Source organism: Motacilla alba, chromosome 11, assembly GCF_015832195.1.
Source record: "Motacilla alba alba isolate MOTALB_02 chromosome 11, Motacilla_alba_V1.0_pri, whole genome shotgun sequence".
NCBI classification, from domain to species: domain Eukaryota; kingdom Metazoa; phylum Chordata; class Aves; order Passeriformes; family Motacillidae; genus Motacilla; species Motacilla alba.
The window spans coordinates 17,522,779-17,594,867 of record NC_052026.1 but is presented as its reverse complement, the minus strand read 5'-3'; the positions used below and the strand labels follow the sequence as shown (position 1 = coordinate 17,594,867).

Below are 72,089 nucleotides of genomic sequence, written 5' to 3'. Positions count from 1 at the left end.
AAAAATGAGAAATGAACCACCATTGGAGCCACTTGGGGAAGAAATGTCACCATCAAGGAGAAAAAAAATGGAAGCAATTAAAAAAGTTAAAGACTTTCCTTATTGCAGGGAGACGAGGGAGAGTGCCAGCCCCACAAGGTGTTCAAAAAGACTTTGGAATTAATTTATTTAATTTCATTTAATTTCCTGCCTTTGCTGGCAGCTTGGAGTGGGCTGTGGGCAGCCCTGCCCTACTTTGCCAAGGCAGGCAGTGCCAGCCCAGGAGCTGCAGCTGAGCCCAGGCCAAAGGTTCTGTCCCCACTTCCTTGTGGGAACAAGGCTGGAAAATGGAGCCTGGGAAATGGATGGCCAGAAAGGGCTGGTGGTGCTGGAGTTGAGATGGCCACAATACAAAGCTACACGCTCCACTTCCAGAAGGCTTCCAACCTGTTTTTATTCCAGCATTCCTGCTTTTTATACATTCTTACACAACTCATCAGTTTACTCGTTGGTCAGGGAAGACAAACAAAGTGCTCATTGGAATAGGCAGTTGCAGGTTTCTCTTTTTTATTCACAGAATTCACAGAATGATTGTATTGGAAGACACCTTAAAGATCATTGAGTCCAACCCAGCCCTAACACCTCAACTTTATCCTTCCTTCTTTCTTGGTTTCTGTCTCAACGACCTCGGTAGGAAATCTGTCCAGGGGTAAACATGGATCCTCTCCTCAAACTTCTCCCTGGCTCACAGAAGTCACTGTGAAACCTCCTCCACAAGGTGGGAATGCTGTGACTGCTCTTCCAGGCAAGGAAGCAAACATTTGGGATGATTCCATGCAGACTGGAGTAAAAACCAACTGAGGAAAGCCCCAGATGCCCAGGACACAGGGCAGCGGTGATCCCTCTGAAGCCTGCAGGGTCTGGATGGCAGTGCAGACACATCTGACAAGCCTGCTCCTAATACATCTCACTTTTGCCATGCATGGAGCTTCCATGACACGCTGCCAACGAGAATGTCAATGAGCAGCAGCCCTGGTGGCAGCTTTCAGATCAATGCAATCAGCACAGGGCTCTATTCACAGCTCAGAAATTGCTGTCACAGCAGCCCCCTCGGTTCCAGAGCCTTGTTAAAGCTCCCCGGGAGCTTTGCTGGGCTTTGTCAGAGGGAATTTCACCTGCAGCACACACTCCTGAGCTCCCTGCTTGGAGGCAGACAGGGAGGGACAGAAACCACACTGACAGCACGTCAAAAGGTGAGGCAGAACCACAAGTGGTGTTTTTGGAAATAGTGGTTGTTTCCCCTGCTCCCCGCCTCCCAAGGAGGCACTTTTAGATTTGAGAATCTTTAGATAAAGTAAAAGGTAGAAAAAGACAGCAGGTGTTGGATATTCAATTTTTCACCACAGCACAATTCTACACCACCCTCAGGGTAGGCATCCTTTGAACTCAAATTCCTGTTGATGCCAACCAAGCTGAGGCTTTCACCCCTCAGGTAATGAGGTGAAGGTCTCCCCTCCACTCTCAGTCAGGTGAAATTTCATCTCAGGAGCCCTGTGCTGTGTGCCTCGGGTCTGATTTTTGACAATATTCCCTGGTCTCTCAGTCACCACTCCACGAGCATCTCATTTTTTAAACAATTTGAATAAATCAGTTCTTGGGAGAACTCCCTTGATTTCAGTTAAGTTTGCACCTTTCAGTCTTAAATTTGCCAACAAGTTCTGAGGAATAAAGCAGGTTTTCCACCAGAAATCTCCTGAGGCCATAACATTTCCTCATGGCCCTTATTGATGAAGTGACATTAATTAAAAGAACTTTTCTGCTTTGTTTACTTTACCCCGCTCCTGTTAAGACCTCCAGAAATCAAACCACCACCACAATAAGGTGGAAAAGCACTCCTGCAAACCTAGAGGGGAAAACAGCCACAGACATTAAATGATTTACCTGAGACAGTTGGACAAAACTGTCTCAGGGCTGGGAAATGAAGTGATGCCCCTTGGCTCTCCATGCAGCGCTTTATTTTTGGCACCAGTCTAATCTTTCTCAGCTCCAGTAGCCTGGAAAGACAACATTCGAGTGCCTGGGGTGGTGTCATCTCCTTTCACTCAGCCCTGCAGCTCCTGACAAGCTCAGAAAACAGGAGTCCCTTCCACAGACAAAGCAAGTTTTTGCTCTCAACAAGGACACTTGCCTAAAATTAATAAGTTTTAGTTTCACTAACTTTGAATTCTTTGAATTTTGTCTCTTATCCACAGTGTTGTGAAAGAAATTAAATCTGTTACCAAACTCAGGATGCCAAAACACCAAACTGCTACATCTTTGAACTTTGATGGGTAATTTGGTATTTATCCTGAAAGAGAAACCGTACAGGAAGCATCCAGTGTGAAATCCCCATCTATATTAAAAACATCAATATAGTTTAGACTCTTAAGATATGAATTCAGAACTGAACTGGTCTTTCTCCATTTCTTTACCCATAAACCCTTGGAGAAATTGTTCAGGAGTACAAGATGGACTTGCTGGGAAAAGGAATCACAGATCACCATCACCTGCCTGTCATCTTTGCTTCCCTGAAGGGCTGTAAACACACACAGCCCGCGTGGTGATATCCCACTCTAAATGCAGGAACATGTCCCCTCTTCCTTCCCCCTCACTGATTTGTTTACAGGCGTCTCTCACCTGCAAGAGATGGACAAACACTTCTAACTAAGTGGAAAGAGAGTGCAAATATCCAACCTGACCAGAAAGCTGAAACCCAGAGCTCCCAATCTCCCTCTTTCCCCTGCACTATCTCCTCTGAGCCATCACATATCTGCTGTGAATTTGCTTCTATACACCTGCCTGAGCTTTCTCTTTCTTTCTTTCTTTTTTTTTTTTTTTTTTCCTGGAATATGTTGCTGCTTTCAGAATGAGAGGCACAGGGCTGTGCTTTGATCAGATCCCTCTGCTTCTGTTATCGCGTCGTGAACATTAAGGACAGATGCAATGCAAATGCTTTCAAACATCAGCTGCTACTGTTGAGAATACCAAATCAGGTGAAAAAAACAGCTCTTGCTAGATTTTTCACCCCTTTTTTATACTATCCCCTCACTTACTCACAGATCTGTATCAAGATACTTCAATTTAAAGATAAATCTCCACAATTTCTGCTATGATTACCCCTGCCTCCTTCCCCAAAATACCAGCTCTCATTTCTTCCTGCAGGTACACACTGAGAGTTTGAGTGACCAGTGAATACAGAATAACAATTTGTTACTGACCAATAAAGGGATTGGCAGAAAGCTTGGAGTCCCACACCAGGTCTGTAAAACTGGATAAAAGGAGTTTTTTGAATAAAGAATGGGCTTTTTCCACCCTGGAAAAATGGAGACCTGTGTGATTTATTCCCAGGCATGGACACAGGATAAAGACCTGTTTTCCAGAGGAGTAATTGAGGTAAAATAAAAATCCATGTTCCTTGCCTGAGTTTGTCACTGCCTGTGCTTGTCACCCCAGGCAAGGCCCTTCATTTCCCTCAGCTGGGTTGGTGCCTCAAGTGCTGCCCAGAAGTGAAAGCAATGGGAGGCAATAGCAGTGCCCAGTGCCAAATTAATGTCTGCAGCCAGCGCTGCATCCCGGGAGAGAGGCAGCATCAACACGAGGCATCACTTACAGGTGTATTTTTTAAGAGGCAAAGGACCTGACAGGTATCACAGACCCCGATGAAGTTACCCTGGGTTCCAGCACAGCACTCTGCTATAATTATGCAAATTACCCTGGTTCCAACCACGGGATGTATTTGCACAAATGACCCTGATTTTTCAGGAACACTCCTCTTTTTCAAGTGTAATTTCGCATGCACAATGAACTGTGGATTTCAGAGCAGCACTTTAAGCATCTAAATATCAGGCTGCACCTACAAATTGTTTAGACAGACGTTTCAATACTGTAATTTGTTAGTGCAATTACTTAAGTGGGGAAGGCTGTGTGCAAGGAGGCAGTAAATAATTAAGACCACCAAAGTGGAGCCTAGGGCACCATTTTAAAATCTTTTATCTAATACCTAAATTTGGCAAGCAGAGGGGAAAAGATGCTTGAGGAGAACACACAGAGCCAATCAGCACACAATCTAGTTTCCCTCATTGCTGGAGATTATTTTTGAATGCTCTGATTCTAAAGTTATCAAAATTGGGCTATTGTAAGCAGTTGATGCTGCTTGGCTTTTCAGAGCCTCATCAAGGCTTTAAAAACACAGATGGCTGTTCTACAATAAAATAAAGAATCTACCTGCAGTGGTGCATTTACACCAGAATAATCAGGCTGTAACAAGAGCAGGAGCAAGCCATATATTCAATATGGGAGTGTTACACCCACGGACTCCAGTGCTGGCAGGATAAACAGGTGCTATGCTGAAAATATAAAGCCTCATTAATGCATCATTTAAAAAAATGCCCCATTTTCTTATATTCCAGGTCTCGTTACCTCTTCCATAAAGATGGAAATTTCTCATCTCAACTCTGCAATGAGATCCATCTCCAGTCTCAGGAATGGGTCTGACTACAGTGGTTGACACATAAAATACCACACAAAAGAAACACTAAAAACCTTTATGTGTGTGATTAAGGCTACTCAGAATGCTCCATCTATAGCCCTGAAAATCCAAAGCTTCTCTCTGACTGAAAATGTTGCTCCAGCAGCATTTGAACTCCATGGTGTTTTAGAGACAAGAGACAGAAAGCCTTCAACAACCCCCTCTTGCAGAAAACCCATTAAACACAACAAATTTCACAATGTCAAATCAGTGGCTTGCAGCTTTTATTCATGTATTTATACATTTATTTCTTCAGGCTCAGTATTTGGAGCGGGGAAGGTGTCCAAGCCAGCAGAGCATGGTAGGAGAAACCTCACAGAATCAATGCAGGAGAAATCCTGGAGCCAAAGAAAACGAGAGGCAGTGGGGTGGAGATAAAACCACTGCTTGCAAAGTCATTTCTTTGTGGCCAGCAGAGAAATCCCTCCACAGGCAGCCAGACAGCAAAGCTCTGTGTTGCTCCACCAAGGGGATAAAACAAGGCAGTGTGGTCTGTGCCTGTGGATTGTTCTGGAACACACTCCCAGCCCTGGACATGAAGGGAAAGGGATGGCTGGCTTGCTCTGAGCTTGTTTCTGGGAAGCAGCTGATCTACCTCACAAAAGTGAACGGCAGCTGGACAACCTTGTTTTCTCCTCCTTTATTTTCTCCTCCCTTCCTCAGGGTGAAATAAGCTGCTGGATTGCTCCTGGATTCCTCGCCCTGTGAAGCTGAAGGACTCAGGGTGTTGAGATGCCAACATCCCCAAGGATTTCAGATCTTTAAACAGGAATGTTCCCAGGAAATATGCACCTTCTGCAGTTTCCACAAAAGCTTTGTCTCAGGGTGATCAGGAGCCTTCTGTAAGTACATTCAGATTTCATAAGGTTTGGATTTAATTGTCTGGTAGAACACTCAGACTCAAATCCTGCTTCCTGCAGAGCTGCAATACCTGATCAGGATTTGCTTTTCAGTCACCTCTTGCTTTGTCTTTCTACTTTCCCTTGGTGGTCTGGGCTTAGAGCCTGATGCATGACAAAATTGGAATTCTATAAATTCTCCCTGTCCTCAGGTCTTTTTTTTCACCAAAATCAGAAGCAAATTTCCCCTGACTTCAGGTAGGAGTTCCACAAAGGACAGTTTCAAACTCAGGGAAAGGCAGGAATGACCAAAGTGAGGAAATTGGAATATTCCACAGATAAGTTCAAAACACAGAGCAATAGCAGACAGCAATTTGGCAAGATAGTGCAGAATTCCTCTGTAGAGGTACCAGCAGTAGAAACATGTCATATCTGCTTAAAAATGCTCTTTATCTTGTTATCCACAGGAACTGTTCCTTCATGAGCCTCCATAAATCTGTCAGCTCCACTGCCTTGTGCAGATTGGCTGGTGCCTGATAACAAAAGACAACACAGGATCAATCCCAGCATGGTTTGGGTGGGAAGGGACCTTAAAAATCATCTCACTCCAATCCCCTGCCATGGGCAGGGACACTTCCCACCAGCCCAGGCTGTTTTTCTCCCTGCCCAGCTGCCTCCTTTTGCAGAAGTGTTAACAGAGAATCTCTTTGATGGCACTACATCTTTATCAAGTTTCCCTGAAAATAGCTAATAAATCCAAAGTCGTTAGAGGAACAAAGAGACAGTGAATTCATAAATCTTGTTTCCTTACTAAACCAAAAGGAAAGAGATAACATGTTGTATTAGATTAAAAAAATGACACCAGAACATGAGAATTTCACCTGTTGATGATAATGATTGATGATAACATGTATTTTAAGAAGTGCCTTTCAGTCAATTTCCTTGAGGGAGCTTGTTATCACTGCTCAAAGTTATAATGTTAAGCTGTGGTGTCCCAATAATTTCTTAAGAGAGCATCTTCTAATTAAATAAGCTGAAAATCCGTCATTGAAAGGAGGATAAATAGAGGGATCAAAGAGAAGAAATCTTTTGTTTAAACAGAGATCACAATCATCCAGCAGGTACAGTAGAAATATTCAGGCACTTGTTACAGCTGGGCACAGATTTGTTTGAAGTCATGTTCACAGCTCCCTCTAGGAAATGAAAATTTTCCTTCTGTTAACTCCTCGTGTGCTGCAAAATAGAAATATAATATAATATTTATAATCCCTTATAAATAAACAGGGATTGGTGTGTTAAACTCTATTCTTATTACAAAAATTCTGCAGCTTCTAGAGACAAGCGTGCTATTAATATACAGCATACTCTTACCCTAACACTTATTAAGAGTCAGTGAAATCCCTCTGTATTAATAGGGGTGGGAAAAGCCAGACTGTTACCATTTGCAAAATATCTTCAGATGAGATCTAAAGTGTTCCTGCATTCCTACAAGTTTTGCCAGACAAATCCCCACCCACCCTGTGATGAATGAAGCTCCCAGGAACATCAGCAGTGCTGCTTCTCTCTCAGACTCCCCACAAGCTGTCAGGTTTTGCACACCGTGCCTGTCATGTTTCCCCATTTCAATGCTCCATTCCCTTTTATCTTCTCAACTCCAGGTAAAAATAAACATGTACCACTCACGTCAGCTTTCCTTACAGCAGGTGTCCTTGGAATGCCAGCACCCACTTGCAGTAGCTAATGAAAATATCTTCAGGCAGTTTGTTGGGGATTTTTCCCCCCTGTTTTTGTGTGGGGTCTGTTTTGGTTCCCTTTTTAGTATCATTTTTTTTCAGGGTTATCTCCTTGCCCTCAAAATAGGTCAGGAATTTATTAACTGAAGTTAATGAATTTTAATGATAATAAACCAGGACAGATCCCTGCACAGCTTTGCCACTGGATCCCTCCATTTCCTTAAAGAAAAAACAAAAAAAGGGGGCATATTTAAGCCAGCCCAAGCCCCTCCATGGGCTCTGATGTGTCTGAAAATGGGATCACATCACGAGAGAGCCCTGGGGATCCTGTGCCATGTCAGGGGGAAAACAAGAGCAGGAGGGGAAGTGCACACAGCCCAGAGAGACAGAACGTGCTGGAAGGAGCAGGAAACCAGACCATGCAGCAGATTTAGGGTCCCAGTGAGTATTTCTGGGAAATTCTTTGTCACCAAACGAGCCACGGATATCCCAGCTGGTGAGGATTGCTTCTTAAAGCCCCAGGAATGCCCCACACCAAGGGCTCTGCAGGGACTTTGTGTGGTGTCACTGCTGGCTGCAAAGGTGAAGAGAGGCAAGGAGATGCTGTGCAAAACTTGAGGTAAAGTTGCAGTTCCCCTTCAGTGGGAAACAAAGTTTTCAACCAGAACAAGGGATTTTTCCTCAAAAACAATGATAATGATTGATAATGATTGATGATAACATGTATTTTAAGTGCCTTTCAGTCAATTTCCGTGATGGAGTTTGTTATCGTTGCTCAAAGTTACAATGTTAGGCTGTGGTGTCCCAGTCATTTCTTCTAGTTTTCAACCAGAACAAAGGATTTTTCCTCAAAAACAAGGCAAGCTGACACAGACTTTGAGTCAGTGCGTGACATTTCTTGGAAAATTTCTGAATGGAGATAATTTGTACATTTTAACTGAAGTGTTTGGAGATGAGGGGAGGGCAGTGAAGAGTCCTTAACTGATGAAACTTTCATGTGGGCGCCAGTACAAAGATGGGACCCACAACCAGATCAATTCCTGCTGAAATACAGTCTTTGATAATGGACATTAACAGCAAATAAAGCAAAACCAACAGGGAACAATGCTCCCATTGCTTGCATTTCCCTGAAGTTCATTCCTTTGTGCCAAAGATTTCAAATCATGCTGAAAACTGGTTTTACTTTAAATATAATCAAGGAGAATGAGAAAATAATATTCTCAAATTGCAATTATGAAAGAAAATGTGTAACATTTGAGGTGCTTCATTTAGAGAACACTCCAGGTTAATGATATGATTTTTCTAATGAAGATATTTTCATGAATACTTAGGATTGTTGCATTTGTCTCATTTGGTAATGAATAGATTGATACACAGATGATTTCAGCATCTCATTAAAAGAGCTGCGGAATAAATGCTGAAACTCATTCGAGTGGATTGAGAATGCTAGTTCCCATTATGCTGCTTCCCAAGTTTAATTAATAAGTTGTATTGTTACAATTAATCATAGTCAGATGGTTATGAAAAGTGAGTTTTTATGATCTCAGTGCTCTCTGAATGCACACTGTGGTACATCTGCATCACTCAGGTCCACGTGCTGAAAACCCAGCGATATTTACAATAATATCCCAGTACCTGCCGTGACTGTGGGGCTCTTTATGCTGAATTAATGCTGATCTGCTTCATTTAGATGCCCACTTTAATGATGTCACGGGCAGTGGGAAGTAAACCAGGCAGGACTGGGGGCTCAGGCTCCTCTCCTGCCAGAGCAGGAGCACAGACAGCAATAAATTGGAGGATTCAGGGCTGGAATAGTGGGATGGTGTTTGTGCTGCTGCTGGGTTTGCCCACGTGAGCAGAGGAGCAGAACTCCCTCAGCAGTGGTGCTGCTCCAGGGGACAGTGACAGGGATGCGCACGTGGAGAAGGGGAAAACCCTCAGCAGCACCTCTGAGCCTTCACGGGGCAATTCCAACACCAGAAATTTCAATTAACCCGGCTCAGAGTCCTCCCAGGGAGCAGGGAACTTGTGTGGAGAAGATTTGCTGAGGGAAACCAGGAGCTGTCCCCACCTGGGGGGCTCTTCCCTGCTGTTCTCTCCAGGGGAAGCAGGGAACTTCCCCCCAGCACTCACCAAAAATCCTGTCCAACCCACCCAGGCACATCCAGCACTGCTGCCAAGGACTTCTGCTCCCTAAAACCCAGCTCTTCTCAGTGTTTCTCACCTGTCCAGCTTCTCCCCTGGTTTAAATTTATGTCACAGCCTGAGAGTGGTGAAAAAGCAGTTTACCCTGACAGCCAGCACCTTCCCTGGGCTGCAGGAGGAGAAGTCTTGCTGTCACTCTCAATTGAGGGCTTATTTCTTAACTGTAAAACAAGTGACCTTCCTCTGACCTGCTAAAAAAGCATTTGCTTTTCTACTTTACCTGGTCATTCTGCAGCTTTCTAACCCTCCGTGCTTTATGGGGCATTAAAAGGAAACCTGCTTTTGACACTGCATCTGAAATTTTAAGATCTTTTTGCTGGTAATAAATCAAGGGCCTGATCTAAAAGGGAGTGATGTCAATAGGAAGAATCCCATTTTTCCATTTCAGTGGGCTTTAGATCATAATTTTGGTTTCCCAGCAGGTTTTCAATCCTTTCCCTGTGCACTTTTGTCAGAGTTCTGCATCACTGAGGGACTTGCATTCTGGGGAAAGAACATTATCACAATCAGAACTAAAAGTCTGTTGTTTTCTTCCTTCCAAGAGTTGAAACTCCCTGAGAAATACAATTGAGAGGGATTATTTCAGATTCCCTTCCCCTTTTATTCCAAATTCCAGTTAAGATATTAAATAACACCAAACTGCAGGAAGATCAAAGATAATTTGCTTTCATTGGATTCCCATTGGTTGAATTCAAAGTGTTTTAATTCTGCACAAACCTTTACCTGCAAAAAAAAAAACAAACCACCAAGGTTTCATTTCTTCACCAGGGTGATGCCAGGTGTTCTAATAATGCTCCTTGAACTGATCTAGTTTGTTCCTCATTTCAAAAGTGCCCTGATTTGGGAGCTTCTGGTCCTGTAATTCCTTGAGCTGCTAACAATGTGTTGTTTTGACAGGCTATTTATTTCAGAGTGGACTTGGAATTGCAGAGATGACTTGAATAACTAAGCTGAAGTTATTATCTGATCATGACTTCTGTTTGAAGTTTAGGCCAAATTAAATTTAACACCACTGTGATTTATTTCTGGATGCTTTGGTGCCAGATGTGCTCATAGTATTTCTACTAAATTATTTGGTAATTAAAAATATATCTACTTTTAATAAATAAAAATATTACGGGTGACTTTTCATCGTGGTCAGAAATGACTTGATAAATATATAAATGTTATTCATTTTTGCCTCAAAACTGACTAATGAAAAAGAAATGCAACCTACAGAAGAGCTGTTGATTTCATAATAGTGAAGTAAAAAAGTTACAGAGGAAAAATGTTGATTCTTTTAGGCAAAGCTTTAAAGAGGAGGAAGAGAAGAAAAAGTCCCTCCCACTCCTCTCCCTGTATTGCTTTTGCAGCCTTTTAAAAATAAGTGTTTGCTTTAAAGTTGTTCATTTATCATTTAAGTTTCCATGATCAGATTTGCTCCTTGAACACACCTGGGTGTGCCTGGACAAGCAAGAATATTTTAGGTAACTCAAATATACCCCAAAGATCTGCCTGTAAGAGAATCCTTGGCTCAAGTATCCCAGCCAGGATTTTCAGTTTCAGTGTTCATTCACAGGAGATTTGGGATGAAACATTAAGCAGGGGGCCGAGGAGGCAGAAGACAACACTTACAAACAACTAAAAATCAAAAATCCTAAAAACACAAGGCAGGATCAATAAGCTCTTGTGAGAGGTGCCTTTTAAGGCACAAATATTCTGCAGAAAACACGTGAAACTCACATTTGCTTCGGCACGCTTTGAGATACACGAATTAGAAATACTTTGGCAACACCACAAGCCTGCTGTAAATATTTTTTTCACCCACAGGAAGGGAACTTGACCCTTGAAATCTTGATGGTGCTGCCTCGTGGCAGAAATATTGTTTCTTCTCCCTAACAAGCAAAGGCAGCACAGCAAACCCAGCTCTGACTGGCCTTTAACAACCACTTCTCTGTTTCAGAGGTGTTGGTGACCTGGGCTGCACAGAGCAGCTCCAGAAACTCCATCAAGGGCAGGAAGCAGCGCCTTGGTCCTCCCCAAACAATAAAAACTGAGGATTTACTTCCTACAGCAGCTCCTGCAGGTCGTTAATGCTGAAATGCATTCCAAACCGTTAGTCCACCGGAGGAGACCTCCATTTCTGGGAAGCTCCATTAAAAAAAAAATAATAAAAAGTGATAGTTTTGTGATGGCTCTCCACGTTAATTGGCTGATGTGGGGAAGGATGTGCCATCAAACCACATCACAGCACGATGATTTCTTAATTAAACAATAAATTAACAGTGTGGGGATCAATACTCAATTCCATTTGAAAATGCCAGATGGGTCTAAATTTGGAAAAGGTCACCCAAGCTGTAGATTAGCTCTCCTGAAATAACCAGCAAGGCAAGATGCAGTGTAGCTTCTTAATTTGGATCACATTTTGAAAAATGTGAGTAATTACTTATTTTCAGCATGAGGAAATTAATACAAAGATTATTGAAAGGCTGCAAATTTCACAACAGCTTGAAAAATGGGAACTGAGTGGTGCAAGACCAACGCCAAATTTAAAGGGAAAATTTAAAGCTGGCTGGGCAGAGGTGGGAGAGGAGCGAGGAGTGTGCATTTCTGTTCTCATCCCCTTTAGAACCATCCATGCAATTTCAAGCTCTGCAGCATTTCTTCCTTCCAGAATGAACAGCCAAAAGCCAAGCTTGTCTATCTAAGCCAGAGAATAACGGTGTGGGAAAATGGCTGCGAGGAGGCCGAGTGAAATTCTAAATAAACACCCCCCACAGGCTCACAAGTGGTCGGGCTGCCTGATTTTTATAAATATGGAGACAGAGAATGCAATTCTCTGTTTGATACACTGTATTTTACCACATACATCACATTACAGAACATCCACCCCAAGTTCCCAAGGCTGGATTCCAGTTCCTTGGAAGAGAGGGAGGTTCCTGTATCAGATATTTCTGAGCTAAACTCAGGGCTCTTCTCCCTATTTATCGCATTAAAAGATTAATTTCTCTAAGCTTCTACCATATATCACTAAAATTAGGCAGCACTAATCTGTCTGCCTTTCCCCACGCTCCCAACTTTTCCCTGCCAAGGTCTCATATTCCTTAAGCCTCGTGGATTACAGAGAAGAATGAGGCTCTCATGCCTCTGAAAAGTTCCTGGGCAGAACTGACAGAAGAAGAGATCCCTAATTATTTTAAGCAGCTGTAATAATTCATGGAACCCTGTGGCATTCACATTCTCTGAAAAATCCCTTTGCCCAGGATTTTTCTCCTGGGAAGCTGAGACGCCTCAGAGAAAAAGGGAAACAATTCTTATCTCATTTGCTTCTCCTGCGCTGTGCTCAGGTGGAATGTGTTTGGAGATTGTTTATCCACAGACTCCTCAGCTCCAGCTGCAGAATTTCTGCACCAAACCCAGGCCCTCCTGCAGCAGAGGGCCACCAGAGGCCAGCCTGAGGGCCAGCAGCAGCTCAGCAGCTTGCCAGGAGGGCGAGGGGGAGGAAGGGGCATGCGGGGGCACACAGGGAGGTGACATCCCCCAGCTCGTGCTGCTGCTCCCCACTGCCCTCGTGGCTTTAGAGACCACCCCAAGCCCTGCAGTGGCCTCATGCCAGGGCAATGCTGGTCCAGGAGGTGTCCATGGGGCATTCCAGCCCAGCCCAGCACAGAGGAGAGCAGCAGCTGAGAAACCTCCATTAAAAACCCAAACAGGAGTTGAAATCCCACTGGGAATAATGTCCTTAGACACATCCCAGTGTGAATAATGTCCTTTGGATGGGAACAGGGAAATGCACACAGATATCTATTTTTAAGAAGTTACAGCATGCTACTTTCCTACTATTACTATTTTTTTCTACTATTACTGACACCTTTTTAGCTTAAAAGGAAAATAGCCAACACAAAGAGGTGCAATTCAGCCAGGGGAGAGTGCCAGGAGGCATCACAGCCTTCGATTGCTTCCATTTAAGCACCCTCAGAAAGCTCTGGAATTGTTCAAGACAAGGCAGTTTCTCTGCTGCTCCAATTTTCTGCTTGGAAGATGGGTTCTAGGTGATATCAGCAGCGTTTTGTTTTTTTTTTAAATCCTAAAACTGTGTGTATATATACATCTATACCTGTGTAATAATCAGTGTGTTAAATTAAACTGTGGAATTTTTGCCCTGGCTTCCCTTGCTCAGCCACACTCTGCTATTACAGTAATGCCATTATGTTTATTGGCCTTTCATCCTTTTTTTTCCCCTTAAAATGAATCCATTTTAAAATCCATTTTACAACGCACCACTCTAATGTGTCATTTCTACCCTTCCCACTCGAGTTCCAGGCTTTGTCCAAGACTCCAAAACCCCTCCATAATCTGTTCAACCTTCCAGCAAAGCAAAATAATCCCATTTCCCTTACACAGGAGCAACCCATTAACTATGAAATGTAAATAATTCTGAGTGTTGGAGAAATAGGAGAGAAATTTCCTCACACAATTTTTTTTTTTATTTAACAACTTACAAAAGAGAGTTGTCCCCACTGCCACCAAGCACTAAAAATTCTCAGCAGGAGGGACAACACACACTTAAATCCTGCTGATCAATATGGGACTTATGTGCTTTGTCAGACCAAGATCTATGCAAATATAAATAAGTTATTGGTACCTTCCCATGCTTCACATAAAAGAAAATGCAATTCCAACCTACAGACAAGCACCAAAGTAAGAACCACACAGGCAGCCCTGGAATAGGTATGAAATTATTCATATGAGACAATATTTTGTGGGTTAGTGTGGGTTTGTTTTGTGCTGTGGCAACTGCAGGGCATCACAGAGCAATAAATATTCTTAGAGTTTTGTCTGCTTTATCCTTGGGGAGCAATGGAGGCCCCAAATGATCTCACTTAAACCAGCACCAGCTCAGGAAAACCCAAATTCATCCAGGCTGTCAGGGGAGATGGCATTTAGTCATTTGGACACAGGTAATGCATTAATTAAACACTCAACATTCTCTCCCCAGGTCATCATTTAATAACATTTCAGAACAATTTTCACCAAAAATACTGCCATAGTCATTCTTAAACCACAGTTTTAACTGCAGGCAGAAAATCAAGTTGAAAAAAAAAAATCAAGAAAATCAGTTCAAGGTGATTCCAACACGGCCTGAGAAGCCCCTCAAGTGCAAGGGTGTTGATAAAACCAACGCTGCTGTTATCCTGCAAACCCCACAGAGCACTTTGGGCAGCATTTGTTTACCCACAATATATTTTTGCTTTCAATCCCAATCCTTCTTCCCCGTCCCAGGCACTGAGCTGTGGAAATCCAAGCCTGGCAGAGATCATTGTGCAGAAATATCAGAAATATCAGATTTATCCCCACATTATTTACCCAGGCTGGGCCCCAGTGCTGTGTTCTGTTTATAATACAGGCAGAAAATGCCTTTACTATAAAGCAACTTGAATGCTCTTTAAAATCTTTAAAATCAAGTCAGACTATTGACTGGAAAGGTTTCATTATTGCTCCTTCACAGAGAAATACTGCAATGCTTTTATTGCTTTCCACCAGCTGGAGAAGATCCTGCCCCCTCTGCACTTCCTGGTGTGTGGCTTTTCAGATTTTATGGGGCATTTCACGATGTGAATTATGGGGGGTGGGTCTGACCTTGTTGCAATTTAAATTGACCAGTCATGGGTCAGCATCTGCAAAAAAATGCTGAGCACCTGAAGTTTAGATTAATTTTTGAAGCGAGTTATAAAATAATAAAATTAGTCAAGAACAGCTGCATTTTTTTAATTCCAGTTGAAAGAAAGATGAAGTGGGAAATATATCAGGATTGATGCAGCTGAACCTAATAAAATTTTAATTTTTTCTCTCTACCTGCACCACCTCTTGTTTAACTTTGAATCAATTGCTAAGCTCATGCAAAACTACTGCTCTAAAAATGCTCAAAGATTCTTAAAGGTGGGGAAAACCAGCAAATTGGGAACTTTTCTGCACAAGACCCCCCCAAATCAATGCCAATTTATATTTCACATATCAAAAGTCAAGGATGGTCCAGAACTTGTTTTGACTGACCTCTGACATTTTGATTAAATCCCATGAATTCATTTATTTCTCCCCCTGTATGAGAGGATGTATCTGCCACATCTTTAAAAGTGGGGGTTACTCCAGTGAAAGGTTCCAAGAACCTTTCAAATAATCAATTTTGCTTCCACTGATCCCACTCGCAGCCCTTTTGTCTGTTATTACTCTGGAGCAGAAAACACCTTCCTTGGCAGAGTGAAGGAATTAATTGATTTTCTTTTTCAATACGCCATCATTAATTGATTCAGCAGGATCTGCTGGGCAGTATCAATGATATAAATTGCTAAACCTGGATCAGTGGCCACCCTGACACCCAATAAAACCCTGTCTGAAGCAATTAGTGCTCCCAAACTCGTTATAGAACCCAGAGCAGAGCAGGTAAACTCCCCACAGAGCCATCAGCCACACAAGTACATCCCTGGGGACCAAAAAAAAAAAAGACTTTTCCCTCCTTACTACCTCTGGCAGGGATGGGATGTGATCCTGACTCCCAGAAAGACAAATCCTCAGGAGAGGAAAGGCCAAATGCCACCCTGAGTGCTCCTTGATTTACACCTTAGATAAGAAAAAAAACTACAGAGAGGTTTATCACATTGAACCATCCCCCAGGCCAACTTTAATAGCAAAGGGAATTATTCTTACGACACATGACATAATCATTTCTGCTGGGTTTTATGAATGTTGAAGTGAAGCACGAGGTCAGGGCAGGTTTTGTCTCTGATTTCAGCACAGTCCAATCCCCCAAACAATCCCAGCCCTTCCTGGCTCACTCCACTCTCTACTGTCCCTCTGTCAAATTCAGCTTTCAAAGGTTGTCCTGCAACACCAAGTCAAAAAACGTGATAAGCCTTTCATTCCTAAAAGCCCCAAGTATTTGTTCTCCTACAGCGAGTATTGAGGAAGGATCTTCCTTTCACAGGAGACGGAATATTCATAAAGCACTGCAATAACACAGAAAATCAGATTTCCAAAATGCAGTTGACAGATATTTCCAGTATTGCAGAAAACCACAACTTCCAGGATCATGCTCAGATCACCAAACAATATTTTTGCATGAAAAGGGAAATAATTCAGAATTAATGTAATCTGCTGCACTGCTGTGTATTAACAACAACGTGCCTGTGATTGGCACTGAGGTGATTTTTTTTCAGCTGTTGTTTTTACCAGGAAAATTATTCAAATACTCCTCATAAAAGGGTCCCACAAGAGGCAAACCCTGTAAATAAATACTGCTCCTCCAGGTAATGCAGCAAATTAATTCTCAAAGCACTGTGATGCCACCACCACTACAGAAGTTTTCCTCTGAACTTCATTTTAATGCGCATAGCAGAAGGTTAACTACAGAAAAATGCCTGCTTAAAATAAAAAGCAATTATTAGGACAACAGCACAGATCTGTAGGTTGTTTCTACTTTTCTTAAATAAAACATTGAGGGTTTTTTTATTAAAGTGTGAAAGCCCTGGAAAACCCTGGGGAGCCAAATGCAGGAAATGCTTGATCATTTTTCAATCCAGAACCTGTTTAATCTGATTATTACACCAAATCCCAGCGGGTGGGCAGACATTGAGCAACCTTGAGCAAGCTTGTGAAATTTCCCCTGAACTTTCTAATCACACAAACAGGAAAGAAAAATGCTGCAGACACAGGTCACCCTATTAGCAGGGAGGGTTTTCCTCGGGAAGGATTTCTCAGCTTTCAGCAGAGCAGCCCCAGCCTGACTCTGCCACTGACTTGGGAGCTGAGCTGCCTCTCACAAACTCCTTTTTTTGGCTCCCCAAGCACTGAGGGAGGAAGGTTTTTATCCTGGACTCATGCAGGATCAAACACCCTGCAGGAGGATGTTTAGGCTGGACTGCTCTGCCTTGAGCCAGCACGGATGTGGAGGGCAGACACTGATTTATTTATTTGTCCCCAGCTCTGAGCCTTGGCAGAGTTTGCTGCTTCTCAGGGCAGGTTAGCTCTTATCCCTGCCCACTGCCAGGTCTGCAACACCCACAGAGAGCTTTAGGGGCAGATAAAAGTGAGTAAATGGGCACTTCCAGCCTCTACGAGTCTGTAGGGGTGATCTAGTGTGTCACATTTCCGAGTTTTGCCAAATAAATACAAAGGGGTTCAGCACAAAGGGCTCCCTGTGCCTGGGTCAGAGCAGGGAATTAACAGCTGAGCTCTTCAGCTGCTGGCAGGAAAGATGCAGCGAGCAAACAGCTTGGAAAAGTGGCTGATATGCAACTGATCCAGGATTAAAAACATCCCTTTGTCTTCTTCATTATAATACTGGGGTGGAAAAATGCAAAAAATTGCTAAGTCAAGCCTTTGTCCATACTGAGTTTCCAAGAACTCATCTGACTCCTGACTATCATATTTTATATTGATTTAATGCAACAACCTCCATTTCATTCAAAAAATGTGGCAGAACCAGTCCCTTTGCAGCTGTGAAACAAGAAATAAAGGATATCAAAGAGAGAGGAAAGCCTCTCCCTTGGTTCCTGTCTGTGAAAATGGGATTGAACACCCACTGAATGAGAACTTGCTCCAGGCAAAAATCCAAAACAAATAAATACAGGTGGGATGTTGTCTACAGGGTAAGCGTTTAAAGCAACTCATTAATCTGGGGATCAGCCCAGACATTAATTGTGAGTGGCACAGAGGAAACATCAGGAAACAAAGGGAAATGTGTGAGGAGTAAATCTGTGATGAGAGCAGCCCCGAGAGCAGCTCAGTGAGGCTGGAGGCTGATGGAAGTCAGTCCTCACTTGGGGAAAAGGCAACTTTTCACTTTAAAAAGCCAAGATTCTCCTCTGAGATAAGAAAACAGTTTTCCTATTCCCCTTACTAGGCATTGAATGGTGTCTCTGAAGTGCTCAGAGTTCAGTGAGCTGCACTTTATCTCCCCAAACACTGCAAATTTCTTTTTAAAACTCTCTCAGAAGTTTATTTGATAAAACAGAAAATAGCAGCCACTTGCACTATGACACAGATGTTTTCATCCTTGGTGGAAGACCTGTAGAGGCTGATGAACAAGCCCTTGTTTTCACTGTGCACCCTTCCTTATTTTGCTTTTTGTTTATTTATCTGTATATCCTCCAAAAGGACGAAGAACATGTTGGAGTTGATGATCTTGGAGGTCTTTTCAAACACTAATTATTCTGTGATTATGTGTCTTCAATAAGCATGAGGAATATTTGAGCTGCATCAGTTAATTCTTCTCGAATTCACCTTTTGCAGTGACTTTACAGAGTTTAGCTCAAAACACACCTTGGTGCTATTTGATTTTTGATTTTTTATAAACATCCTCACCAGCCTTTCTGAATTTAAGTCAAGCTCCTCAAAAAGTGGCATAGCTTTCCACTCTTTTTGAGAGACCTCACAACCCAAATCACATCGCAAGAAGCAGTGCTGCGTTCATGAAGAACTGGGAAAAAGGATTTTTGTGTTCAGGTGATGGAGTCAAACATTTCACTGTGTTTGGAAATAAACTGATGGTGAGGCATCACATCACTCAGCTCCTGAATGATAATGCCAGAAGAAAGTGGTTACAAATGAGTCCTCCAGTTCTGAATCAGCAGCAGGAGATGCACTAACCTGGCAATGAACTCTGGTATTTAGGGGTAATTGTTTGGTGAAGAAATCAAAGCATATTTGCATCGATCTGGGGGCTGTGTGGGGAACACAATTCATTCCAGGAGATAACAGCAAGAAGCTGCAAAGGAGAATTTCAGTCTGCTCCAGCGGAAAAAGAACAAATAACTATAAATAGCTGAGTAGTGTAGGAAGCAATTTGCAAATGCCTTTATGATAAAATGTTGCAAATTAATTCTTTCTATACTTACTTTTGTAATGTCTGTTTAAATATTTTCTAATAGATACTGGTTTGACTGAAAACATTTATGAACCCTGAAGCTGAAAGAATGGTATTTAATTTAAATACATTTTAAAAATGAGCTTTTTAACTTTCAGTTTTCTTTGAAAAGACTCAATAAGACAAAATGTAAAATGAAGACCTTTTGAACTCAGTTACCAATCACACAGAAATGTCTGGATTTGGCCAAAATTCATACTTTGGGATTTATCTACAAATGTTGTCAATTAATGAGAAATATCAATTAACACTTTCACATTTCCCCCTCCTTATGGATGAGAGCATGGCAGACTTGAGAGATAAATGACTAAATTCATAATTATTTTATTTAGCATCATGATCTTTACTCATCTTGCTCTAAAACAGGTGAAGTCCTCAAGGTCCTTGTAGAGAAAACATTGCATAAGCCTCTCAGTGATTGGAGAAAACCCCTTTGAGCAGCAGGAACAGAGCCAAGGAGACAATTTATGGAATTACAGCAGCTTGACCCAGAATGACCATGGACACACTGCTCCCACAAACTGGGAATCATTCCTAATTCCAAAGACAGCTAGGGAGGTTCCCACAATCCATTTCCCTGCTGCACAAACCACGACAGCCTCTGGCCCCTCACACACAGGGTTCAAAACACCAGGAGAAAACTGGAGATTTGGGTGTCCTGAGAGGAAAACATTCCCAGAGCTCGACCCAGCATGTGGCATTCACATTCTCTGGAAAATCCCTTTGCCCAGGATTCTTCTCCTGGGAAGCTGAGAAGCCTCAGAGAAAAGGAAAACAATTCTTATCTCATTTGCTTCTCCTCTGTTGTGCTCGTGTGGAATGTGTTTGGAGATTGTTTACCCACAGGTGATTGTTTCACTGGATTCTGCTGTGAGTTGTTTTCACTCTTTGGCCAATCAGGCCAAGCTGTGTCAGGACTCTGGAGAGAGTCACGAGTTTTCATTATTAGCTTTATAGCATTGAGTAAGGATCCTTTCTGTATTCTTTAGTTAGTATTGTATTCTTTAGTATAATAAAGTAATAAATGAGCCTTCTGAGAGCATGGAGTCAGAGTCACCATTCCTGCCTTCATTGGGGCATTCCCAGCAAATCCAATGCCAGCAGTGCCTCTGTGGGTGTGTCCAGCTTCTGACTCAGCCTCAAAATCCAGCTTTATTTGCAAATGCTGAGGAGCCACTGAGAAATCTAAAACAAGGCAGGAATTTCCTCTGCCTTGTGTTCTTGAGTTTGGGGATTTGCTGCTACTCTGCAGAAGGATTGCACTTTATTTCCTATTTTTCCCCATCCTGAAGCGCTCTAAGGTCAGCACCAACCAAGGGTTTCTCCAGAAGCTGGGGTGGAATATTTCAGCATGTCAGATTCCTGCTGCCTCAGTTGATAATAATATTAATAATAACAATAATAACAATAAAAAGGTATATAATATATAATGTACAATATATTATATATAACATAATATATAATATTATTAGGTATAGGTATTATATATTATATATAATCATCTATTATTTCTATAAATAAATTACATTCTTATAGAAAATAATAAATTATATTATAGAATATTATTATTAAAACTATTAAAATTATCATTAATAATAATATTAATATTCCGTAAAACATCCTTTCAGAGGCCTCAGCAGCCACTTGCAGACACTGAACCACCCATCAAGGCCACTGAAAACATGAACACTGATTTTCCAACTGCCCCCCAGCCAAGAAGCAGCAGCACATCCTTCATTTGATGCAATTCCCATAAAAGTGTGTGGGGTTTTTCTCCCTAAGAGTCGGAATGGTGTTGATTAAATGACTTTCACTAACGAAGCACTTTCTCACTGGATTGTGGCAGGTTTGCAGTGCTGCTGCATCTGTGGAATGGTTTCAAGTTATTCTCTTAAGTAAACACAGGACTATAAAATGTAAACATCAACAGAACAGTTCTATAACAGTAAAAGCATAATTTGAATAAGTAGGCAAGCTAATGAAACACCATTACATGGAAAGACTATCATCTCCCACTATGTGCTAGGCACTGATCTTGCAACTGCAAATTCAGAAGTAAAAGAATTCTATTGCCTCAATCTTTTGATTTTTATGTGAGTCACAAAAAATTTGCTCCAACCCATTGGCCATTAAAGCTGCTTTGCAGTTTTGTAACTGTTATTGCCTTTTCAGCCTTGACCCAGCAGCTGAGGGCTGACACGGGAAGGGAAACGTTTAATTGTAAATTTAATATGGACAGTGATTATGAAAACGCTAATCCAAACTGCAATATTAGTTGAAAGGCAGCAAAATATTTTCAAGGGGGAGTTACCTGGTCCCTCAGCACTGACCTGTCCTGGACAGAAGTTACAAGAATGTGAAAACAATGCAACAACAGCCAGAGAATCACTGGGCTGTAAGGGCAGGAGAGGATCATCAAACCCAACCACCGACAGCAGCAGCAGCAGGGCCACCACTAAACCCTGCCCTCAAGTGCCACCCACACGTTTCAGGAACATTTCCAGGGCTGGTGACTCCACCACATCCCCACACAGCCCATTCCAATGCCTGACAACCCTTTCCATGAAAATATCTTTGCTGTTATCTAAACCAAACCTTCCCAGCACAACCTGAGGGCATTCCCTCTCCTCCAGTCTCTTGTTACCTGGGAGAAGAGGCTTATGTGCCTTACTCATAAAAATTATAGCCACAAATACATAATTTTTTAAAATTAGTAATCATTTCTATTTTAATAATAATTTATATTTATGTTAATTATGCATTTGGGTCAATACTCACATGGATTTGAGTGCAACAATTCCACTTGCCCATCCTTTAATGTCTAAAGAACATCAACTTTAATGTTCAGTCAAGATTATTCTTGAGCCTTCCCCCCTTAATAAATAAAAATTCAGTGCTCTCTACAATGTATTTAAGCCTTTAGTTCCAATTGTCAGTTACAAGCAGATCTGAAAAGTGACATCTACAAACCCGTGCAGGGTTTTAAATTCTCTCTCTAATAATCCTGCTTCTTCAAGGTATTGATGCTTCTGTTTCTGTTTTCCTAGATAGAAAATATGAAACCACAGTGAAAAATATGAAACCACAGTGAACAAATATGAAACCACAGTGAGCAAATACGAAACCACATATGAATCCAGAGTAAGGAAAGGGCATGTGAATGCCCTCCTTGCATTTCCTTGCAGGAAACTATAATTCTGTGGGAAGAAAGAGCATCAGAAGAACGAGACATCTCAGTTTGTAATGAAGCTTTCAGGATTCTGTGTTACCATGTTTTGATTCTGCTTACAAAGCAAAGTGGTAGAAATCTACTGTTATGGGGACATTTGGGACTGTTTGGGGAAAAAAAAAGGCATAAACCTGCTACTTTCAGTTAGAGAAAGCAATTTAAATCTGTGGAAATAATTAGATATGAGGCATAGATAACTGTTGCTATTGTTTTGATAGCTTTTATCACAGTGATAAATCTGCAGAGAGGTAAGTGAGCTCTAACGGGGTTTTTAAGTGTAACTGTGATTGTCAATTAAAGAAGAGATTATATTGTCAACAAAAGACAAGCGAATGCTGTAAGTGGCAGTTTGCATATGTTTACCTTGAGTGCTGCAGAATCTGAAGCTGGATTCTGCTCATTTGGGTGCTTTAGTGTTCAACCAGAATGTAAATTCTAATATGTACTTACCACTGCTTTCGTTGCTCTTTCCCTCCCTCCAGTTTCCAGCCAGATCCATTCCCTGCTCATCCCGTGTTTTAGGCTGGAAATGGGGGTGTGTATTCTGTTTATCTGTCAGAGGTGGGGCACTTACCTCTGTTAATTGAGTTTTCTTTATCTCTCCCACCACCAATCCTCCCTCCAGGAGATATTTTCTGTTACTGGGCCATTAATTATTAGTTATCTACAACTACAGTTTCCTGAAGTGGGTATGGGCTCATGGAAAGTTTCTCTTCTGGCAAAACTGTTTTTTTTTATTTTGTGACAAAATGTTCTTGGAAAGGTTTCAGGTACTGATAATTGCACTGTACTCGTCACTTTTTTCTTCTGCTCCTCCAGGCCCCTGTTTGGATTCCCAGCTCCAAAATTGCTGCTTTTGTAACTGAATAGCCCCAAACCTCACTGAGGATGCTAAAAACCATGTTGGATAAAAAAAAGACACATTTAATAATAATAAATGGCCGATGAGATAGGCAGCAAAGCAGCTCAAAAGTGGTGATTTTAGTGGAATTTATTTTAAAAGGCCCTAAAGAAAACCAGATTATGGGGTTAGAAAAATAGGATTGTGCAAATCTAGAGCAGTAAGTTCTCTCCCCAAAGTAACATCTGAAATAAAACTGCTTGAAGGGAAATATCCAGCCATAATTTTGCTGAAACACTGCATCTCCAGCTTCATCCTTTTATTTCAAATAAAAGTGATTAAAGTTGGTGTTTATTCAAGCTTAAATATTTCAGTGTTTGAGGCATTTAAATTTTTTAAAAGTACTTAACCAGAAGTATTAGTTTTAAAAACTGCCACACAAGTTCTGAGTTTTCACGTCCCTAGAAGAAGAACCTATGGAAAATATGCTGTATTTGTTTCATGCTATTGCTAAATATCATAAATACAATTAGCAAGGGAGCTGGCCTTCTGCTTTAAAGGAATAATATCATAAGATTACAACAGAAATAAACAAAAAGCCAGAGGTTGTCTGCTCCATTGTCTGTTCTGCAAACACAACATTTTTCCTTTTATAAATCAACAGTTTGTCTTAATCTAATAGAGAAATGCCTATGGATAAATGTGTTTATCACATCACATAAATATCACATTGTCTGCAATGTACTGCAGTATCTCTGAACTCCCAAATGCCAGCGTGCAATAAATAGCAAACATTGTTACAGGAATTAATGCCTGCCACAGCCAGAAGGATTTTACACCACATTTATATTTTTCAGGAAGTTCTTTCATGCAATTGTGCAGAGAAGCTTATTTTATACTGTCAGAAGATGCCCTGAACTGGAGGAGTGGTGCCTTCCCTCAGATATGACATTAGCAGGGTTCAAACTGCACAGGAACCATGGAAAGCAGCTTTGTGGGGCTGCTGGACCTGCAGAGAGCAAAACCCCCAAGCCGGGGTGCAGCAGGGAACGTGCCAGTGCCAGTGAGAGCCCAGCAGTATCTTCACAGCCCTCTCACCTCCCTGCTCTGCAGCCAATGGAAAATCTCAGATCTGATCTCTGATTAGCAAAATCTCTGACCCGCCCTGGGGTTGGGGTGAAAACCTCTCAGTTTGTGCTGCTGCAGCCAGGGGGTGTCGCTTTTTTGGACTTTTACATCATTAACCATCCCATGCCAGGTTCAAAAGCAAAAGGAAAACCCATCCAGAATTTCTCTCAGCTTTTCCTTGGAGTGCTTTTCGCGATCCCACGGTTTCTCCACTGGTGCTTTGTGATTCCAGATGCAACCCCAATATGAAATCATTTCAGGATAAAGCCACAGCACCACATTCTGGGTTCTTTCAGAGCTTTTGGGGTTCCTCTCACCCAGCACAGGCTGCAGGACATCCAAACCTCTCTCACTCACCTGTGTGCACCTAATGCCCAGCCTGAATAACTGATGGTGATTTCAAACTAACTTCCACAGGTCTTTCATCTCTGAAGGAGCCCTTGGCCTCTTTTCTCCTTGCTCTCTTTGGACAGGGATGAAGTCAGAATCTTCTGTTTCTTCTTTGATTGGTTTTGAACTGGAACAATTTTAGGTTTTGACAAGAAAAGGGAAGAAAAAAATGTCCTTTCAAGTAGTAATTTTCTACTTCATAAGGATCAAATTCTTAAGATTCCTGCTTTAAAAGAGAGGAACACCACAGGAAAGAACAGAGGTAATGAACATTTCTGTCACTCACCTCACAAACTCATTTTTCTTCTACATTTTATTAGATGCTGCCTTGCTCTCCTCCTTAAACACAAATGACAGATTATATTAGATGCATAAATTATATGGATTATATTTCTGTCACCAGTAAATTAGCTGTTAAATTTAGTTTGCATGATGCTATTGACAGGTCTCTGATTTAAGAACTTTTTTTTCTTTTTAGTAATCTTTTTTTCCACCTTTTCTTCTTTTCTCTTTTGTCAAATTCTCCATCACAGTTTGGAAGAACCCAGGGAAAGTTTTTAATGTATGTCACGGAGTTACAAGGACAGAAAGGCTGTGTTTGTCTTACAGAGATGAGGAAATGAAGGCTTGTGAGAAAATATTTGAGCCCAGGGACTTTTAGGACTCGCCATCCTTGGCAGTGTCCATGGCCAGGTTGGACAGGGCTTGGAGCTGGGATAGTGAGAGGTGTCCCTGCCATGGCAGGGGTGGAAATGGATGAACTTTAATGTCCCTTCCAACCCAAACCAGTCTGGATCCTAGGGTTCTACAAGTCAAATAAATATGACATAAGCACACAGGCCAATAAATGCAGCTCTCAGTGCAGTTCCATGTTTTAGTGCACTCATTTTCTTACTTTTTGTCCAACATTTTCCTAAGCCTCAGGAGTGTTTCTGTCCCAAGAAGGAACCAGACACCTGACACACTGAAAGACTTGTTGAGGTCTGAGCTTCACTGTTGGCTCCTCGATTTGGTTTTGTTTCCAGACCTCTCAGGAAATAAACCCTCTGCTCAGAAACCATTTCTGCAGACCATGAGCAGCTGAAAAGTGGAAGCACAGTTCATCCAAGCTCCAGAGCTCCAAAGTTCTGCCATGCAAGGTGCAAGTCAGGTCTGATCCAGAGGGATTTTCACTGGGACTTGACTTACAGGGTCAACACATCCATCCCCATTACCACTGTGGTTAAATGTCACAGATGCTGCTCACATTTGTGTGACTTCTGTAACTCCTTCCAATCTGGGATGGTCTGTGAATTACTCAGCCACAATGTCCCACCCAGAATTCCAGAGGCACAGCTCTGTCCCCATCCCAGCCCAGCTGGACAAGTGCAATGCTGTTTTAGTAAGTTATCAGGAAGCAGACAAGCACTTATACAAAGAGATGTGATGCCAGATGTGCAGTTTGCTCAAGTTCAGCAACTTGGAAAAGCTGATTGTTCAAAAAATTTACAGATCCAGCTCACTCTGCGCTCCTGTATTTTCATGCCAAATCTTCAAATCACCTCCCTTTTAATCGGATTGTTGTTGTGGAATCCCCAGGAAGTTATTGTCATAATCAAGCTCTGCTGATGCTATTATTTTATTCAAACTAGCAGAGTTTCTACAGACACAAAATTATAACCAAAAGATTGGTTTGAAGATGAATAGCTCTTCCTGGAGTTCTCTTTATCAAAAGTCCTAAGTATTCCATCCCAGGAATTAACAAACAGATATTTCAGGCAGCTCTTTCTTCACTTGCACAGAAATATTTATTCATCCTGGACTTTCCATGAGCTGTTGCAGAGCCTGAGGGTAACTGTGATTTACAGATGCCACGAACAAATAGATGTTTTCATGTCTGGGCTGCACTCTGCTCCAACATGCAATAACAATCTCTAGGCACTTTATGCTACCAGGAGTTTCTACTCCTGGAAACAGCCACATATTCTCAAAAATTTGACAGCGCTGGTATTCCTGAGCAACAAGAGCTGTCAACTGCTCGTTTGATTTCTTGGTGATGTTTGGAAATATTTATGTTGCTTCTGGTTTTCCTAAGGAGGGAAATTCTGTGGCACAGCAGAGCAGAAAACCAAGGAATTCCCTTGGTGACACAACATAAAAGTGGAACTTTCAGCCTCATGATGAAGGAACTGGGCTCCAGAGCTCTTTGTGCAAGGAAGGGCAAAAATTCATCATGGAGTTCACAGGAATAAACACTGGAGGGTGAGAAGGAGCCTGGTTTGGAGCTTTTAAATGGACCTATAAAGAACTCTGCCCTAAAGGATTGCTCAAGAAGTATTCATTACAAAACATTTTAAAGCTGGAACCTTAAATGTGGGTTTAGCATGAAATAAGTGCAATAAAATTTTAAAACAAAGCAGCCCAAGCACTGTTCTGTTAATGCTCTCACAGATACTCTACACACATTTGGCAGGCTCAGCTGTTTAACAATCATCTCTACACTCTTTTCAGCTTTTATGTTCCTTTTTATCAGGAGTTTTGCTTGAACTCTGAACCAGAATACAGACTCTTGTTCCTGCACAGAAAAACAGGGGCAAAACGGCAGAACCAAGTGCTAATCAACTCTCTCCCCTCGTTTAGCTTCCTGATCTTCACCATGTTTTACTGCATAAATAAAAACCAACCCCTGCAGGAAGCACCCAGAGAGCCACTGGGGTTTAACCCCTGCAGCTCAACACCAATAATCATCTCACTAACGACACACATCCCTTGCAGGGGTTGGATTTTATTTTTTTAGGACTACTCAGATTTTTTTCTGCTCACCAGCAGAATCAAATGGTATCTGGCAGAGAGCCGACTGAAATTATCAAAGCAGACTTCCAGACAGCCATTTCTTAAAGCCCTCAGATTTCCACATCCACTCTAATCTTCTCCCAGCAGCAATTTATAGGAAGGTTAAAAATAAAGCATGCAGAACTATGAATTATGAGGCAAGCTCGTGGTTTTGCCTTCCCCTTTTATGCAAACATGAATTCCAAGGGGGGGTGTAAGAAAGGAAGCTTTGAAGAGTTTGGCCCTAACAGCTGATTTGAAGCACCACAATTTAAAGAGGAAAGCCAAAAGAGAATGAAAAAAATGCCATTTCTTTTCTTGTGTGCCCATGTAGTTTGCTGTGGACGAGCTAAAAAGAAAACATTTCAATTCTGCTGCAATTCATGAGAGGTACCCCACATCCACACTTCAGACCTCTTAAAAACGCTCATCTTTTAGGATTTAAAAAGTAAGTTTTAATCCTGGCTCTGCCAATAATCTTCTGAATGACCTTGAGCAAATCACTTTGCCTCTGTTCTTTCAGCCCGGCTGTAAAGCTGGATTAATTCTCACCCACTCGTGGTGGTGGAAAATAAAGATTGGCAGGAATTCTGAAGCACCACGACATGCAGGAGATAAGCAGGACGGACACCAGGCTTTGCATGGACTTTGCAAAGATAAGCTCAGACCCTACTGTCTGTGAGGTTTCAGGGGAAAAGATCAACATTCCCTTTCAAAAAGGTTTGCATTTTTCATTCCAAATGAATCCTACCTGGAACTCACCCCACTTTGATTAAGATTTCAGACAATAGGTACACCTTTGATTTGTGTCAATAGCAATGAAAAAATTAATTACCTTTCTTTCATATTTTATTTCCTTCCTTTCGTGGCATAAGGCTCTAGACTTCACTAGGAGTAAGAAAACATTGAAATAGCTCAATTTTGCAAAACTGGCCATGCAGGACAGTAGCATGGCATGACACCAAATGGTGCAGGAGGATGGCTCAAACACCCACTCATCTCATTTTTCCAGCCAGCAACCAATTAATTTATGTTTTGAAACACAGTCACACACTTGTTTTGCAAAATATTCCTATTAAATGCAAAGCTATATTACCTAGCGTTCCCAATAAGAATTTTAATTAAACTGTCAGCTTTTTGAAGGCAGAATTATCTAAAGCCTGTTCTTCCTACTGCTCTCATTACAGCTGGATTTTGTTTTCATTAGTTTCTTTCTTCTGGTGCCTTTATTCTCTGCTCTCATTACAGAGAAGATCCATAGATCAAAATGACACTTTTTGCAGGAAACCCCCACTTCAGCCAAGGCCGTGGTTGCTCACAAAAGATACAAATCTGCTTATCAGGAGCTGATTTCCTGAGCATAAATGAACACAGGAGAATCACAGTGACCTACAGCAGTGAAATCATTGAATATCAGTCATTTGCATGGGCAGAGAAAATCTGTTCCAAAGGATTACAGAACCTATCCAAGGTTCTGAACAATGCCCGTTCCCACACAGGTGTCTGTGGGAATTTTCATGAATTTAAGGTGATCATCTCCTGCTCAGATATTGTTTGTTTCTAACAAAGAAAGCTGCAATAAATACCTGAAAACCAACTCCAAATTCCCTGCACACGTGGGGTGTGGATTGTGAACCTCAGAGTTCGATCACATCTTCTGGGGATTTCTGAAGGAATGTCTTTCAAAGGGAATTGTATTTTGAAGAAATTCAGTTGGTGTTCAATGTATTTTGAAGGAATGTATTTCAAATTCCAACATCTCAGCACGTAGGACTGCCAGAGATTCGTTCTGGTAACCCAGGAATTGTGCTTTCACTAAAGAATCCTCTCATAGCCATGCTTCGTTCCCACTGTTTGGCTCTGTTTGATGTCTGTTCTCAAACCTCAGGGATGGTTTGTCCATGGCAGGGCACTCTGAACACACTCAGGGTACAGCTCGGAGAGTTTCCTGAGGGACAGGATAGAAACATCTGTGAGGTGAAGAGCTCCAATCACCAGGCTTCACAACAGCTGCATCTAAAGGTTTTAAAACTACCACAGTGACTGAGAGAGAGCTCCTCAGTCCCTAAATTAATACAGCCTTTATTTAAAAGTCCTTTAACCTGATCTGTTCTGTACAAGCCCCTGGGAATAACACAGCACTGAAATCTTGTGAAGCTTCAGGTTCTACTTGAAAGTGGTTTAAAATCTCAAGCAAGAGTGTCTCAAGGGAACAGGGCAGAGCCAGCCCCAGAACTGCTCCTCTGGCTTTCACTGAGCTGGGTTTACTGACAAATTTACTGACCTCAGCATCACTGCCTCCCTCTCTTCCTCTCTCCCTGTCCCTTCTTCCAAGTGTTACTTTCTTCTCACATCTGCTGATATAAGCCCTTAAGCAATTGCCCTCTATCATGGTAAATCTGATTTTTCTTCTCTTGAAAAAAAAAAAATCTATTTTCTATTTCAACCAGCTGTTGTTCACTTTTAATAACAACAGAAAGAAGAAGTGCAGTGTAGTTTTAAAATCATAGTATTAGCAAATATAAAGTTACAGAAGAGCCAATAATTGCACATGAAGGTGCTAAAGTTTAAAGTCTTGGGGGCTGAGAGATGCGCCAGCTCTAGATTTAGTTATCTTAGCTATCCTTTGGACTGCAAATTCCAACATTTTTGCAGTGATGTAACTCATCCACACTTTTCATGTGGACACACCTTAGGGGCAGCAATAACTGGAACAATTCACCCCTGAAAGGTGAAAAGTCAGAGGGATATTTAGGGTGGAATTCATCATTGTCCCGCTGAGGTAATTAGTCTTTTTTCCCCTCCTCTGTATTTATATTTTGTAGAACACAAGAAACAAGAGGTCATTTGAAGTTCAAACAGGTTGCAAACACAAATAAAGAGCAATACTGGAGACCTCATTATTGCAGAGTCTTGGAGGAAGGTGGGGATTCCAAAAGGCATCAAATGAGAGGAAAACAAAACATTATTGAGCTGCTTCTTCAGGAAGCAAACTGAACCCTGCTCTAGCAATTAATTAACTGTGGACACACCGTGAGCTCACTCTGGGCCCCAGCCTGACCTGGGGACAGGCTCAGACAAAGAGGGGAGCACTCAGCTGGGGTTTGGGGGTGCCCTGCTCTCAGCTGCCCACAGTCCCATGGTCCTCTCAGTACCTGGCACTGCTAAAGCTCTGCTGTCACCTGAGCTGGGTGGCAGCAAACTGGGGGAGTCACTGTGTGCCACCCGTGGCCTCTGCAAGCTGCTTCAGCCAAGGCCTCTGCTTGCAGAAGAGCCATTAATTTTCCATTTAAAGCTTATCTGTGCTGAGCTGCTGAAGACAATGACACTTGGTAATGATCGTTAATGTCTGGAGAGGTTTCGACCTGAACTCAGTGCATTTTGAGATCAACATTTCAGGAAGAGGATTATCATTTCACTTGATGGCACGCAGGCGTGCAGTAATCCCTAAGCAATGGCCGAGGAGATCCCAACAGTATGAAAAATGTATTTTTGACATCCTGTGTGCATAACTGCTTTTATGGTGGCCCTCGAGTGCAGGCATCATAAACCACTGAATCCTTCACAAATTATTTATGGTCAATAAAGAGCTGTGTTGACCTGAAATGCAGCACAAACTTACATGGTGTCCAAGCTTGCTTGCCAAAGCACTGAAAGAGTGCTAAAAGTGGTCAAAAATTAAAAAAAATAAATAATACAGCTGGTTTCACAAGCATCATAGGAGGAACCCTATATTTTTCAGTTATGGGAGCTTGCTTTGAAGCAAAACCCATGTTTTTTCCGTTATTTTTTTTTAAGTTGTGTCCTTGGGCTTGAGCAAAAACAGTCTGTGTGTCAGTGAGTTACTACAATGCCCTCATTTTTTTACATTAACGCAGTTAATGGTGCCTGGCAGTGTGAAAAGAATAAAAAATGGTGCACATTTAGCAATGGTTTTCTCCTGTGCAGCATCCAGACCCTCTTCACACATTTCAGCTGGGGCCATTTCAGAGCTCAAGCACAGCTCTCCTTGAGGCCACTTCCCACAGAAACCACCCAAAGTGCCCAGGAAAAATCACCCAGCAGAGTGCCACCCTCCCTGGGTGAGAGAAACCCTCCTGCTCCCATGCCCTGATGGATGGCTGGAGTGAACACCAGCCCTAATCAAATATTTAACAGCCTGGATTGCACTTGGCTGCTTAGAGGCTGCAGTGAAGCTTTTGACTTGATGAAATATCCCACTTGCAGTGTGGGATGCAGGTTTAGCAGTTTTTAATTCTTCCCCAGAGCACCGTGCCAGGTTTTCATGTAATTAAGTGGGTACATCCAGACTGTTTACAACTGGGATCCCTGATGGGACTATTGTCTGAAAACTTTATGTTCTTCTCAAAACTACATAGAGGCTGTCAAGTTCCTTAATAAATTCCCTTCTAGTGGCTGCTCCAGAAAGAATTTTAAGCAATTTATGATTAAGGAAGTCAAATAGGGGCTTCTCTCCCCCCACTTTTTAATTTTTGTTTCTACTTTTTTTTTTTTTTATTATTATTCTCTGCCATGGGTTAATGGGTCTTAATTACAGGAGTAATTGAGAAAAAAGCTGAAACAGAGCTAGCTTAATTTGAGGCATAGAAATGAGCCCATTTTCAAGATATTAATCCATGGAATAATTAAAAAGCAAAGGAGAAAACTTTAGTTCATGACTGACAGAGCTGCAGTGAGAAAATTAAGTTTGATACATTAAAAAGCCACTAAATCTGAACCAGTGTCACCAAAATACCTGTGACTGTGAGGAAATAATCTAATAGCATATGAAACAGGTCTCTCTGGTTTTTTTCCCCCTCACAAATTTAATAAGATGGAACAGTTCCTTTATTTACAGGTCTCCATGCTTTAGCAGTCTGCTATCCCCCTGTCACGTCTCATTAGGATGCAAGCAAAAAAATCAAATGGGAAAGGGGTTTCAAATAAATATTTCATTAAAGAGAGCACGGCAGTAGTCAAGGGAGGAAGGCTGTACACAGAGCAAGTCCTGCATTTAGAAAAAAGGAAGTTACTGCCCACATTGTCCCTGTTCAGTGGCACAGCTGACCCAGGCAGGTGACATTAAATGAATTTTTCTGCTCCCACACTCCTCCTCCTCAGCATGCACGAGGAAACAGCGACCATGGAATAAATTACACTTCAATTGCAGGTGATGAATTCACAGGCAAAGGGAGGGAAGCAGAGCAGAATATAACAAACACTTCCACTAAGCAGCAACAAAACATGCACCAGAGAATCACAGCACTGAGCCTTCTTCCTTCCTCTGGGTCACACAAATAATTGCACACTCTGAATGAGCTTTGCACAAAACTTCAGCAATTCCTGTTGAAACTTTAAACTTCAGCATTTCTTCTTACAGCCCATCTATAATGTAAAACAGTGGCTTATTGAGTATTTTGAAGATTAAAAAGTACAGTTCTATTAATTTTAAAAAGATCATATAATTAATTGTTATTCTGCTACTTAATCTTTTAAGTGTTTTCTTGTCCTGAATGAACGTTATACAACGTATTACACTTCATATTTGCTTCCAACTTCTATTCTAATCTTTGTTAATCCATCCAAACTCAACTTAAACTGCTGATAAAAGCTTCTACTTTGAAGGAAACATCAAACAGTAGAGCAATTAATATGTAAAACAAGATTATTTCACTGGATCAGCCTCCAGTTCCTATCCCACAAATCACTCCTAACCAGAGCATATGGGCACATTGATCCACACACATCAGAGGTGCTGTAAATATTCCATAGGCAGGGAGGAGATTCACTGGGTTACCCATGGAAATACCTGAGCCCTGTGGACACACCCTGTCACCATGGCCTCATCAGGGCCATCTGCAGCACTGCCCTCTGGAAAGCTGGAAAGTGAAAATCCTGCACTGTGCCTGCAGAGAAACCCCAAAATCCATCAGCCCCGCCCTCTGACCCCTGGAAAAAGGGAGGGCAGTATGGGAATAAATCACATGGACTCCATTTGGTGCAAAAGCCCATTCTTTATTCACAAAACTCCTTTTATCCAGTTTTACAGACCTGGTGTGGGACTCCAATTGGTCAGGAGCTTTCTTGTCAATCCCTTTATTGGTCAGGAACAAATTGTTATTCTGTATTGGTCACTCAAACTCTCAGTATGTACCTGCAGGGAAAGTTGTTTGTGAGAGAGAGAGTTTTCATTTTTCTAATGGTGTAAAACCAGTTTATACAGGTATAAGTTGTTTTTTTACCCAGGAATAGATTGTTATGTTCATGAACTGCTCACACCAGGATTGCTTTCACATGGGAACCTGCACGGTGACAGCTTGACAAGGCCAGCCACTGATTTTAGGAGAGCGGGCCTGATTTTATGAAGCCTTTTTCTATAATTTTTCTACCTTACTGCAACAGGGCAGCACCACTGCCCATACTCAGGGAATTGCACACTCATTTACAAGGGCAGAGACACAGACACACACCAAGACTCACAAAATCAGTGCCTTCCCAAAAAGCCTTTCCATTTCTGATTTTGTGTGCTGTAAATTGAGGTGCTGGCCCTCACTTATTTTACTCCATCCTTCAGAGATTTCACCAGCCACCAGTACAGTATTTGCCAAAAGCCATCTGCAGCATCAGAAAAGTCTCCTGAAGATGCTTCTCCCCTCTGATACAACTGTATTTGCTATCACATTAAATGAAATACAAATCTGCACAGTAGAGATTCTTGTGTTCCAGGCTGTGGGCAGTTTCTCTGGGGTCAATAATCAATAAAAGCTTAAATGAAAACAATGAACTCGACTCCAGCAGTATTTAGATCTCTAAGCAGTAGCAGAGCAGCACTTTCATAGATGTTAATTTAAAATTCAGAAAAATATTTAAATTAACATAGATGTTAATTTAAAATTCAGATACTATTCATCCTTAATCTCAAATTCAGGAAATATTAATTTAAAATTCAAAAAATATTCCTTCTTTCCCCACATCCCAGGGGAAGCTGGATGCCAGGCTGCTCCTAAACTCTGCTCCCTGTGGAACACAGAGCACAGGGCTCAAGGAGAAAAGCCTTCTGGAAACTGGGGAGAAGCCCCAGGCATCTGCTGCTCTGAGCTGCTGCAGGAGCTCCTGAGATGGGGACAAGCTGGCTCCAGGCTGACAGCAAATCCTTCCCAACTCTTGGGGGCTGGCACACTGCAGCACTCCTCATCTCTGAAATGCATTTTATCAGGACATAAACTGGGATGAGATCTGTTGCTGGCAGGGAGAGCAAAGCTACTAATTAAGAAAGATGGAGAGGTTTGGTAATAATGACCTCAGCAGCTCCTGGGCTGATGGCCCCATACCTGCAATGCTGCTCAGGTTCAGGAGCTGTCCCAGAGCTAAGGGAGAGCTCTGCCCACTCTCCACGGGCTGTGTCCTGTCCATGGTAATAATGGATTTTAGAAGAATTTCCTGCCCTGACCTGAAGGTGTAAGGGAATTAAAGGCTGGCTCGTTTGCTTGGAGAACACTGACTGAGGCAGCAGCACCTTCCTACAGGTGGTGGGGAGAGAGGAACACATCTAGTGACCTTCTGGAAGAAGCAACACATCTGGCGACCTTCTGGAAGAAGGAACACACCTGGCGACCTTCTGGAAGAAGGAACACACCTAGCGACCTTCTGGAAGAAGGAACACACCTAGCGACCTTCTGGAAGAAGGAACACAGCTAGTGACATTCTGGAAGAAGGAACACATCTAGTGACCTTCTGGAAGAAACAACACACCTAGTGACCTTCTGGAAGAAGCAACATACCTAGCAACCTTCTGGAAGAAGGAACACAGCTAGTGACCTTCTGGAGGAACCTCCTTCCTACCACTGACTGTGGAAACAAACCCAGAGAGATCAGCGGAATGTATTTCCCATTCACCAGGAACAGCTCCTCTGCAAACATCATTTTAAAAGGTTAGATTAACAAGCTGACAGAGCATTGATTAAATGTTTTGGGGTTTTTTTTTGTTGGTTTGTTGTTTTTTTGTTTTTTTTTTTTTTTTTTAATTCCACACTTGTAGAAATGCTAAGAAACAAAACAAACAGGGTGTAGGAAATGCATAGAAACAATCAAAATGACCAAAACAAACATCACCTTTTCCTCACCACGATTCCCTCCTGCAGAACTGTGGGAATAATGTGGAGACACCTTAGTGGTAATTGAGCTTTTAGAGGCCTTTAGAGCTGGTGACAGATTAATAGGTTGCTATCATAAATTCTGACATCCTTGCAATTTCTGTATTCCTGGATTTACACACAAACTGAACACTGTGAACACTTCAGTGCCTCGGCTGCAGCATTACACATCTGTTAAGGCTGCTGGTAACTTTATGAAATAATACCATGCCACAAAGCAAGTCAGCATTCTGCAATTAAACTGAGACCAGGCACCACAACGATTCCAACAGATAATTTTCCAAACTAATTGCCTCAAGGAAACTCCAGCAACACTAAAAATCAGGTCTGTTGAAGACAACAGTGTAAAAGCAGTACTTTCACTGCCAGCAGTATAAACACAAGAGGTTTTAAAAGAGTTTGTTTCCTGATTATTAAGTTCCATGCTGTGTAAAGCAATTATTACAGCTCTCGATTTCCCAATCTTTGTGTTTATTAAAAGTAATGAACGCTTTTAGCATACAGGAGACTAAATAAATTTGCATAGGATTATAACAGGCAGCCTATACTCATCCCTGTAGGCTTAAACACAAACTGTAAAAGAAACATTTACCCAGTAAATAAGCAAACTGAAAGCTGAACTCCTCCTCCTTTAACTCAATCCATGCCTGGAGTTGAAGTGGGCTGCAAAAATTCTGTAATAAACTTCACAACCTGATGCAGATTTGTTTGCCAGAAGCCCTAAAATTGTGCTAAAATTAATCTACTTAGTTTTCTATTCAATTAAAGCCTTATGGGCCAGATAAGTTTCTGATTCAGAGATGTTAGCAAAAAGCACAGAGAGGTTGCTTAGCCAGGGCAGTGCCAAGGTCACCCACGGACAATCCAACACTCCCCAGGTGTTCCAGTTACAAAAACCAGGCACTGACTCCAATAAAACACCTGGATTGTCGATGCTGCAGGTCAGTCATTTCCCTAAGCACTGCCCAGCTCTGTAAGGAGCTATTCACTCCTTTGTGATGGGGAAGGTAAAAAAGAAAGAGCAATGAAAAGTGGAAAGTTCCGTGGGGTTCTGTTCCACTCACAGCCTGAGGCACAGCCCCAGGGAGTTCAGCCCCACAGCAGATGAAAAGTTTTGTCCTTTCACAAAGAATCACAAATGTTTTGTTGAATTTCTCATGGTGTTTGAATTCTCATTTCGTATTTGAATCCTGAAGCTTCCTCTTCCTGGTGTCCTCTGCTCCTCTTCCTCCTCACTCTCTGTTCCAGGTGTTTAAAAATCTAATTTTTACTGCAAGCTGGAGAACAGGCAGCCAGCTTCTCACTCTTACACCCAGCCTTCCCCTTCCTTTTCCTGCAGGCTGGAAGGGAATGCCATTTAGTACTTAGATGCCCGAATTCACACAAAAAAAAAATCTGTCTCAGCAATGAAGGAGAAAAACTACAAACATCAGCTTGAAAAAAACTGTAATAAGGAAGAATTTGCTACTACACTGAATGGGTTGTGCTATAAGCATAAAAGTTTCATGCAGGAGAAAGTAGCTTAATATTCTACCCTGTGAGATTCTGTCCATCTTCTATTAGAGCCAGACATAATTAAAAGTATCTGCTTAAATCTTTAGCCTCATTTTCCTCTAATGTGCCATCTAAGCCTGAACAAGAATTAATATCAAGGAGCTGAATGAGCTGGTAAATGCTAATAGAAGATTTATCTAGGCATTGAATCACCAATGAAGACTTTTCCAAGTGAGGAAAATACAAAATAAGGGGAAAAGGAAAGGGATATTTGTAAAGAGGTGGTAGGGAAACAACTCTGGCTAACATTTACCTTTTATTTTTCATAGCAAAAGAGAAATTAGGGGTTTTTTGCTATTTTTCATGATACCAACATAAAGAGGTGGGGGGAAAGCATGGCTGGAAGCCTCTGTGGGAGCAATCTCTGTGATAATTACAAGGATTCTGTGGTACCAAGGGTGAAGTACACTAACTTGTAAATTCATGTACTATATTCCACTTTTATTTACTATCAACCCTGTAACAGTAAAATTGAGTATCAGACAATAAAGCAAATAAATTCAATGTTCATATGAATATTAGCATCTTTCAACATTGTATTTAGGACCCATGGCTGAAAATAAAAAAGTATTACAAACAGTTTAACTATGCCTTGAGATATTAGGGACATTTCTTAAAATCTCCAAGAGCTTTGATTTTCCTTAAAAAAATAATTGATAAAACATTACAAATGGTCCACTGTCAGTTATAAATATTCCTAAATTTGGTAGAAAAAAAAAAGACATAGAAACCAGAGTTTTATGATAAAAGTTCTAATTCTACAGCACCTTAAATAAAAATCCTCAGGTTCATAATTATTTCAGAGAACTGCTGGATAGAAAGAGATTAACCACTTGAAACAAATATTGCCATGATCTGATTTCAGGGGCACACACCTCGGCTGCTCAGTACTTGGTGTCATTACCTGGAGAACAACTCAGTGCAAGCAAATCAAACCAGAAAAACTCAGGAAGGGAATCCTGAACCCAGGTAGAACTAAAGAAAACTGCAGTTGTGAGCACAGGGCTGATTCTGCAGGCTCTCAGGGCAAGCCTCCTGTGCCTAAAGCCAGGTAACTCTATAAAACAATGTTGTGTTTATCTAAAATTAAGATTAAAGCTGAGCACTGCCTACAGCTCTGACAGTGGAATGTTGCTGGCTCATTTTAAACACCCAGCTTGGGGAGCTGGAACAAAAGCACCCTCAGAACTGCCTGTTTGGAGGGGCTGAATAATTGAAGAGCAGAGCAGAAAGCTGAAGAGATCGTGCTTTTTACTCAGTAACTACAGCAAGTTTGCTTTTTCCAGTATCTTATGAGATTTATGAACTCTTCAAAATGGGATACTCGTTCATTTAAAGTAATTTCACAAACTCTGTTCCGAGTTATTACAAAATGTGTGCAGAGCTTGCAGCACAGCTTCCCACTCTGCTCTCCCACTGCAAGCACTGTGGTGGAGGGAAAACAGAGGAAGAGACCTTTTATTGCCTCTTATTAGCCTGAAAAGGGCTGGTTTGCAGCTGATCACATAGATATCTTTAATATTTTCTAAAATATATATAAAAAAATCTTTAGTTTGAGAACTCAAAAAGAGAAATTTGTGTATAAACCCTGTTATTACAAGAATAAGCCACCTTCAGGATAGGTAGGGTTTTGTCAGATGTTGCCTGGCAAATCTCCCTTGGATGAACACTGTGCAGGCACAAACACAGATTTATTGGAAATCATTGGCTCCATCTTGTTTCTTTTAAAGTGAACTGAAGCTCTCCTGTTCTCTTGAATAATAGCACAGTCAGTTTCTCAGCTCAGACTCTTGCCCTAAATTCATTTATGTGGCACTCTGCATGTAAGAGCCAATACAGAAAAGAAACAAAACAAACCCCCAGCCACGGGACTGCCTTCATTTCCATCACAAATCAGTTTGTCTTTGCGAAGGTGGAATGATTGAGCAGAGAATCCAGGGCATGGATTTTATTTCTACCTAACTTTTGAACAGATTCAAGAGGAAAAAAAAAAAAAGAGGATCAGATTGACTTGGCTCAAATTGACTTTCCATCTTTTATTAGCTTCTCTTTTTGCTCGGAGATGAAATTTACAATTACTGAAGTGCAATTAAGCTCTTTCAATCTCCAGTTTTCTAATAATAACATTCAGTTTTCAGAAATAAACGTTTTCAGGAATAAAGGTCCATGGTGGCAAGGCAGATCTGGGGAAGAGGGGCTGGAATTTGGGATGAGGGGACCCTGCAGCCTGTGCAGAAGGGTCCCGAACCCCCAGGTTGAGCAGACTGGGGTTTTGAACCCATGGAGAAGGTCCCAGGTGAGGCTGGGCAGGGCCACTGACATCTCGTGGTGCCCTCAGGTCCTGACAGCCAGAGATGTGTTTTCATTTTCCAAGCAGCAGCTGAAGCAGATAGTAAGTTTTCCCTGGGGGAAAAAGAAAAAAAAAAAAAAAAAAAAAAAAGAAGAAATAGTAGGTTTCAAAAGAAATGTTTTACCTGACAAAGCCTTACAAGCTGCACCACAGAGGGTTCTGGGGATGAACAACGCTGGTTTTCATGGCCCTGGGTCATGCAAGAGAGCTCTGTTCTGGCAGGAATCCTACCCAAGGCCAATCTGAGAGTGCTGTCAAAATGGAAAGAACAGAAGCATTTCTAGATAGGATTTTTAAAAGGAATTGATCCTGAGAAATGCTGACCGTTTTCTGGCAGGCTGGAGCCTTCGTCTTTCATCACCACTCTCCCCCTGTGCTAACATCTCTATCTCAGGCTTCTTGAAATTTCTGAGTCAGAAACTGAGCTGGTCCATGAGGCTTTCATTGAATAGGAAAGACTGACTAGAATAATTTTAGCATATTTTTAGGGCTTATGTCAACCAAAACTGCATCAGATAGTGCAGAAGTTTATCAGAGAATCATGCATTGATCAAGCACAGCAGGCTTAAGATTATTATTAAACATATAGAAGGAGAAGTTCATTTTCTAGCTCTCCTTTGTTAAAAAATAAAGTCTGTCCACCTCTTTTTATGAAGCATGGCTAAAACCATTTTATTTTAATTTTCAAGTGGATAAAGTTGTACTTGTTTTGAAGTGGAAAAAGTTGTACTTGTCTAATGGATCCCTATTTAAAACTGCAGCATTTCTATAAAAATACTTCTATATTTGCATACAGAAATATCATCCCGATTTTTGGTGGAAGTTCTTTCCTACTCCTCTGTCTCCAAAGACATTATCCTGGGAATCTGACTCAGACAGAGGCTCTTTGGGAGTCCCTTTCCTGGGGAGGTGAAGGAGAAGGACTGACCAGCCAACTTTGAAGGCTTTTTATTTAGCTGAACATTAAGTTCCAAAGGTGGGAAGGGATCTTCTGAATCTTAATTCATTGCTAGTAGGATTCAAATGTTTTTTAAAAAGCCTTTTTAATCTATTTTAATGATTCTAAGTCACGTTTTCCCTCTCTTAATGGTACAATAGTTTATCTTATGCCCCTCAGTTCCCTAGGACTATACTGCTCAGGTTTTGGTGGTTTTTTTCTTTTGTCCCATTCCTTGAGAATCTCTAACATATTGTTCTAAAATTTTAATTAGGCAGAGCTCTCTTTTTGTCTCTTCACTGCCAAAGAGGGCTTGATTCTCTCCTCAATTCTTATTTCAAACACTGACAATCACAATTCCCTGTGCTTTTAAGGACAATTGCTGCTCAATTCTAACCTCACTGACATCATGACCTGTGTGTTTTGCTGGTTTAATGTCTAAAGGAAGCAAATCCTTAATGTCCAGAGGAGTTTTACCTTTGTAAGCCTGAGCTGCAGCAGGATGGAAATGTTTAACTTCATTCACAAAAGGTCCTGACACACTTGAGAGGACTTGGGGCTCACGATGAGTTTTTTGCCACAGGGCTTTAAGAACAGGCCACGCTCAGGTCTGTGACTTCAGAATTGCACAACCAAATTTGTGTTGTTTCCTGCAGTGGTTTTCAGAGCAAAATCTGCAGCAGGGCTGGCCTGGAGCTGTGGTCCCTGAAAGTATCAGCAGCTCTCCAGGAGCCACAGCCTCCTCAGGACATGGGGGAGCTGCCCAGGAAATCAGATTTGTTCCCTGGTGTTCACCAAGCCACGACTGCCACGCTCGTGTCACTTGTATTCACACATGAATGATTTATTTCAGAGTTGTGCAGGCCTGGGTGCTCAGGGGCGTTCCACAAACCCAGCACACCCCAGCAGGAAATATGGGAACCACAGGGGACAGAGATACAGTGAACAGTGTAAGGTCGTAAACTGAGACAGGGGAGATTCAAATTAGGTATTTGAGAAGAATTTATTCATTGTTTGGGAGGTCAGGCTGTCCAGGGAGGTGTGGAGTCACCATCCCCGGAGATGTTCAGCTGCCTACATCTGCCATTTGTTGCTGTGGTTTAAAGGTCACAGCGGCAGCTCTGGGTGAACACTTGGACTGGATGATCCTAAAGGTCTCTTCCAGTCTTGATGATTCATGGAATCACAGAATCAATTTCGTTGGAAAAGACCTCTGAGTTCAATTTGTGACCGAACACCAGCTTCTCGACCAGAGCTGGCACCAAGTCCACCTGCAGGGAGGTGACTCCACCGCCTCCCTGGGCAGCCCAAAGTCTAACCACCCTTTCTGTGAGGGAATTCCTCCTCCCGTCCAACCTGACCCTCCCCTAGCACAGCCTGTCACTGTATCCGATATGACTCGATGATTCCAAAGTGCATCCCGGTGAACTCTGAGGGCAGGGCGGTGCCGGGGGATCCCCGGGTCATGAGGGGACGATCAGCCCGTGACCTCTGCTCGCCACACTCAACATGGCGGCCGACACACCCCTCACACACCCCCAGCCCCGCCACGTTCTTCTCACTTCCCATTGGCTGGGCGCACTGTCACTCTGCGGGCTCAGCCAATCAGCGCGCGCGGAGGGGCGCGGCGGGCGGCGCCGCGGCCTGCGGCGGTGTGCGGGATGAGGCGGCTGTGCCCGCTGCTCTGGGCCGCGCGGGGCCCGCGCCGCCTCTCGTCGGGCGCTGCCCCGGCCATGGAGGAGCTGCTGCGCCGCTCGGTGCCGCCGCTGCCGCCCTACGAGACCAAGGAGAAGGCGCCGCCGCCCGCCGAGCTGCGCGGAGCGGAGTTCGTGCGGTTCTACCGCGAGCTGCAGCCCGGGCCGCCCCGCGCCGAGCTCCTGACCCGCCTGGCCCGCGACTTCGGCGTGGAGCACGGGCGGGTGGCCGAGGCCGCCGCCAAGGTGCTGCAGGCCCGCGAGCAGCGCAGGGAGCCCGGGGCGCTGCTGCAGGCCGAGGACCGGCTCCGCTACTACCTGAACCCCCAGTACCGAGGGCTCTTCCAGCAGCTGGGCCGCCTGGAGGGCGGGCTGCGCTTCCTCGTGGAGCTCAGGGCCGACCTGATGGAGGGGCTGGCGAGCAAGGCGGTGGATGGGCCCCACGTCAAGGTGAGGGCTGGCCTGGATGGCTCTGAGGGAATTTGGGGGATGTGGTTTGGGGCTTCCTGCTCGTGGTGCTGCTCCTGGAGCTGCTTGGGGCTGGGAAGCAGTGCCGGGAAGCCAGGGCACTGTTGGGGGCTGTATGGGTCCCTCAGTTCAGGAAGGACATTGGGGTGGGTTCAGGGGACGACATTGCTGGAGTGGGTTCAGGAAGGACATTGGGGTGGGTTCAGGGGACGACATTGCTGGAGTGGGTTCAGGAAGGACATTGCTGGAGTGGGTTCAGGAAGGACATTGCTGGAGTGGGTTCAGGGGAGGACATTGGAGTGGGTTCAGGGGAGTACATTGGAGTGGGTTCAGGGGAGGACATTGCTGGGGTGGGTTCAGGGGATGACATTGGAGTGGGTTCAGGGGATGACATTGGAGTGGGTTCAGGAAGGACATTAGAGTGGGTTCAGGAAGGCCATTGCTGGAGTGGGTTCAGGGCAGAGGAAGGGTCTAGAGGCCAGGTCCGATAACAAGCAGCTGAGGGAGCTGGAAAGGGGCTCATCCTGGAGAAAAGGAGTCTCGGGGGGACCTTCTGGCTCTGCACAACTCCTGACAGGAGGGGACAGTCGAAGGGTCGGGATTTCTCCCAGGGAACAGGGACAGGAGGAGAGGAAATGGCCTCAGGCTGGGCCAGGGGAGGGGCAGGTTGGACATCAGTGAGAATATCTTTGCATAAAGGGAGATAAAACAATGGAACAGACCCAGAGAGGTGGTGCAGTCGCCATCCTTGGAGATGTTCAGGAAACCACTGCTTGTGGCACTTAGTGCCATGGTCTGGTTGGCAGGGTGGTGATGGTCCAATACTGGACTCGATGGAGTTTCCAACATAAATAATTCCATGGTTCTCTGCAGAGACACGAGTGCCCCTGTCCCCAGGCCATGGCAGCAGTGGGCGCTGCCTGTGCTGACACTCAGGAAGGAGGTGGCCCCTGCTATGAAGCAATAGAGTGGCACTGGGAAGTGCTGGCACACAAAACATTGTTTTAAAAGTTAATTTACAGCAGAGCTGGGCTTGATTATTTTTCATGTTGCTGGCTCAATTTTTGTCCTCTCTTTCTTATGTTCTTTTCATGTGTTCCGTTCCTTCTTTTCACCCCAGGACACTGATTTTCCACTGTCCTTATAAACAGTTGAATTTCTGATGAGCTTTTGCAATCCACAGAGTGAAACTTGCTGCAAATCTGTTTAGTGGGTGCACTTCTTCCTCTTGCTTTTCAGAACCCTCTCACCTGCAACACTTTACTTTTCCTGTGCCAGCGTTTTCCTCTTGATATTTGTTACATTTTGCTTGCTTACTTCACTTTGCTTATTTCAGCCCTTGAAAGACGACTCTGGTGAAAAATTCACAACGTCATGATCTCCGCTGGCAAATCACCCAACGATTGCTTTTAAAATATTCTTCATCTTTCCACAGGATTTAGAAAAAGCCAGTGAAAAGTTCAAGTTGCTGGCAAAAGATAATGAAAAAGAGAGCGATTTTGTCAAACCATTTTATCTATAAACCTCCTTCCATAATTAAGCACTGGTTGGAGTGTATTTGTAATCTTGGTCTTGTCTTGATCTACTGGAAAAATAAAGAAGCGCCATCATTGTTAAAAGTTTGTCCATAAAAAGTGCTTGGTGTTTGCCTATCCAAAGTCCTGTGCAGCCATTTCATTAGTGCAGAGTTGATTTCAATTCTAACATAAAGACAAATGTGCAACAAGAGTTTTACAGCCTCTGTATATTTGTGTCTGCACTGACAAGGAAATGTGGGAATAAAATTAAATGGATCTCCTTGATGCTGCTGGAGAATTACAGAATGCATTATGTGGCCTCCTGGGATTTCAGTTTTGCTCAAACTGTCTAAAATATTTCTTAGTCAGTCCTTAGTTTTTACTTTGTAATTTGAAAGACCTATTAAAACTGGGATTGCCCATTGCTGTGTTGTAAATGTGAAATATTTTTCTGTTTTCTCAGCACTGTCAGCATAAAAGCAGCTCAGGCTGCTCAGATATCGGGTGATGAATGATTTCTGTTTTGTGTTTGTTCAACAGATTGCAGTAAAATATCATATTTAAGTGATTAAGTCACTTGAAAGTGCTTGAGCACAATTTACTCATTGTCCAAATGAGCAGAAATGGGGGGGAAAAAAAGAAATAATGCTTTTAATTTTTAAGATGTCCAGCAATATAAACCACAAGAGCCAGGAGAGCTTTTAGCAGTGCCATTATCACTGCAGTAATTACTATTAGCAATAAAAAAGCAGAAACCAGTCCCCTTTAATTGGTGTCACTACTGAATCCTGTTTTGCTGGTGGGGATATTCTTCCAGTGTCTCACCAGGGATATTCTCTATGTAGATTCTGAAGGTAATTTGTGGGGAAAAAATAAAAAAATCCAGCAGAAAAAAAATCCCTGAAACGCCACCCAAAACAAATCAAACCAACCCCCCCAGCACAGACACCCTCAAATACTTGGCAATATCAGAGTAGATCTGTAAGTCCAAAATTAAATAAATCAATTTGAAAACTTCAAACTTTCCAAAAACTGCAGAAAACTCAACTCTGGTGAAGGATATTTTATTTAGTAGTTTGAGAGGGGAAAGTGAAGTAGTTCCCTCATCAGAGAAGCATTTCTTCTTAATAAAAAATAATTAATTGGAGGTTTTCATAAGAGTTTTCCCATTTGTTGCCCAAGAAATAGGTACTTGATGTGAAGATTAAAAAGGCTGTAATTTGCTGTCTCGTAGCAAGAACATGGAACAAGGAAAAAAAAATAACCACAATTTATTAGACTTGGCTAGCAGAAATTGAAGTGTAGCTGGTAATTTGAAATACTAATCTGAGTATGTCTTATTGCTCAGATTTAACACTGGGATGCTGAATAATGAATGTGTTTGCTTTTCTTTCTAATGAAGTGTTGCAGATGTAATTTTTATGACTAAAAAGGCCTCTGAAATGAAAGTAAGAATTTACATACCATTACATTTACAAAATAAGAGAACCTGCCACTAAATCTACAAAATAAGAGACCCAGACTTGAGCCTGGCCTTGTTGAGTGAAGCTTTTTGGAAATGTCCTGTGCACTGAGATATTAAACACAAATCAGGGTCTTGTTTAGATGACCTGAGTTGAACACAGTTTTGGATAGTGGAAGCTTTGATGTCTTTCTGCACTGAAAAGTTTTGTCAGCCCAGAATCATGGAATCCTGGAAGAGTTTGGGTCAGAAAGGACCTCAAAGCCCATCCAGTGCCACCTCCTGCCATGGGCAGGGCCACCTGCCACTGTCCCAGGGTGCTCCAAGCCCTGTCCAACCTGGCCTGGGACATTCCACATGGAATGGGGAGTCAACAGCCTCTCTGGGGAACCTGTGCAGGGCCTCCCCATCCTCTCAGGGAACAATTTATTCCTAATATCCCATCTAAATATCCAATCTAAACCTGCTCTCTTTCAGTCTGAAGCCACTCCCTGTGTCCTGTTCTCCAGGCCCAGCTGGGCTCGGACTCCGTGCTGGTGGAAGGTCCCTTCCACCTGGAGCCATTCAAATCCTGCACAGTGCCTTGTTGTTGTGTAAAACTTCATTATTCTCAACTGACAGGTTGTTTGATATGTAATTCCCCATCAACAATATTTGTTTCTCCCTAATCATTACTGAAAGCACATGTGCTCCACCTTTTTCTTTGCTTACACCTCATTGTCCAGCTGCACCCTGGAGCTGCAGCAGCTCTGCAATGAAAACAGCCATTGGTGTCCTTTGCTGAACCTTCAGGGGAGCAGAACTCATGGCTGCAGTGCTTCCCAGTGTCCCATTGTCCATGCAGGATGACTGTCCTGAGCTCATCCCGAGCCTCGTGCCTGCAGGAGATGCAGAGCAGCGTGTGGAAGTGCTGCCAGCAGGAGTGCTGCCATCCTGCTCTGCCTGCTGCACTGCAGCTGAGCTGCTGTTCAAAAAGCACATGCACGGCAAGAGAGCCAGCAGCATCTGTTCCTTTGCCCCCACATCTCACAACTCCAGCTCGTTTTTCTGGTTTATAGTGTGCCCCTACAAAAGAAAACAAACCAAACAATCCTGGAGTGCCTGGAGACTTCCACTACACCATGGGGTATTCGAAAATGATTTCTGGTTATTACCTAAAAATTTCAGAGCTGTGCAGAAAGAAGGATTCACATGGGAGGTACCTTAAAGTCAGAATAAACAAAACAATCGGAATATATTTGTGTAGAAAAAAGGTATTGAAAAAGAATTATCATGGAGGACAGAATTGTTCTATGCAGATGAATGGCTGTTTCTCCTGGGTTTGAATTTTTTTTTCTAGTATGCTAAGGAATAAACATGTCCTTTTATTCAGTCTTTGAATACTTGTAGCAGTTACTTTGGCCAGCAGAAACCTGCTTTGATGTTTGTCTTTTGACAAGTGCCTCTGCAACTTTCATCTTGATTAGGTTATAATAGGAAATATTTCTGCTTTTTATGACAGTCCTGAGACTACATCTGAACATAGGAAAATGTTTTAGGTTTTCTGATCAGATTTAAAATTTTTCCAGTTGTTTTTCTTTAATGTAGCAAGCTATAAGTACATTGGAGCTTAATTTTTATCTCTCCTATGTAAAGCAGTAGCTATTTAATAAAAGTTTGAATGGAAGAAGAGGAGTTTTTGTTTTGAAGGAAATGGTTATTAAGTTAGTTTCAGGTAAGCCCAGGTTTCTGATCAGGCTGTTGGTAAGTTGGTATCACACTGTGTCTTGTGTAACAGGCAAATGGAAAAAAGCAGAACAAGCTCTGGAATCTCTTTTAGGGATATTCATGCTGTGCTGAGCTCAAGAATACTTGTTAAATTCAAATAAATTTAGACAGGAAATCTTTAATAATACAGGCAGCAGGAAAGTGGTATAGAATATAAAAATCACTATTACAGTGAATCACTGTTACAGTGAAAGGGTGTGACATTGCAGTTGGCTTTCATCTCAGACTGTTCCAGAGCTGGTTTGATTTTCCAGTTCTGTTGCCTTATGCTGCTGCTGAGTGTTATTTTTCTTGCTCAAATATTTTCATTTTTTAGAGAAGAAAAATTCTGTCTGCATCCTATTGAAAAATATTTCCATGGGATTGAAATATGAACTACTGTGAGACTGCAGCCTCTGGTCAAATCTGCTCAAAACCTTCTACCCATTGTCTGCTTTTGGTCCACAGTGTTTTGCCTGATCTTCCCTGTTCCTGTTTGCACTGCAGACAATCCCTTCAAGGATTTTCCTGGTTCAGTCCTGGACTATTTTGTGGTTAATCTTCTAAAGCAGATCCATAAGTTTCCTTTAAGCTCCCAGTGTTGTAGCTGGAGTCAATCAAGGTTATCTTCACTCACATTTCCATGTTCCACCTTGCTTATTTAGCAGCTCATTTCTTCTTTGTTCTCTTACAGGAAATGAAGTTCTCAAGAACATGCTCCCACCTCATTCCATCTTTGTTCTCTTACAGGAAATGAAGTTCTCAAGAACATGCTCCCACCTCATTCCATCTTTGTTCTCTTACAGGAAATTAAGTTCTCAAGAACATGCTCCCAGCTCATTCCTTCTTTGTTCTCTTACAGGAGATGAACGGAGTTCTCAAGAATATGCTCTCAGAGTGGTTCTCCACAGGATTCCTCAACCTGGAGCGGGTCACGTGGCAGTCACCTTGTGAAGTACTCCAGAAAATTAGTGAGTAAGTGCTAAAGGCTGCAAGGAGTCCTTGATGAGGAGGTGATGGAATGCTTGGGACTGCAGAGATTCCCTGTTTTCAAAACTGCTTTTCTGAGCTGAAGGCAAAGTATAATTATGAAATATTTGCATTAACACACTGTAGCGCCCAATTTAAAAATGGGTTGAAGTAAAGAGTAAAGGGATAATTTGATCCTGTAGCTCCCACACTGCACTGGTAGAATGCTGTCTTTCCTTCCAGCTTTCTCAGTTACTCTTCCCACATCTCCAGAGGTGCTGCAGTGGTTTTGGCTGGAGCTGGTGAGGTGCACAGGATCCCCTATAAACTACATGTGAAGAGAGCACCTTGGTTTTTATACAGTGTCCTCTACAACATTGATTTCTGAACGTGTAACATTGATTTCTGAACCTACAACATTGATTTCTGAATCTGTAACATTGATTGGTGAATCTACAACATTGATTTCTGAATTTCTTTCAAACAGTCAAAGTTGTGAAGAAGTTGGAAATTACTCCGTTATGTGGTGGGCCACCTTGTATAAAATCTTGAAGAAAAAATAATCTCTATAATGTTCTGAAAGTATGTTAGTTAAGTGTTGATGAGACAAAGGGATCTCCTTCAAGCTGAATTTTCCAAATAAAAATAATTAGTAATATTTAATTACTCTTTGAGGTAATTTGGCAAACACACCAGTGAGTGGGTATGCAATATTCCTTTACAATCCACTTTGGCACACCTTGCTGTCAATTTTACATTATTCACAGCCTGATTCTTGTTTTTTGATTGGAAAGTTTTGTCACTGACATCAGTGGGAAAAGCACTGAGCTTGTGGGGCAGCTCTATTTTAAATGAAATAATAATAACAATAACAGTTATAATAACAATTATAATAATGATAATAATAACAATAACAATAAATTGATGATGATAGTAATTTTCTTTTTAAATTTTCTCCTTGAGTTCTGAAGCTGTGCACCCTGTCAGAAACTGGGTTGATATGAAGCGTCGAGTTGGGGCCTATAGAAGGTGCTACTTCTTCTCTCACTGTGCCATCCCAGGAGAGCCACTGATTGTCCTGCACGTGGCACTAACCAGTGACATCTCCAGCAGCATCCAGGTACAGCCACTGAGGCATGTAGTACACAGCAAAGTGCTCAGATTGCAGTGTGCTTGTTTAAAAATCCACAGTTCCCTATAATTTGGCAATATTTGCTTTTATTTCATCTTTTAAGAGATGAGACAATTAGCTCGTAAAAATTACAGGGATATTTTGTCTGTCTTGTGTATTGTGTAAATAGAAATTTTGAGGGTTTGCTCAAGAGCAGGAAGAATAAGAAAAGATAAGAAAAATATAGAGAATGAGACTAACATTTCAAAGTTGTTGCAATTACTTCTGAAAACTATCAACCATGTTACAGTTTTTCTCTGCTAATGAATAAGCAGCTCTTCCTAGTTTTTTATCAGATTTTTGTTGTTAATGAATAAAACAGTGGGGAAAAGTGTTAATGCCTTTAAAAGTTAAAAAGAAAAACCTCCCCATAATGCTGATAATAAGTATTATTAACGTTTTTGATTTTTAATCCTTATTTTCCCAGGCCATAGTGAAAGAAGTGCCACCTCTAGAGACAGAAGATAAAGAGAAAATCACAACAGCAATTTTCTACTCCATCAGTTTGACTCAGCAGGGCCTGCAGGGGGTGGAACTCGGGACTCACCTCATCAAAAGAGTTGTCAAGGAGCTGCAGGTGGGTGTGCTGGGGGGCTCAGGGTCTGAACCCAGCATGGTTTAGTTCCCAATTCATGTCACTGCTCAGCCCAGTAGCTGCTGGGGCTTCCCCTTCCCTTGGAACTCCCTCCCTGAGCAGCCTTTGGAGATGTGGAGAGCTGGAAGAGCATTTCCTGCTCTTGGTTGATGTCTGCCAGATGTAGATTGTGTTCCACAGCTGACATGGTCAGTGTGAATTCCCTGTGTGGCTGCCTGAAGTCACATGAGAACATTCCTGTTGGAAGTGGCTTTGGCAGGGCTGTGTTCTGCTCTGATACAATTCAGTTGCCTCTCAGTTGAGTGGTAAGAGCCTGATCAAGATACTCTCTCTTCAAAGGACCTGACAGTGCCTTTTCCAAAATCTTACAGCTGCTCCAGGAACAGAAACCCTTCCTGTTCATTAATGAGTTAATTGTTTTGTTTGTTGTATTGAATTGCCACTGGTTATATATGCAGTGTGCCCTGAATACATCTATTGAGAAAAATAAAAAGGAGAGAGATTTCTTTGCCCAGATATGTCTTGCAATATAGTAAAGAAAATGTCTTAAAAGTCTAAAGAATCTTTTACTCTCTGCCCGTCAGTTCTGTTAATTTAGATAATATCATTGCAGGCTAAGGGATTATTGTTAATAGCTTTGGTACTTGGAGAGCCTTCTTCCAAGCAACTGGAGAAAGGAATGAAAATTCATGTACAGAGTGCTGTGAGAGAGCCAGTCACATTCCTGCACTGAGCACATTATTTTATTTAACAGTCTTTACTACTTGAATTGCTGACAAAGCTACCACTTAAAAGTAATGATCACTACTTGTGTTTATATTCATTGTTTCACATCTGGATTAGTAAAGATGTCTGGAAAACTGTCTGTGATTTAGAACTTCAGTTCTACTCACAAAAATATCTTAAAATTGGATGCTCCAAACTTCTACTGCCAGAAAGTGATAAATTATTTAATTGCTGAATCATAGCTGTCCTAAAGTTGTTGGGGTTTTTTAAATTTTATTTTATTTGTAATGGATATTTTGGCTGAGTTTTGTTGCTTCTTGCTTTTGGAATGGTTTTTGGATTAATTGTTGAAAGTGCAGTAGTCCAGGTATAATTAGGCCATGCCATCTGTCTGATCTTGACTGAGGGGAAATTGGAATAAATTCATGCAGTTATCTGCTTTCACATCTGAAAAATAATTTCTGGATAATTGAGTTGCTCTCATAAAATAACCCTATTGACATTGTATCTGTCCATCACTAATTGCTTGCAACACCAGCAAATTTGTGAGTTATAAAGGCAAACAGACACATCATGCTTAGATAACCTAATGCAGGTTTTAAAATTCAGCGTGTCCAACAGAAGAGTGTGTTTTGTATTTATACTTATGGCAAAGTTTTTACATTTCCGTGTTTGAAACCCAGCCCCTCTTCAGTGTTTATCAAAGGAAACACTTTGCTGAGATGCCTTTAAATACATTTTAATCATAAAATTAATCCCTCAAACTTAAATAACTCAAAAACTTGAGTGCTTCCTATGCAATGCCAAAGGTGGAGATCTTCCTCCCTACTCAGATTTCCTACACTGCTTAAAGGTGTTGTAAAAAACATGCTGGTAGGAAATTGTTGTGTGACAAACTGGACATGGACTGAGGTATTTGTGTGTAGTCTGTATGCACAGATTAAAGGTACAACAACCTCAGTGCCATTCCTGTTTAGAAGGGAGCCACTCTAGGTAAAGAGGATAACAAGGATAATCCAGGAATATTTATCCATTGGGAATGTGGCTCTCTAAAAGTTTTTTCTTCACTCTTTGATGCTTATATTTTTCTCTCTCCTGTTCTTCCCACACTTTCTCCACCTTCATTCCAAAATGTCGTCCTTGAGTTTGTCTTGAATGGTGCAAGAACCATCTCCCACTGCCTGTTTTACATCTGTGAAGTGACCCTAAATCATTTTCCTGTTGTTCCCACAATGGTTTGAAGATCTTCTACAAGGCCTCCTCGTTCAGCTTCAGCTGCAAACACTGTGCCTCCCATCTCAGGGGACCTTACCCCTCAGAGGAGAGATGCCCTCTGTATTTCAGCTTCAAAATACTTCCACTGTGGAATTTCTACAAAGTCAGGGTTGTTCAGACCAAAGGCAGGGCATGCAATGAGTAAATACTCTTGGCAGCCTGTTTTGCCTGGCTCTCAAATTTCTGGAAGTCCTTTTTCTGTGGATTAATTGCACACATGTGCTCTCGTTCTCTCTGCTCAGGTGCAGCAAAGGACTTGCCAAGGTCTTCTCTATTCAGGTTGGACATAATTCTTGGGAGCAGAATTAGTCACTACAGGAGGGACAAATGGTGTACAGGAGTGCTGAGTGGACTTGGTGACAGCAGCTGAAACAATCCAGCCTCAGCAAAAAAAAAGTCCTGGGTCAAAAATTACATCTCATTAAGCCAGTGTCCAGCAGCCTTTGTAAAAATAGATGGGTGAGGTCTCTGATAGGAAGAGGATTTTTTATATCACCTTTGCATGGCTTTGCAATAAACAAATCTTTTTTTCAAGTGCTGCTAAATCACCAAGTGTTCCAGGTTACAGACGTTGAGACACTCTTTAATTTAACTGGTAATAAAATGCATTGGGAAGAGGAGACCATTTGAAAGGGTTGAAGATTTTGTTTTCCGTTTTATTTAAATTGACAATTAAGACAATTTTGGAACTTGCCATTTGAGCTAACTTTTGTGGACATCTGTTAGATCTGCAGGATTCTGTTTCAGTTGTGTTGTCCTAAGGTGCTGCAAGCTCTTAAAACTTCTTTTATCCTCCAGTAAAAATCCTTTACCTGACTTCTACCTTAGTATAACCTGCTCTGACACTTCTACTTGTAAGTGCCACTGTAACCTCCAGACTGAAATCCCAGCTGTCATTCTTCATGAGGAAAACTCCAAATTGGCCTGTCATGAATGTGTATCATTACGTCAGGAAAAGACATGTACAAAGGTAGGAGTGTGCTGTATTGAAGGCTTCATCTGACAGGATTTCCAAAAACTGTACTGAAACCTTGATCTAAGCTGGAAAATGATGGTTCTAAATCCAGGTAGTACCATACTCCTTAATATCTCATTAACACACAATTAAAATAGATTAATTTTTTAGAAATCTTCTTGCTAATTTGTCTGAACTGGTCATTGCTGATTCCCCCCTGAAAGCATTCCTTGCTAATGGGTTTTTCCTACGATTGTTGGGAAAACGGGTGGGAATTTCACACCCCAGTGCTGAGCACTGTTAGTTGGAGGCACTGTGTACAAATCGATGGCTGCTGCTTTTGGGTCTCACTTATTTAAGCAGATGGAGGATGGATGAAGTTGAGGCACAAAATGGGGTCCTCAGTTTCCCTTATGTGCACAGTTTGCAGTTGGAATTCTTAATCTTTACCTGGACATTAAGATTTTACATTTGCCCCAGGAATTGTTCTGGATAATTGGGTTAAGGGAGAGGATATTCTGGAGATTGGAATTGGACTGGTGTCACCTACAAGGGAGAAACTGTGCTGCCCTCGGGAGCAGATTATTCAGTTTTTGGCAGTTTCTTAACAAAAGTGTGCTACACAGATAATATGGAAGGGGTTTGTGTACAGGCTTCTGTTGTTTCTGAGCATATCCTGTTGGGATTATTTTGGGATGAATTCATTAGGCCACTGATACCACTTTGATCCCAGTTCTCCCTGTACAAATCTGGGAATAGGCTGTGTAGGCATTCTGTGCAGTCTCTTGTTTATATTAATGTATATAAAGCAGGGAGCAGGCAACAAAAATGATCTCTTGTGTTTCTGAAATTGAAGCTTGTGTTGTTCCCAGAAATGAATTGGATTTTGAAACTATTTCAGACAACTACAAAAAAGCAAACAAACCCCCAAATTGAGTGCAGGCAGATCATTTCTAGCAAGCTGATAGGTGCTGGTGAACGAGGAGGTGGATGGATTTCTCATTAGCCAGACATTTAATTCCCAATGTGTTTATAGCCACTCCGAGCAGTCTGTGGCTCTGCAGAAGGTACATCATGGCAATTCAGTCAGCAGATGACAGACACAGATAACTGTGCTGAAGCCTTTGAGAAAACTGCTTAGGATTTTATAGCCTGTGGCATTCGAGGGAGAAAACTGATAGCTGCTGTGTGACTCAATAGAATGCTCAACAATTGGTGGCAGATTTTAGCTTTCTGCTTGGGCTGTTGATAATTGCTACCTTAATTTGATCTAGGTGACCTGGGGAGATCATAATTTCCAAAACAGGCTTTGATTTCATTGATGAAAAATGTGACCTTGGACTGCAGCTTTCACAGTGCAAGACAGTTTCAGATGAGATACGGATAATGGGAGAAATCTGTGCTCTTCTGCAAGGAAAGAAAAAAGAAAACAACAACAAAAAGCAACAATCAAACACAGAAATCTACCCCGAACCAAAACTAGCAGCTGTTTCTTAATGGTGTGTGGGTTTCTGACAGGAAAGTAAACATTAATGGATCTCCACCAATAGCCTTAGAAACCAGCGCATCAATTTAGCAAAACAGAAATGTGCCCACTCCAGTGAATTTATTTTTTTTTTTTCCTGGAGAAATGGATGCCTCAGATAAGCTTCTGAAAAAAGCTTTTATCAGATATGTAGTAGCTGGTACTGTCACTTCAAAATGGGGTCACTTCCCCAAGTCTTATCTGTCCTGAGAAGTAAAAAACCCACAGTTTCCCATTAGAGTAAGAGTTGCTAACCTCCTGTGAAGTGTTTGGGGCTGTCGCGGTGAGCAGGTCACTCCTGAAAGGGGTGATGAACAGGGAGCAGCCAACGTCCCCAGGAATCCGTGTCAGTTGTTTCATCAGGAACTTGGCAGAGGTTGTTATCACCACACAGAGAGGGGAGGAGATAATTCACTGTCCCTTTTGTCGCGGTGGGTGTGCTCAGGTGCCCTCGGGCTCTGCAGGCTGATGAGGTTGGGATGGTACCCTATGGAAGCAGTAGGGTACTCAGCTCCTGAGCGAGAGCCCTGTCAGCTCTGTTCAGGAGCAGAACAGAAGTGTAAGAGATGGCTGTAAAGGAACTTTCTAATTTTATGAAATGCACATGCAAAGAAACCTGACGGTTGGATTTCACAGATGGTGTTAAGGATATCAGCTTTGGAATTACTCTTAAAATAAAATATCATCATGTCTTTTAGTGGAAACCTCAAAAAAGTTTCTACTTCTTTACTAGAATTTCACTGAGTGTGGCACCTGTAGCAGTTGTGAGCATGACCCAGTCAGGATCTCCTGGGAGCTCTGATGACAAAAATGCTGTTTTGTTCAATAAGACACAGAAATGAGTGTTTTTAGGAAATAATTTGCTTGTTTTTTTTTTTTTTTTTTTTTTTTTAATCTGGTTCTCTAAGGAGATGAAATGAGGTGTTCCTTTGATAAGGTGTAACTTGATCTGCTTTTCTTGTCCCTGCCTGGTCCCAAAAGTATTCTGAGGGTGACATGTCTAATTAACAAAGAGCTCCAGCTCAGGGCACGAGACCCTGCTGTGTCACCAAACTTCAGGGCTGGCTGTGTGTCACAGTGCTGGAAGGCACAGGACAGCAGGGCCATATCTGGGAAGCTGCTGTGGGAAGGGAAAAGGTTTTGTGGATAGCAGAGATGGTGCTCGGCCGCAGCATCCCTGACCCTGCAGCCTCCCGGAGCAGGCTGCAGGTGGCAGCTGTGGAGCTCAGCAGCAGCGAGGAGCTGCAGCTCTCACAACCTGGCAGCGCCAGCTGAGCCCTGATGGCTTTTTAATGGGTACCTCGGTAATCCTCGAGGTAGAAAAAGCGCCATTTGTAGTCATTTAAAGACAATTTTCTGCTGACATTAAGATGCTTCTGTAATGTTGATGAATGTCTTGGTTCTTACCATTTCTTCTGTTGGAACAGTAATTAAACCAACACTGGGGTGGTTTCAGCTCAGCTCTGTCTTCCCTCTGTTCCTTGGTACCCCACTCCTCCAGGAGGGTTGCCTGATGCATTTTGGGTTCATTCCAAGTGACAGTGACTTTATTCTTCACACTGGTGAGCCCCAAAGCTAACACGGTTTTCCTTATGTATGTTTTGCTTTACATGATTTCATAGTTAGTAAGGTTTAATCAGAAATTAGTAGGAGTAGAGAATAAATTTTACGTGGTTAAAACAAGTGTTGTATTTGTAGTAAAAAAATATATATATTCACACACTTTGTATTTCTTGCTGGTTTAGGGAATATCATTAAAGGTAGCTGGCCTTAATAAAGACCTTCATTCAAAACTTCAGGAAATACTTTTTTCCCATAAAAATCTAAATATAATACCTCTTGAATTTACAATAGACTAAAATAATAAACTGCCCTTGATATTAAAGAAAGTTATTTATGAAAAATAAATAGTATTTAAATGGTTTTCCAAACTTGCATGTCTATTTAAAAAAATACTCTCCTCAGAATCACTTCTTTATGGCCTGTGATTTTATGTTTATTTCTGCCTGTAAAAGGATAACAGCAGAGCCCAGTGGTGTTAAGTACTGCAAAAGTACTTTTATAGAGATGGTGTGTGAGGAATGGATTCAGTCAGTGTTAAAATTTTCTGTGTGCTCCCAGTGCCTTCTCATCACTACCTGTTACTGCCAGGGGGACATTTGACGATTTTTTTTGTGTCCATATGTATCAGTTCCTTCTCAGATTCCCTGGTTTTCACTTGCCAAAAGCAAAGGCCACCAGCTGCCCTTTGACTCAAACTTCTCTGTGTCAGTCATGACCACACTCATGATTTATTTTTTCTCTCCTTTTGTCTGCAGAAAGAACTTCCTCAGATAGAAGCTTTTTCCACACTTTCACCTATCCCAGGATTCACAAAATGGCTCGTTGGTCTCCTCTCCTCGCAGACAAAAGACCAGGGAAGGAATGAACTTTTTACAGAATCTGAATGGCAGGAAATCTCTGAGCTCACAGGAGACCCCACCAGCAACACACTAAAGAAACTCCTGAACACCAACGAGTGGGTGAGGTCAGAAAAGCTGATTGAGGTGCTGCATTCCCCCCTGATGAGGCTCTGTGCCTGGTACCTGTACGGGGAGAAGCACCGGGGCTACGCCCTCAACCCGGTGGCCAATTTCCACCTGCAGAACGGCTCGGTGCTCTGGAGGATCAACTGGATGGGGGACACGAGCCCGCGGGGCATCGGGGCCTCCTGTGGCATGATGGTCAACTACAGGTATTTCCTGGACGAGACAGCCTCCAACAGTGCCCTCTACCTGGCCTCCAAGCAGGTCAGAGCCTCCGAGCAGGTGCTGGCCTTGGTGGCCCAGTTCCAGCAGAACAGCAAGCTGTAGGGGGACATCAACACTCACAGTGAGTGCTGCTCTCTGTACAGAGCTGTGCTCACCTGCAGTGTCTTACTTCACTCAGAATGTACCTTGTAGGACAAATGTGCTCGGGGTTACCTGGGTTATCAGGTCTTGCTCACAACGCTGTGGACTCCTCCTGGTTGAATCACTCTGTGGTGCAGAGGGGTTGGAGTTGTGTGTTAACGGAGAGTAAAATCTTCTTCATCAGGTACAGCCCAGGGGTAACTCAAAAAAAATAACTGAGCCAACATTATTCTGTTGGTAATTTATTATATCAGCTGTGTTTGAGAGGAGCTGCACTTCTTTGTCAAAATGCTGCTACAGATTGTTCAGAACCAAAGTACCTGGAATAAAGGTAAATTTTGGGTCAAATATACTATCAAAACAACAATCTACAGTTTTATTTCTACAATATCTGTCTTTTGCACCCTCAGAAAAATCTCATGTAAAACATCCTGGTATTTTTCTGTTTAAATCTAAAACTCACTGAATCTTTGCTTTGCTGGAGCGTGGAAGAGCCTTGCACTAATGTTGAAAAATCAGGATCTCAGTACAGCAGGTATGTTATGTTAGATTTGCATGTTTTGGCTGCTAAAATTTAAGGAGCAATGAGGAAGTGGCGGATAGGAGAGAATAAGCCAGACTGTTACTTGGGAATCAGGTCAGGAGTTTCTAAATATATATATTATATATTGGCTCTGGTAATGTTTTAAGTTGATAAAGAGCTTTTTTAATAACGAGGTAGGTGTGATTTATAAACCAATAAAACAAACTTTCTCAATAAACCATGGTTTGTGGATTTCAGCATGTGCCCCCCTTCACTTAGTGCCCCTCCTTGATAACAGTTTCACCACACAGTGAACACACAGGACACTCCTGTGATCAGGGCTTTGGCTCCATTCTCTTGGGCTTTCTAATCTTTCTCAACTGCCTTCGAATTCAGGTTTCAAGGTGAAATTTAGCTGCTTGTATAAACACGTACAAGCCATTCATAGCTGGCAGGAATAGAGCAAGAGAACCCTGTGTTTGTTAAACTCTTCAGGTTTGAGGGAACCAGGTCACTTACTTCAAGTGAAAGAGTTCTGAAAATGCAATGGTTTTGAAAGATGGTTTTATTTTGAAGCAGGTGGAGCTATGAGGGCAATTAAATCCGCATCCTCCTGGCCATAGTTCAAAAAGAGCTAATGCTTCTGCTGTATTGCAGATGGAAATACAACATAATCCCATATTCTTAACAGCTGGACTCGAAGGATAATGAGTTTTTTCCACTTGGAGCCTCAGACAATTGTATGAGAATTGGTTCAGTGGCATGAAATGATAGTAGCATATGAGGGAGGAAAAGCAAAGCTGCTAATGCTTCGTTAACACTGCAGTTATTTCCCAGACCTGCCTGCCTACATCTCACACAGCTCAGGGGAAGAGGGCTTCTCTCTAGTTTTATTCCTACCAACCTTCAAATCAGGAGGATGGATGCTGGCATTTGGGCATGGCAGAGAAATTCCCACCTGCACCCCGTGGTTGCAGTGTCACCCTCGAGCTAAGAATGACATGAGAACAGATGAGAGACTCAATTGCAAGAGGAGAAAAGGAGCTTTTATGACAAAGGATTCTTTGGTTTATATAGACTGATATGACATATTCTGCTTGATTGGCTAGTTAATAAAAACCATCTTTTTCACACACTGTCCTTGAGAAGAACAGGAAAACAAAGTGGAAAAATGCTACCTGTAGATGTTTATACTAACAAGTTATCCCATTCCTACAACTCCCTAAAATTCTCACAAGCTGCTGTGAGAAACAATTGCCGTTTCTCTCTCCCTGACCAGGCTGGCATCCACTGGTTCCTCAGCTGCTGACCCATGTGGTCACAACCAGGCCGTGTCACACCAGCTCTGTCCCTGTCCCCTCGTGCAGCTGCCACGTTTCTCCGGGTGTTGAATGAACCACTCAGCCCTGCATCAGCAGCCAGTTCAATCTGCTGGTGCTCCCAGCAGTTGTGATGTGGGGCTGAAGAAGAGATTGCAAAGCTGCAGCAGCTTCTTCCTGGAGCTCTTGTGGATGGGTACATTGGTTAGGTGACATCTGGTCTCCATCAGAAGCGCAGCACCTGCAGAGTTGTTTCCTTTTCAGCAGTTGTGGTGGTTGTGCTTGTTGGTTGTGTTGTGCTTTCTGAGGTCACATCATCTGTTACATTGATGGGTTAGCAATGTGAGGCCAGAGCTCCTGCAGGGAGCTCTGTGTCAGATCACAGCACCGACGTCAGTGCAAAAGGATCATTTGGAGATGGAGGTGGGACAGGCTGCCTATAAAAGCCATCAGCTGTTAAGTGCTATTAATTTTCTTTCTCTGGCCATTGATTTTTGTCTTTCTGTTGAATTTTCCAGCTTGCTACTGAAGAGAGATTTTAGCAGGAAAGATGCTGAGGAGAAAAAAATTAAATATTCACCATCTGTGCTACTTACCAGGACAATGATTGTCCCTGGAGAGGAGTGTGCTCTGTCCCAGGGAGTCTTCACAACACTGAAAGAAGAGAGACACCCAGTTCCTTTCTGTCCCTGTCAGTGAGTGCCACTGCAGTGCCATTTCTGAGCTGTGGAGAGGAAAAAGGGGAGGCTGCTTTCAGTGCCTCTCTCCTCAGTGAGCAGTGGCAGCTGCTGTGCTGGAAGGGGCTGCATAGAAAACCAACTCAGTTTCCCAGCTGCATCCTGCCTTTGAAGGCAAATCAATAGAAATTACGTTGCTCTATCACTTGGGCTTGTTTATGATCAACTCGGGCTGTTTTTTTGTGTCCCAGGACTGTTTTTTGGGTCCCAGGGCCTCCCTTAGTGCCATTTGTGGGGGGCTGAGTGGGAGCTGTGCTCTGGGCTGTGCCCTGGGTGAGCACTGCGAGCCCAGACTCTGCTTGGCTGGGGGATGTGCAGTTTTCAGTTCATTTACAGGTGCCGGCCCATCACAATCCTGCTAAATGAAGGAAGTGCTTGAAGCAGACAAACTTTCCATGTGTATCTCTGCAGTTTATTTTACTTATTGACTGTCACAAGCTACCAAATGTACCAAATCCCCTGTGGGAATTCCTCCTTGGGGAAAGGGGTACAAAGGTGTTGTAAAGGCAAGGGCAGTGTGATTCTTCAGCCTCTTGGTGAGGAAACTCCTCTAGGAAGGAGGAATCAGGGTTTTGCTCAGCATGCCAGGAGCAGTTAAAACACTTTTAGCATTGTTTTCTTCAGGAAATAAGGAATGAACCATCACATTTATTGTCTGGTATTTTTAGTGCTTCCAAAAGCATTTGAATTTTTCAAGAAATTTGAACCCAAATCTTTCTCAAGCGAGGGTGTCAAGCACTGGGATGTTGTATAAATGTTCACTGTGGAGTACAGTGAACTGAAAAAAGGACTGAAAAATGGACCTAAAGGGATGTCATGAGCCCGTCCAGGTGAGTTCCTGCACTTACCCAACTTTCTGGCAGGTGATTGGCAGTTTTCCACATGCAGCTACCATAAATCTTCCACAGGTTATGGGGAGAGCTGGATTGCCATGGTCCCTTCCAAGCTAAATGCTTATAGCCAGGGAATTAACATTGCATACCTGGGTTATATTCAAGGTCTTTTGTAGTCAGTCTTAAGTTTGGGGTTTTATTGTGGATACCCAAAACTGTTCAGAAAAAAAAACCCAAAACCAAACAACAAACCAAAATCACTTTTTGCCACTTGTATCTAAGAAATGAATGTATACTCATAAATCTGTAGCGGGGCTGTGGAACAGCAAGGTGTAACCTGACATGATGGATAAGTTCTTAAACCAAAAAACCAAACAAATAAAATCTGCTGCTAAGGCTGTAATGATTATGTGCAAATGCAGATTTCTCTGATTTTTTCCTGAAGATGCCATAATTGCCTTAGCAATTATTGCATTAGCTCCCTGCAACAGCTCAGTATTGAAAACCAGAAGGTTGTATGGCATTTTTATATTATATTAGTGTGATACTAATCAATATCCATCTCTTCCTCTTTATCATCTCTTAATTGTGGGCAGAATTAACAAAAATAATCTCTGGAAGGCAGCAGCTGTAGCTGAAAGAGATCAATTAGACAGTGCCTGGTCAGATGGTGAGGAAATAAAAGATATTCTGTTTCCATTTTTAAGAAATGGCAAGAAAAAAGTAAGTTTTACTAAATTGTTTAAGCTAATAGGCCTTTTTTTCTTTTTAAAGAATGAAAAGTGTGAAGGAAAATTAAAGTAACTCAGTCACTGAAGCAGATTTGCAAAACTCTCTGCTAAATGTGACTTTTAAATGAGACAATTCATTAACCCAGCTACTGGAGATTGGATTGGAATTATTTACTGAATCTTAGCCAGAGTCAGAATTTGGGACTGTTAAGGAGAGTGGTGAAGAAAGAGAAAGATTGAGAATTTAAATGACACATGTTGTTTCTGCCTAATTACAAAAGAAAAGGAAATGATGCCAGAACTTTAAATAGGGAAAAAATCATTACATTATTACAGTCTGTATCTCAGAATATACTTAGATAGACTTCATGTTCCAGAACGGTATTAAAATTGCAATTTAAATATTTAAATTGTGTTTGCTTAAATTTTTAAAATAAATGTTGTTGTGGGTTTTTTTTTTTTTCAGAGAATATTCTCCTGATGAGATGGCCTTGAAATTTCATATTTTTACTACAACTAAAGTTCTCCTAACGAGTTATGTTGGAGTTAAGAGGATGCCTTTAGGCAAAGGATAAACTTTTAATTGGATTTTTGAATAATCATCTTCTGAGTCCTGCTCAAACTTCAGATTGTGCTTGAAACACATTTTGCACCGTAGATCTTTGATGTCACACTCCAAATGTGCAGCTCTCTGCTGGATTTACGGCACAGCCACCCTGCAATGGGAGCGTGCTGGGTTTTGTAGGGAGGGACCTTAAAAATCACCAGCTCCATCCACGGGCAGGGACCTCTTCCACTGCCCCAGGGCGCTCCAAGCCCTGGCCTGGGACACTTCCAGGGATCCAGGGGCAGCCACAGCTGCTCTGAGCAGTAAATAGTGCTGGCTTTTGCCCAGCCTTTATTCTGTGTTTGAAGCACCCCAGCCTGGATTTGCTCTCCTGGCTCCCAGGACAGCCCTGACTCTCTGATCCTCCTGCATCCCCAGATCCCTTCCTGCAGGGCTGCTCCCCAGCCTCCCTTATCCCAATCTTTAAAATCTAAATTAAATTTTAAATAAAATCTTCCATTTTATACCCCAGTAACATTCTTCATCAGGTCTGTGATTTTCATCTCCTGTTGCTGATCTTGCCCCACCACTCTCCTTGCTGCTTTTCTCTGGTTTGGCTCCCACGCCCTCGTGCCCCCTTTTATTCTCTTGGTGAGCAGCAGCAGGACTGGTGTCACAGTTTGCTCTTACCCAGGCCAGGTTCCCGGAGCTTTACCCTGCTCTGGGTGTCAGGACACAGCTGGAGAGGGAATTCTTGCTCAGAGCCTGCAAGCCAAGCAGTGGAGCACGCTGGGGACAGCTGAATGCTTCCAAGAATTCAGCTGTCTGATGATATTTCCCCTGAGCCTGTACAAGCAAAGACTTTCAGAGGCTTCAAAACAGGACAGATTTGTCCAGCTTTCACAAGAACCTGCTTATCTCCCATTTCCACCACCAGAGCACTGAGGGAAAAAGGTGCTGAAACATCTTTGTGAGGTTGCAATAACAGCAGAGCACAGTGATACCTGATCCTCGTAACTTTGTCCTCAGATATTGAGGGTTTTTCTCCCTGCTGAAAATTGTTGCTCACCAAGGTGTGGAGGTGCACAGGAGCTTTCAAGCTGAATGGACTGAATTTTAAAATAATACCAGGCTGGTCTAACTAGGGACAGCTGTCCTCTGCCTCTGCCTCACCCCTTCCCAAGCAGCCCGTGGAGATTCTTGGCAGATCCACCATGGAAAAACACAGTTTATATTGGATGATAAGGAACTGTTCTGTGAGGCACACAGCACAGGCGTGTTTCTCTGGTTTTTAACATGCAGCTGGCTTAGATAAGGTCACTCCGAGAGCCCATGCAGCCAATAAAGTGTGGTGCTGTAAACTGCAGTTCCCCAGCTGGGTCAGAAGGCTGTGCAGTGCTGGGCGAGGGAGCCCTAACAGAATGAATGATGTAGGAGTGAAAGCTTTCAAAACAGAACAAGGCTCTTCTCACTGCTACACAGATTCATCATTTCTTTTCCTGAAGGAAATAATTCTGAGGATTTGAGTCTATTCAGTCTGCCACAAGTGGCTGAGAAAGGGAGTATTGAAAGAGCAGGTTTTTGATATAAAATATATTGAAGTAAGATATGTGAGCGCTTTTTCCCTGAAGTGCTCGCTCCTACGCTCAGGCCATTGTTAATGTGATGGAATTTATTAATTAAGAGGAATTTATTCACTATGTTGGCATCTCTTTCGCTGTTTCTCTTCCTCCCTGGTACAGAGTGTGTCTCTACCAGTCTGTATTCCATAGGCTTTGATGCATACATAAAAGTAGGACGTAAGAAAACATTCATGTTGTCATGCTTATAAAAACATTCTCAGTGAGAATAAGCCAGAGTTTGAGGCAAATACATGTTTGATTCTGTTCCATGAAGCAATCAGGCCCTTTCTTTTCCTTAGCCCATACTGAACTCTAGGTTACACGTTTATATTGGGAAAATAAATAGAAGAAAATGGAACGAATGAAATCTGAACTATTAACATGTTCCACTTCTTCCTTTTTTTTTCCCCTCAGTGAATTTATTTATGGGCATATCAGTGAGTGTAATTCCCCATAACCAAGTTCATAAAGTGAGGGAGAAAAGAACACTAATTAGATAATCTCTGACTTTTATAGGATTAAAACCTTCCTGCCCACAGACAGACAGCTGAAATAGTGGCTCAGTTGAAATCATCATTGAAACTCCTAATGGCTTTCACAGAGGCGCTGGTGATTTGTCAGCCTCTTTGCTCATTTGGACTATCTTGATTTATCTCAGGTTTGCTCTTCCTGTGCGTGTTTATTGCTCTTGATGCAGCCTATCAAGCCATGCAGCCCCCTATGATAGCTCTGTGGAGATATGTTTAATTTGATTTGCTGCTGTCCCCAGGAGTTTATTCCCTGTCAAACAGCTGCCTGTTGCAGAGAAACCTCAATACAGAAGCACATAATGCTTTATGGATGGAGCATTTAACAACCACCAGTGAGTGGCATATGTCTGGAAAATATGTCCCAAACAAAGGCGTGTGCAAAGAGCATTGTTCTGCAAAACTTGTGGGGATCCATCCACAGTGGAGAATTAGCTGACAAGTGTATTCAGGAGTTTATAAACACCTCAGCTGTCCGACTGCCTCTGTGCTGTGCATTTAGTCCATGACTCCTGAGCAGGTTCTTAATGGAAGGAGAAAGTCCTTCAGCATTCATTGCTGTGCTTTGCTACTCTGCCATTCTTCATCTCTCCACATCAGGGCTTGTTTCTCTCTCTTTCCTCTTCCTCCAAAGGGAAAAAAAAAAAATAGACTGCTTAAATGTCTACTGGGCATGACAAAAAAAAGAAAAAGTCTGTGTTAACAGGGAATTAACTGAGGTTGCTAAAACAAGAGACACAGCAAGGCACATCATTTGCATGTGTTAATGGGAGTAAGGGAATGAAAAAAGAGGAAGTGCCTGTGCTCCATCACTGCCAGAGCAGTCACTCGGAGCCACCCTGACACTGATCTACTGCCACTGGCCCTGTGCCAGAGTACATCCAGTAAGTGAAGTCCTGCCCTTGGTGAGAGTGCTTGCATATTCACAAAGGGCCTGGATTTCAGGCACTTCTTTTAATGGAGTGATTAATTTCTGTTATTCCAGGGTGTGTGTGGCTTCTCACATCCTCTCAGGATCATGCAGATGAGCATGGAAACACTGGGATGGCAGGTGAGAGTGACATTTTTCACTGGGGTTAAAAATGTTACCTTAAACCTTAATGGGGTTTTGTGGGAGCTGGATGCCACATTCCCTAAGAACTGCCCTGCCCGCCTGTTGGAATCCTGGATGCTGAGAATTTTAAACTTTCTGTGCTGAAGGGCACAGACCCACAAGAAAATTCTATATTTGACCCGAGGCCGTGGAGAAAGCTTCCAAAATTGATTGATAGCCCTGGGGTTGTGGGTGTGGAGTTTGATTAGAAGTGTGTAATATCACAGGGTAGAAAACTTGTAGTTTGGGGTTTTAGAATATAGCAATATATATGGGGCAAGATGGAGGTTTTAGGGTGGTGGCTGCTTGTTCTTCTTCACCTTCCTCTCCATGGGTTTGGGTGGTTTTGTGTAATTGGACAGAAAAGTCCACATTGTGACTTTGAGTGATCAGTTGTTGGGTTAAAAGTGAAAATAATTTAGGTGTCATTTCTTAATTGGACAGTTTAGCCTTAAAAGACCTTGTATAGAAAGATAATTGGCCATTTTGTAGCTTGTTAGCAGAATGCTGTAGAACTCAGGACTTGTGATACAGATAAGAAATAATAAACACCTGAGTCTGAACATGAAATATCATCTGGAGAGCTTCAGTCCCAGCCTTGGCAGAGGTAAGAAAAGAAACCAGGACCCTGCACCCACCCTCTTTCCATGAGGTGCCATCCACCCACATTCTCCTCAGCACTCCCAGCACTTCCTTCCCCCTGGGGCTCTCCAGGAATATTCACACACGTGTTTCAGGGCTCTGAAGGCCTCTCTGACATTTAAACTCTGAGCCAAACCAGTTCCTTGTGAGGAAATCTCTCAGCTGATGTATCCTGCTTCAGCTGGAGAGTGGTGGAAGGGTTCAGGTAACCACTGGAATGGGAAAAGTTTGGGTGAAGAAGCCCTTATGGTTGTTTTCTGAAAATCCTGCCCCCCTGGATCAAATCCTGGCATCACTTAGAGCAAAGGAGATGGTCCATGTCTGCAAGGACACTTTGGACATGAAGTTGAGCTTTGGGTGCAGATATTCTTCAATGTTTTTTGGTGAATTCCAGTTCCTAAAGGACCAGAATCCTAACAAGTACTCCTGAAAAAAAAGAAAAAAGAACCCCAAACCCCAAAACAACAGCAACAAAACCAAAATGGTTTCTTTTCCAAGAGATATTTGCCATCAGAATTTCATTGGGGTGAGGGAGAAAACCTCACGCTTCCCCACATGCTGCCAGTCAAGTGACTGACGCATCTCAGCCTCAGCTGAGCTCCTCACATGAAACTCTGGCACATTGCTGTAAACTTCCAGGGAATTGCCCTTTTTAAGGAGAAAAAAGAAAGGACAAAAATGCTATTTGCCCTCTCCCAGCAGGGTCTGTGTGTACACAGCCAGCACGTTTGTTCTGCGAGTGATCACCCTGGAGTGGGCACAGTGTTGTGGCAATGAGAGGCATCAAGGCTTTCCGAGGGGAAAATCTTCAGAGAAACTCACCCAAGTAAATCAGAAAATAGTCATAATCAATAATAGGATTAAAGTCCTGATCCAGATTTTCTTTCATAATTTCTGTAGGCAAAGCTGCTGCAACAGTGTGGCAAATACCCATGTCTGAATCAGGAGTTGATATAAATAACAGTAGATATAAATAATAACAACATTTTCAGTTAATTTTATTTTTCTTTAATTTTTTTTAAGCTATGTGAAAATCTCAGCTGCCAATCCCTTTCATGTCTCCTGGGGTTGTCTTAGCCTGGTGACCATGTGCAGGTTTTGAAAGGGCATTTTGGACATTTTTGGAGCCCTGATGATCTGCAAATCTGAGTACCATGAACAGAGGCTGTTCTGAGACCTGCTGTGTGCCCCTCATGGTGCCTCCACACCCAGAAATCCCCATTTTTCTCCATTCACACCAATATTCACCTTTCCTTTACAAAACTCTCTGGTCTTACCCCAACCTAGGCTTTTTATAGGTTTATTTGTTGTTGCCATATTTAATTTAAGTGTAATATTTTTTTCTCCTGGGCTTATCTATAACATTTTAACTCCAAAGGCTCTTCCAAACCTTTTTGCAGCATTATTTTTGGAGCCAGATCAGTTTTGTAGTTAGATGTAGAAAGTAAGAGTCAAGTAAAAGTCAGATTCAGATTCTGGGGACTGAAGCCCCCAGAAGATATCTACAGATCATCACAGAGTTTGCAGTCTGTGGTAGCCCTTAAAATTCTCTCAGATCTGTAGCTTTTTGCTGTGCACTGTAAAATAATGCTTTGCTGCTCTTTAGTCATTGTTTCATACAGTACTTCGGGCAGTAAATCCTTCTGGAAATTCAGTAAATCTTGCTGTGTAATAGTAATGCAGTGTCATATTCTGGGAAATTATTGGCTGTATTTTAGTTTTGTGGGATGTAGGTACCCCCTAAAGAACAAGACTGTGCTTTGCGTGCTTTCAGATGTGCTTGGTGCCTTTGTTGCTTCTCGGAGAGTAGAAAAACTTCAGGGTATGGCGAAGAGAAACATTTCAAAATACAAACCAAGTTATTGACAAGGAATAATAAGCAGTAGGTGATTGTAGGAGAAAACTGGATTAAAGTGAAATTATCACAGGTCTCACTTCTGCTGGGTCAGTACCAGCCTGCCCTGGATCTTCTGCGTCCTTGAAGTTTTTCTTGAGGAATTGGAAATGTTGTTTTTTCTGTGCTCAGACAAGAAATGTACTTATGTATTTTTAAACAAGGTGTGTTCTGTCTGGGTGTATTGTTCTGAGGAGAATGTTGCTGTGCATTTCCAATGGGCAAAGAATCCAATTAGAGAAGCATGAGGAGGTCTGATAAATACCCAATCCTGCCTGAAGTGGGAAATGAAAAATGTCTGGAGGCACCAACCAAGCATTCTTTTGAATGCTAACAAAAAAAGACATTTAATGCTTTATGGTAAAGCCATCCATACAGCCAAGATGCTGGAGAGGACATGAAGACATGCTCAGGTTTTCTATGTTTGTGCAGCTCATTAATGGAGTGATCTGGGCTCTGTTTTGAAGCCTTTCTTGTGGCTAGAGGAGTGCAGAAGAACACAATAAATTTAGTTTATAAAAATACCAGCTGTAGAGTGAAAATCAGCAGAACCTTTAGAGGAATTAACACCTTTTAGGCTCTGTAGGACTCCTCCAGCTTAACCTGGATATAGGATATAATTCCCCGAGTGCAAAAGCCTCATCACAGCACACGGAGGTATGAAATAAAGCAGCACAAAGATGGTTTCTGCAATCCCTCTGTAGGTGACTGGGGGTTCCAGTTTTATGAGAGAAAAGGAGTTTATCTTGAACCTTGTCCGAAGGGAAGGGGAGCAGCTGAGCATGGAAATCATCCGAAGGGAACAAGTAAGGCTTAAAATTCCTCCATTTTCCTCACCAGCTTCCCCATCAGGAATCCAGGGAATTCTGCTTCTCCACTCATTTCTGCTCCATGGTTTTATTGGTAGCTGTGTACACTAAAAATGCCTGTTTTACCTGTTTGCAGGGGATTTACTCGTCCAGTAGTGTCTGTAATTCTTTCTAATCTACTTAAGGGATTTACCAAAGCGCCACCAGGAGTGAGAAGGCATAATGCTGTTATTGTGCCATGGAATAACAGGAATATCCTTCAATATGGGTAATGTCTGTGCTTCCATTCCTCAGCTTTTCCATACCTCACCATTTCCTGCCTTTCTGCTCTTTGTTTTCCCTTTGGAAATGGGTCAGTTCTCTCCAACCCTGTTTGTTTACATCATCAATAATTCAACACAGGATGTTTCCCAAGGAAACCCCTGAGAGAGGTCCAGGTGGGACCCACCACACTGCCAAGGGATCTCTCTCTCCCAGAATCTTCATTTCCTCAGCTGCAGTGCCACAAGCTCCGTGGGTGTGTGCAGAGCCTTAATCCTGGGGGTGCTCCCATTTCTTTCACCTAATTACTGATGTACCCTGATGAATGATGGCTGCAGGCTGTGCCAGCCTGGGCATGAACTGACAGGGATCACCCCAGTGCAGGATCAGGCTGTCGACAAACTGGGAGAATTCCAGACTGGTTAAACCCCCTTCAGAGGCAGGAAACACATTTTTGCTTCTTTTCAATGCCTCTGCAAAAGGTTTACTGTTGTCTTTGTTTGTAGTTGACAAACTTGCCCAAAGATTTCAAGGTTTGGCCATTGAATTTAGGAACCAACAAACTCAATCCCTCCGTTCTCCACTGGAGCAAATTTATTAAATGGCAGCACCATTGTGTTTGTGGCTGTTCTGCTCCCTGTACGCTCCTGCTCACTCCACATTTTCCCTGTTTCCAGCAGCCTTTCCTATATTTACTCATTATTTACACTTCAGTGCCTCCTGTTTGGTGAGATGTTTGATGCCCTGCTTCATGTAATATTACCTTTGATCTAATGCCTGCTCTGCCCCCAAACACCTTCGTCATTCTGGCTCCCCACTCTTTGATATCCCTGAACTACTTCTAAAATCAACATCTTTCCTTAATTGCAATCCCTCCCCTGCCCCTCTGCTTTGGAAAAATTCTGCTCTGATTCTGGCAGCCTGTTTTCCTGGCTGCTCACTTTCCTTTGAGGTCCCAGCCTGTGCCCTGCACATTTGGATACAAATAATCTGGGTTAGTGTTATTGCTCCCCTGTGACCCAGCTGGTATTTAGAAAGCCTTCGTGCTCAGCTTTCGCCAGAAAAAAAGCAAGAATCAGCTTACATGGATATTTTACAGCTCCTTGAATAAAGAGTTCTTTCACATATTTGGACAAAATTAGAAAAAAGTATAACTGTGCTGTTGAATGGTTCTTCTATAGCAGAGTAAGTATGGGTGCAAGTGTGCTACTAAATATATAAACATAAATAATTCTTGCTTTCTCTCTTCTTCTAGGCAACATATTTTTCCTTTATAACTCATCCCTGGAGAAAGGTTCACGAGTGAAAAATCATTGCTAACTTCATTTTTTGCCTTCACTGTGAACTTCTTTCCTGGAGCAATGATAAGAAATAATGGATGCAATGTTTTCCTTCAGAATCCATACTGTGCAACAAATTGTCTGGTTTATTTGTTGTTGCCATATTTAATTTAAGTGTAATAATTTTTCTCCTTGGCTTATATATTACATTTTAAGTTCAAAGGCTCTTCCAAACCTTTCTGCAACATTATTTTAGGAGCCAGATCAGTTTTGTAGTTAGATGTGGAAAGTGAGATTCAAGTCTCGAGTCTCCCACTTCCTCCCTGCATTGTAAAGCAAAATCAATCAGAGGCTACAACTTCAACTGGCACAAGAAGAGAGGTGTTTCCTTGGTGTCCCCAAAAAGCAGGCCAGCTGAGCCACAGAAATTCAGTTTTTGTAGCTCTTCATCCCTGTCTGTCTCAATTTCCCTCTCTGTAATATCCAATTCCCAGGGAAGGAATGTTCAGTCTTTTTAAAGCTGCAAAACCTCCCCCAGCTCTCGGTGGATTGCGCTTGGTGGGTGCTGAGGTAAGTGGTGATGTCCCCTGTCACACTGGGATAGCTCTGCTCAAAACAGATTTGGAGAACACACCAGATTCTTTGGTCACATCTGAGCAACTTCAGCAAATCTGAGGACAAAGGAATTTGCTCAGTTACATCTTTGTGACCCCGTTTTCTTCATTAGGCAGGAGAGGAGACATTTGGAAGAGCACAGGGTGTGAATCATGACCTCACGTTCAGCTTTGGGTTTGTGGGTTTGTGACAGGTGAGCAGTCTCATTAATTAAGGATGGGAAAATGGAGATGGGGGAGTTTTAAACCTGCACTGTCTGGGCCAGGCTTGCTGGCCCTGGTCTGTGCTGGTACTTGGTGTCCACCTGGGCAGGAGGCTGGGGGGCAGAGTGAATCCAGGTGTGCGAGGCAGTCCCAGAACTGCAGCCCTCCTCATCCAGGGGTGAAGTGGCACTGGGGTGTGACACTGGTCCTTGCTCTGTGTCAGTGGCACAGCTCTCAGTGCCCTTTAGCTCCTGCTGGACGCCCAAACCCATCCATGCTGCTGGCATCTGGGCTTACCTGTGGCTCAGAAAACATCAAAACACAGCGGATCTTTTATGTGTGTTAAAAAAACAGGTTTGTAGGAGTACAAATTACCCTTTGAGAGCTCTCTCAGACCTCTTAAAGGCAAAAAAAAAAAAAAAAAAAGAAGAAAAAAAAAAGGTAAATAACATGAAAATGAAAATGTTGGTTTAAATGGTCTTTCCAGTGTCTCTTTAGATATGAAGAGGATATATCTGTTGTCATTTTCTATTCTGCTCCTTTGGGTTTTTGAAAGGATACAGCTGCTGGCTCACCCGAGGTAAGGGGTTTGAGGTCAGGCACTCCTGATTATGGCTGCAAATAACTGAGGGCCTTTCTGCCTGCTCTGCAAGGTGCAGTTTGACAGAATCTGTGTGAATACAGAATCACTGCTTGGCTGTTCCATCCAGCCAAGGGGAGCTCCCATCTCATGGACATACTGGGCAAGGAGATGCAGGTTTTGGAGCCCCAGCATGGGAGTCCTGGTGAGGACTCCTGGTCCTCCTGGTGAGGTCCTCCTGGTGAGGACCATGCTGAGCCCT

General features: G+C 42.4%; 1 protein-coding gene across 1 annotated transcript; it reads left to right on the top strand.

Moving 5' to 3' along the window:
• The first annotated feature begins 42,238 nt into the window (after nucleotides 1-42,238).
• MLYCD (malonyl-CoA decarboxylase) lies at nucleotides 42,239-58,372 on the top strand. The gene is made up of 5 exons (XM_038148400.1): nucleotides 42,239-42,761; nucleotides 48,367-48,479; nucleotides 49,437-49,593; nucleotides 50,072-50,221; nucleotides 57,039-58,372. Exons 1-5 carry the CDS (start codon nucleotides 42,279-42,281, stop codon nucleotides 57,570-57,572), a joined length of 1,437 nt encoding a protein of 478 aa, XP_038004328.1. The 5' UTR covers nucleotides 42,239-42,278; the 3' UTR covers nucleotides 57,573-58,372.
• Nucleotides 58,373-72,089: the final 13,717 nt, after the last annotated feature.

What these genes read in the sequence shown, in the direction of transcription:
- MLYCD (XM_038148400.1), top strand. Translation starts at nt 42,279, where the DNA reads ATGAGGCGGCTGTGCCCGCTGCTCTGGGCCGCGCGGGGCCCGCGCCGC. An exon ending in ACATCTCCAGCAGCATCCAG is followed by an intron (nt 49,594 to 50,071) that starts GTACAGCCACTG and finishes TTATTTTCCCAG; the next exon opens with GCCATAGTGAAAGAAGTGCC. An exon ending in GAGTTGTCAAGGAGCTGCAG is followed by an intron (nt 50,222 to 57,038) that starts GTGGGTGTGCTG and finishes TTTTGTCTGCAG; the next exon opens with AAAGAACTTCCTCAGATAGA.